Raw genomic sequence first — 60,948 nt, 5'->3', positions numbered from 1 at the left:
AACAAATCACAGGTCCCAGTGTTATCTGTCTCAGAACTCCGACAGAAATGATGGAGCTTATAACAAAATCATGCTGTTAATAAAATTGGTTATGAGACTGGAGTGCTGTATATCTGAGTCAACAGCTGAGAACAAAGGGAGCATGTTAGAGAGTATCTTTAAAATGAAATTACAGTTCTGCCTGTGTCCAGGCATCTCCATGAAGACTGCCTGGATTCTACGACCAGTTCCTCCTGAGAATGATTACTTTTACTTGGAAAGAAGGGCAAGATATTTGTAAAATATGTCTTGAGAAAGAATTCTGCAGTCCTGCGGTTGAGTAGACGTATTCCTCTACAGCAGCAATGCTGGATTTAAACAGAAGAGGGCATTCACTACCAAGCATCTGAGTTTGCGGAGGGCTCTCCGTTTCTAGAGGGACGGCATTTGAAAACGGTATATTTTTTTTAATGATTAATAAAGGTTCATCATCCAAAAATAAATCTTCTCTAGACATCGTGTACCAAGAGGAGTATAAATAATTACAAATTAAAACCTGTCCAGTAAACGAATGTTTGAGGTGCCCTTAAGCAGCACTATCCCAAATGCTGACAAAACCCTGAAAAATCAGGAGGGTTTGAACAGAATGCTAATCTTTTCGATAGCCTGACTTCTAAAACTCTTGTGAGCTGTTAAAGAGACCGCAACGGGGAGAGCTGGATCGGAAGCTGAACCAAGACTGATGAAACCTGGCTGTTGTTCCCAACTGCCATTTGTGAGCTTGGGCAAGATTATATGGTGTGTCTGTGCCTCAGTTTCTTCTCTTAAAAGTGGGGTTAAATGTTAACAAAACCCATAAGCTTGAAAATCACTACAGGGTTGTACTTTATACTGCAGGACACTGATATTAGGTTAAGATCACCAATATCAAACCTAGCCAGCCAGTATGAGTAATGCTATTCACAGATATTTTTGTATTTTTTTCTTGCTCAGAGATGATTTAATTTTTTCAATGTATACCAGGCTTTCTCACGTTGTTCAGTGGACACACTGCTCGCAGTGCTTGGATGAAAAGACACCTCTAGGAATTTGTAAAAGACCTCAGGTGAACGTGTAAGTGCCCTGGTTAGCAGGAAGCGCCCTCTGCAACCTCCCTGTGCAGCCTGGAAAGTTGTATTCCCGTTCCCAGTTTTTATTTGCTCCTCAGTGGTAGCTATGTACTACCAGTAGGCTTCGTCTGCTGTCCCTTGCATGAAGGGAGCTGACACATTGACCTTGGTGATGGAGCTTTGGTATTCGCAGGCAATACAAAGTGTATAATTTACAACACATGGGGTACGCCCACAGTGCCTTGTGCTGGTGGGATGTGCTAGATACATGCAAATACAGAGACACGCTGTCAACCTGAAGTGCAAGTGAAGATAATTTGCTTTGGTCTGCAAATCTTCATGTGGATATAGCCAAAGTAACCCGACCGCTATCTGAGACAGCTGAGAAGTCCTTTGGTATCAAGCTCCTCAATCCCTCTTTCTTTTTGAAGTTAGGCATACAAATTGTTCCAATTTCAAGGCACTTTGTAATCCCTAGATAAACAAAGGGTGGTAGAAAGCAGGGAACTCATTTATATATCTTTCTGCACCTCCACCTTTCTAGGGCTGCTGTAAGGTATGCTGGCAGATAGATGGCTCTGCATCAGGTTTATCTGTCTCATGAATAAGTCACAGCCAGCTGCAGGATCACCATCTGCAACCTTCAGGGCCTAGTGAGATCCTAAGGGCTGCAACTGCTTCCCGCTATCTCTGGTAAGACGACAGGACTAACCAGACAGGAGAAGAAGAATGATGCTCTTGGTATGCACTATCCCAGACAGTATCAAGTGAGCACTGTGCTTTAAAAAAAAATGTTTTATTATTTAAGTTATTCTATAAGCAAAGCAATATGGCTCGCCTTTTCCTCGTGATGATGCGGGGCATACAGAACAGCTGAATATGCAACTGCTGTTTAATTCAAGACCCAGACAGTGTCATAAAACATATTTTCTTGCAGAGCAAAATTACTTCAATAGCAAATTGCATCTCATGGATGTTGCTTCTTTTTTTTTTTTTTGTTGTAGGTGTTAGTCTAGCTATATAATTAAGGGTCTGTCAGTATTTTCATTAAAATCTTTTCATTTTTCAGGATGTGTAAGTCAGCCTTAAAAATTAAAGCTTAACGGGTGAGTCTCCTCTTCACAAGCCAAATAGCACTGCAACTACATAGCTACCTAAAAATGGAAAAAGGACAGAGAAAGGAAAAAGAGAAGATGATGTTTCCACGTTCTTAGAATCATCAGGGTAACACCAATCCATGTACGGACAGAAGGTGTATAAAGACCAAAGTATATATTCTCCCACACATATGAGATTAATGAACATTTTTCCAGATGAGTAACTGCTAAATTGGTAAATCTCTGTATTAACATATGAACAGATTGCTGCAAATGTAAGCAATAATTTGAGTAGTTGTACCAGATTGCTGCTACTTAACTGGTAGCTTCAGCTATCTCCCTGTTTATGAGGTAATAATGACTTCAGAGTTTATTAGAGCAAAATAATATGCTTTTCTAGCCAGCTTTCTTAGGTATGTTTTTGCACTACGGGGAAACTGTGGTTCTCCAGAGAAAGCCTCCTTTCCCCCATGCTCCCGACCTGAAGTTTCAGGCCAGAGCTCAGGGCCCGAACTGCAAACCGGGCCCCTGGGCGGCCTTGCCCTTTGTGCAGCGGCTGGTCCCTCTTTTTGGTCTCAGGAGCTGAGAGAAGAAACCCGGGTTTAGTAACCAGCGCTCCGTTACGCCCCAGCGTGTGGCACTGGATGCGGTGCCCCAGGGGTAGGGAGGAACACAGGGAGCCCACCAGAGGCCCGGGCGGGGCCGATGGCGGGCAGGCCGCGTCGCCATGGCAACGGCGCCTTAAGGCGGGAGGGCGGGCAAATGGCGGCCGCCGCCATGGCTCACGCTAACCCCGTGGTGAGGGGCTGCGGCGGCGAGGCCGGGCTGGGTCCCGACCCCGCGGCGCGTAGCCGGGCTTGGGGGCTGCTGAACGGCCCGGCGGGGTCTGGCTGCCTCTCCGCGCCGGAGGGAGGGGATGGGGCCGGGTGAGGGCCGGGGAAATCGCCTCCCCCTTCCCGGGCCCGGCGGGAGGCGGTGCCGCCCCGCGGTGGCCCCGGGGGGAGGCCTGGGAGCCGCCGGACGTTCCTGGCGCGGGGAGCCCCGGAGTGACTTCGAAAGCCATTATTTTTTGGGGGGGGGTGGGGTGGGGTGTGGGTGTGGGTGTTTAAAAAAAGAGTTTTGTGAGGAGAAGCATCGTGGCAGGGATTAGTGTGAGGCACCGGGTAGCTCCAGGCTGCGGAGGGACGCTGTGCAAGCTTAGGGGTGCCAGGGAGAAAGGTGGCGGCTCTTACTCCCCTCCGGGTTTCATCTGCTGCTGCCTCGCCTTACGTGGGACTTGAGATGGTCCTTCCGAGGACAGTAACCCCAGGGAAGCCCTGGAGGCTTCACTTTAAGACATGCTTTTGGCTTTGCTGGAATGGGGTGTTGGTCAGTGCCTCCCTGCCACCCCGCTATATACAAAGAAAACGGGTTCCTTCGTTCATGGCGCTGGGTGTTCCTGATACAGATGGGCTGGTTCTGGCAAAGGAGTGCCTGTGTGCAAAGGGATAAAGCTGGAGTACAGTAACGCCTGCACTGTAACCGGTTTTCTCTAATTTGGAAACGTAGTGCTTGAATTTTACAGTTGCTATGTACAGTTTTTATGTAGCATAATAAATATTTGTACTGATTGTAAAACTCTACTTAATGCAATGTAGCTTGGCAGTCCTGGGGAGAGGAATAGGCCCGTTGAAGTATTTAAATTCAGTTTCTCTTCTGGATTAGCAATGAAGGCAAAGCATTTGACATATAGGGTAGTGGCGCAATTTTTTTTTTTTTTTTTTTTTTCCTCCTCGTCTTCCTAGTATCCTGAAATATGCTGGGGGAATTCTTGGAGATCTCTAACCTCCCATAAGAAATCATACATGAGTGCGGTTATTTTAAAGTAGTGCTATGTTGTGCTGATAGCTTCTTGCAAAAAGTGTAACTTGTTACTTCTTAATAACTTCTAGGTTTTTTTAAAAAAGAAATTGTTTATCGTCTACAGTTTTGAACAACTTTAGACCAGTAATATATTAATTTGATGTTAAATTAGAAAAATGTAAATTAATATCTCAGAATCTTAACTTTGGAGGTTTCCTAAAATTCTCAACTTCATCTTTCACCGTGAGTAGGCTATTCTGGTGGTAATGATAGTCAAGATTAATAAGCTTTAAATTGCTAAAAGCTTACATTTGCATCTGAATGGATGCATCTTGAAGTTTATGTGTGTCTGTTGTCCAGGTCTGACTGTAGGATTAGGATTTAATCACTGACGGGCAGAAGAAGGAATAAAATGTTGTGTTGGAGTCCTTTTGTAATACAAGATGAATGATACGTATTGATAACTGTAGTGTTAAAATTTCCATAGCTAAACTACTATACAGCATCAGGCTATTACCACAAAGAAAAAAAAAAAAATCTGTGTTATTTCTTGCAGGTTACTTACATTATGCTTCTGACAGAATTGGCACATCTCATTTTTAGTAGCTTGTATTGTTGGTTGGTCTTTAAGTTAGGGGTGATGATACTAGAATGAGACTAAGTGGAAAATGCGAGTTTTAAACTGTCATTTTAGACATGCTTGTTTGAAAATACAGGACAGCAATTGTTTTTGTAATATTTCTAGGATTTTCTTAAGCATTTCTGTACCCCACAGAAACCAATAACTAGAGGCTCAAATCCAGTATTTTTCCAGGGATGTCAGTTCCCAGGGATTTCAGATTTAAAAGAATGCATGCACTTGCAGACCTTTGCACTTGACAGAGTGTTCAATTTATTACACTGATCTCTTCATGCTCTTCAGTTTGTTACAGTAGTTTATGCAGCAAGATTAGACTTTGTGCTATCATTTCAAATGACTTAATATTCATCTTAACTTGAAAATGTTTGGGTTTTTTTTGTTTTGTTTTGTTTTAATGTAGCCTAAACTATACAAGTCCATTATCGAAGATGTGATTGAAGGTGTGCGGGAACTGTTTGCAGAAGAGGGTTTAGAGGAACAGGTTCTGAAAGACTTGAAGCAGGTTTGTTGGATTCCCCTGCATTAATAGAAGTTGTGTATTTTTTTTTTTCTTTTGAGATGATGCACCTGTCTGTTTCTTTGCCTTCCAAAACATGCAAACTTTTGCCCTAACTTAGAGTTACAAATATCTTGCAAATGATGTATGGGGCTGCTGGAAGTCAAAATTCAGTAGTGATTGTTACCATGTTTATTGGATAGAATCAGTCAGTTTACTCTTGGAAAAACTAGGAATATGTGATTATCATTTTAGATGTAGTTGATTTTTAAAACTGATATCTCTTGACCTTAATAATCTTTCTGCAGCTTTGGGAAACCAAGGTGATGCAGTCTAAAGCAACAGAAGGCTTCTTCAGACATAGCCACCATTCTCCACAGTTTACCCTGCAGTTGCCGCACAATTTTCACCGTGTTCTGCAGGCTTCAGCAGGTCAGATGTTGTTGAACACAACAGATGCAATTTAAGAATAGCTCAGGGATTCAAGAATCTTGTAGGAAGACTTGAAGGTGCTGCAGTAATCTTGGTTTGTGATACTTATGTATGTATCTAGTGTGATGGGGAACAGTAGTTCTTTGAAAGCAGAATTTGACCAATAAAGGATGAATTATAAACTTTGATAAACTAATGCAATTATGTGTACATGCTCTTGATCTGCTGCTTATTTCCAGTAGCAAAACTTGAAGAGAATTTTAGCCTTCTTGCCTGTAGTCCAGAAGTGTAGCCCTTCAATTGCACATTTACCAGTAGGGTTAAGCTTTCACTTCCCCTTTTAATGTGTGGCATGATGTGTGCTGAGGTTATATGGCATGTTTCTGCCATGCAGCTCTGCTGTCATGTTGGAGTTTAATCTGGTTTTGCACTTGTTAAAATGTAAGGCCTTGCTCAAACAGAAGAGTGGGAGTTTTTTGGTTTGTCTTTCAGTTAGTTTTCTGAAAAGTAGTATTCCCGTTGCATGGCAGTACTTGACTTTCACACAGACTCTGACATCAGGACCTATTCTTCTCCATTAAATCCAGCTGACCACTGTGGTAATGTTATGGTGGAGTGTAATGCTCAGCTGAGGCCTCTCCCAATGTGAGAGGCCATTAGGACCTTTCCCACAAAGGACAGAAAACACATGAGATGATTTAATGAAAATCTGTGTTGTGGTACACTTCAAGGTTGGGCAGGCACTCTTCACCTGTTTTTGTTTTTTTTTTTTTTTTTTTTTTTTACCATTTTGATAGTTGAATGGACTGGTTTTGGAGACAGATGTTTTATTTATTCCATGTAGTTAAGGGGAATATACTTTTGGGTTTGTTGGCTATTGGAGGCTTTATATTTAATGGGCTTTATATTTAATGAGCTTTATATTTAATGAGCTACTCCTAATCTTTGCAAGGGCAATACTAAGGCAAAACAATCTATTGAAGCCAGTGATATTTTTTTTTTTTTTAAATGGGATTTTAATTGTTCTATGGCTAGGGATTTTCAAACTAGTTAAGGCTTCTTAAATTGTTTGCTTCTTGAAGCCTGTGAAAGTTTTTGCTTTGGCTTGTCTTCTCCCACTGAACCCCACCCTAGTCTTCATACTATTAGCACCGTTGGATTTGCTTTGGTGCAGAAAGATACTTGCACGTTTTCCTCATGTTGACAAGGCAGTGCATTTTACCTATGTGTTCTTGGTCATGTTAAAATGGTAGCATTGCACATATGTCCTTCTAATTGCTGCAATAAGTAGAAATGGCATGCTTAATCTTTACAATGCAACTTAAACAGATGAAATAGTTAAATAGAAATATATTTAGAACAACAACAAAAAAACCTGTCCAAGACCAGCTTTTAGCAAAATGTAAGTTTCATAAATTCAGGGTATAACCCCTCCCCCCTGAGTACAGCACAAGCTTGAAGCAACATAAAGGGAAGCGTATTCAAGAGCCTTATCTAGATGTGTACACTAATGAGTATGAACTGAAGTTAGATTGCTTTAGTTTCAGCAGTGCTTGCTGTAAATTACTGAAAGATCTACTGTGTCTGGGAAATTAATGTTTTTTGTAAAGTGGCTTTTTTTTTTTTTTGCATAGCTTCTTTAGTCATCCCAGCTGGCAGAGGTTTTCAGCATTTCACGGCAGCAGACCTGGTATGTAGCTGCAGTGATATTTTATTTCCATTTTGATTATTCTGAATTCTAAATGATTAGGTTTGTCAGTTGTTAATAGGCTTAAGGGGAGGCGAGTATTAAATATTTTCCATGTATAGATACTTTAGGACAGCATTTAGGGACTAAAAAAAGTAGCATTTCTTACGACAGTTTCATCTGTCCAATATGGTATATTAGGCAAGGGAGCAGGAGTTCTGCTGAGAGAGAATCAACAGCTGAAGAAACTCAGTGTTGTTACTTCTAGCCCCCTTTTTTTCTTTTTTCTTTTTTTCTTTTTTTTTTTTTTTGTGAAAACCGTACAAAAGTTAAGAGTCTGCAGAGGGAGATCTGTAACTCTGCTGCTTCTGTTTGAGCAGTGAAAAAGGATGGCGATCTAACAGTTGGTTTTGCAAGCAGTGCAGCCGGAAGTGTGTTGGAAGACATGGCTTCATGTATTTAGCCCATAGGCTGGAATTGTAGTGGAAATGCACATCTACAAATCCTTTATTTTAATTATTATTACTGGGTGTTAAAATAATGCATGGTTGGGAAATGCTAGCACTAGTGAAACTGGGAGCAGTATTATCTGCAAGGCATAGAAATCATCCCCAAGAAGGTGTTTTTGGAGTTTACAGGTTCTGAACTCTGGGCGTGGCAAAATTTGTTTGCCGAGGGGAGGGGGTATTAATTTTCAGAGCTTGATGAACTTATGAGTGCCTCCTGAGGCTCAAGCTAACTAGCTTGCCAAGCTGAAATACAATATTGGGAAGGTGTTTGTGTAACATGTAAGTTTCCTGACTTAAAATTTGGATTTCTGCGGAACAGCTAGTTTGAAAGGGAGCCTTATATCCAATTCCTTGCTTTCCAGGAGAAAAAGAGAATGTGAAGTGACTTCATAGGTCTAGGCAAGGAGTCTGTGCTGTGTTGAGTTATACGTAAGCGTAGGTAAAAGTGGCTCTGAGTGGAAAAGTACCTTTCTGGATGGTGTGTACGTTGAGGGGGTACAGAAAAGTGTTCTGTTAACGAAAAGGGAGTGTGGTAACTGGAAAATAGGAAACACTTAGGGCAAGTCATTATCCTGTCAATACAGAACACTCTATCTGTCTAAATCTCAAAAGTCTAAAGCAACTCTTCAGTAAAGATCACAAAAAAACATGATCACAAAAAGGCCCTCATTCATGTTTCATCTGGATATGTTATGTGTGACATATCTCCCTGGGAGATAAAGTATGCACTATTTCTTAATAAAGCTCTTGTGTATCTAGGGTGCTTCACGAGCGGGTGCAACTCTGACTCTCCCTTCGGGTATTGCTTATCCTATACACGTACCAGCTGGAGTGACGCTACAGACATCATCTGGTAAGATTCAAGAGGAGATGTAAAATGTTACAGTGCATTGACTGTATGTGGATATTGAAAGATGGTCCTGAGTACAGTAGATGAAACAAATGTGAAGTTAAAGTATAGGTGGGTGGAGCCGGTTATCCTCCTCTTCCGTTGTAGTTTGTATTTGTAATTGCTGCACGGGGGAAGTAATTACATTGATTAGTTAGTGTGTCAGTTGTGTACACTTGCAAGATCAGTTAACGTCGGCTGTCAGGTGATGCCATTTTTTTAGTTTTGCAACTGCTCGCAAATATGTTCGTCAGCCCAGACATCTCCTTCTCCTATATGAGGGACAATCTTCCATGTTTTAAAAAGGTAAAGACATTCTGGTGGCTTCAGAATCAAATTGATTTCTTATTCAAATAAAATCCCACCATCCATTAACCTTTTTGCTCATGCTCTCTTGCTGATAAAACTGCCTGTACAAAAATGCGCTTGTAGTGTTTAGTGTGTGATGAGTGGAAAGCTTATTTCAGTCATAGATTGACTCTTTCCTCAAACTGTTCTTCTTTGACAACTAATGTCACTAGATATGTATTTCAGGTATAATTCCTAAGGTTTTGAGACCTGTAGACTGGTATCAGTGACTCTGTGTGTGTAAGCATGTGTGTGGGAGAAAAGAATAATTAAATTAAATTGGGATCTTAGCTCTGGCATCTTAATTCTAACGCTGATGATAATAACTTCAGGGATCCAGTGTTTGGCGTGGTTTTCATACAATGAGAGGATAGATAAAATAGGAGGTTTTTTTTTTTTTTTTTTTTTAACTAAACTAGGAGTTTTTTTTAGAGGGGATACTTAAATGTACTTAAAGAAGTGAACTGTACCTGTAGCTATGGAATAGTTTACTGTTTCATCTTGTATTCCTTAGTTTCTGAAACGGATGGAAACAAATTTAAAACAGGATTTTCCTTTTTTTATTTTTTTATCCAAAACCAGAAATGGGTATTAAACATGATGGTCCGGGTGGAAGCTCTGACTCAAAAAGCCTCTGAACGCTTAATTTTCAAAGGCTGAAATTGTGCTTGGGGAAAGTACTGCTTTGTAAACATCCTGTTTCTCATAGTTTGCCTGAGTATTTGCTGTTGGTTATTAGTGGTAACAGCACAGTGGCCTGGATGAACCTGTAGTTTAACCTGCTGAAGCAGTTTTTAACTCTTCGCTTTGTAGGGCACCTTTATAAGGTAAATGTACCTGTTATGGTTACACAGGCCTCAGGAGATGCAAGTATTCTACATCATCCTGTTCAGCAGCTATTTCAGCCCCTTGGGCAACCTTCAGTTCTGCAAGCCAACATTGCCAGTGTTGCACAGGTGAATGCACCTTCTGCCCAGGCAGCTGCTGAAACATTGCAGCCCCAGGAGACTGCTGTCCAACAGACCGTGGCATTTCAACCAAATGTCATGGAAAAAACCCACCTGGAGAACTCTGCCAATACGACAGTGGTCCCGCAGCCTTCTGTGAGTCAGCAGCAACTTGCAACTAACGCAGTGTTGAATCAGCATGCAGACTCAACAGAAAAATCCCAGCACAGCAATCTTCATACAGCTGTGTTTACTCCAGAATCCTCTGAAGGGTTTTCTCCTGCTGAATCCTTGGCAAACAACTCGAGCAGTGTACTGCTGGATGTGGAGGGGCAGTTAGATGTTGAGCCTCAGGAGTCGGTGCAGCAGCAGGTGTCTGATGATATCATTGACCTGATTATCATGGGCAAAAGTTTGGATGATAATGCTGTTCTGAAAGATCAGGACAGCATTGCTGCCACTGACAAGGTAAGGCCTTTTATTTCTCCGCTGGTGAAAATACATCTGTTGGAGGTGGTTGTTTGAAGTATCTTAAAGGATGTGATCAAACACATCTGTAAGTGACAAGTAGCACCTCTAAATCATAATAATAAATTATCATTTTAAAGTTAATTTTTGAGCTTGTTCTGAATAGCAGTAGCTGACTGCTTACTTTTACGTTAAGAATTTGTTACAAATATTGCTGAAATACTGGGACCAAAGAGAATGTCAATCTAAACAGTGCTAAAAGTGTAATGGATAGATATAATGTATTCTTAGACTTACTGACTCTTTTTGGGGATAATAGTTTTCTTTTTTTTTTTTGCGACTGAGCAGACATGAATGACCCTTTGAGAACTTCCATGTCATTCTGACACTGAATCTGCAGGTGGATACTGGCCAGTTGTGGGCAAATTGCTTTTGCAGTGTCAGCTGGGATTAGTTTTAACTTGTAATGTGTGAAGAGCATTTAATTTGCATTGAGAATGCATATCGAGTATGAAAAGTCAGATTTGATGAGTGAAAATCTGCTGGAAGGAAATGTATTTCGTTGCTAAAAAATCCTGAATGATCTAGAATTCAGCTAGAGGTGTGTGGAAAACTTGAATGATTTTAATTAACAAGCCACTTTCCTGACCTCATCTAATTTTTGTTCCAGAAATTATTTGCAGATGTTTTAAGTTCAGGCTGGTTTGCTGACTTGGAGTTGTAGTGCTTATATTAGATTGAGGCAAATTTATTAAATGCAAATTTAATGACAGTAATGACAAATGACTGTAAATAGAAAGCATGTTATGTTGCTCATCTGAACTTTGATGGCAGGATGGTGAAGACTGTCCATAGTAAGAATGGAAGGTCAAAACAAAGTGTTATTTTCTTCAACTAGAAAGTGTATGTGGATGTGAATTAAATGCTACAATAAAGATTTAACGAGAAACCGAAGATGGCTGAAAGCTTAAAGCCCTTTTATGTTCCTGTGAACACTCAGTTTAGGAATTCTAGCACTTTTATGAACAGTAACTTGAAGTACTGAAATATTTACTGTCTCTCTCAGCTTTTTATATCTTATTTAAACAAAGCATTTTGATTGAGCTGAGGGAGAGGGATGAGTTAATCTTGGCTTTTATTTCAAAAATGAAAAATGCTATTTTTGGGGGTGGGGGAGTAGCTTATTTCTTTTTTTCTTTGTTTTTGTTTTGTCTTTGGAGTTTTCTTTGCAATAGAAATTCTAAAGGCCAACTCAATCATCTTTTTCTTAAGAAGTTGTTTGAGTACAATAGTGTTTAAAGAAAAGTTTAAGAGAATGTCTTTCTATATTGCTGAGGAATATTTGGCATGGATTCCATTTAAGGTTAGGTGTAAGAACAAGATTTGCAGATGTACTCAGGGTTTACAAGTAGGCCAGGATTTGAAACTCCCATTTTAGTGCCCCAGTCCTGTTGCTTTATTAAACAAAAATCTCAGGCTTTGTACTGAACAATGAAAGCTATGTGGTGTTAATTCACGAGCTGTCTCTGGTCTCTTTTTATTCCTGTCAGATGGAACCTACTGAGCACATGGAATCTAATTTACGATCAGAGAAGGATATCTGCAGTGACATTGAAGGCATAATTCAGCTAGATGGAACTGGTGATGTTTCTCCCAAGGAAGAAATACCACATAAAAAAGATAGGGAAGAGAATGAATTCATTGGCATTATTGAGTCAGAGGATCTAAAAGTTCTGGAGGATGAGGAAGATGATGATGAAGAATGTGACAGTATTTCAAACACAGAGTCTAGCAGCAGTGGTGGTGATAATGAAGAGCCCCAAATAGATATAGTTGAGGAGGTAACTTACTTTTAAGCCTTGTGAAGCACATTACAATAGTTTGTGTCTTGACTCTTGAGTGGTTGACCCAGAACAATTCCTGGTAAGTTTAATGCAGAGAATGCATAGTTAAGTTACATACCGCTGGAGATAGGAGGTACTACTGAGAAATCACTCAAACTCATTATGAGGAATGTGAACAAATGAAAGAGATGTTGAGAAGTTATTTGTTTATTGGGTGAATTAAAATACTTACTTACCAGAATTAAAGTTCTATGGTGAAACCCTGGCCTCAGTGGAATGGAGTTCTCTTTTTTTATTTTTTTTTAATTTTTTTTTTTTTAAGTAAGATCGGGATACAAATCTAGGTTGCTTTTCCGTCTGAAGGACCACAGGGAATTAGAGAAGAAAACAATGTGATACAAGTATGTATGTTTCCTAGGAAAAGGCTTTTCTTAAAGATGTGCAATTTTGGGTCCTAGAGATTCACAAGAGAATCAACTTGCAGCATCTAGACTTCAAATAAATACCAGTTGATTAGTATTCCAGTTACTGGGGTCAGCTTTGGCAGTTAGCAGTCTTGCTTTTTTTACCTGTGTTTTTGTTTAGGGTGTGTTTGTTTTTGAGAACGTAAGCACGTAGAGATGCTTATAAATGGGCTTAGTGCAACAGGGTCTTCACAGCCTCTAGGTCTTGATTTTTGCACTGCTAACCTTTATTGTTAGGTGTGTTTAATATCGAGTATATTCAATGCTATTCTGAAAGAACGTATAAAATACAATTTTAATCTCTAGGATCCCCTAAATTCTGGTGATGATGTCAGTGAACAGGACACTCCAGACTTGTTTGATACGGACAATGTGATAGTTTGTCAGTATGACAAGGTACAGTATATAGTTTTATCTTTGTTCCTTAATTATTCTGAATAATATCTTCAGCAAATCCATGTCTGGTCTACTGTCAGTACCTTTTAAAGAAAATCTAATGCTGTATTAATCGAGTGTTTAAATTACGTGTTTAGCTGACAGTAGTCTGAAGACTTACCTGCTGTTTTCTGAAATGAGGATAATCAGCGGGTTCATAATGGCCTATTAAAGGAAAAGGAAAGTGGACCAAATCTTGCAAAATTAAGATTTGTAAAGCTGCAAAGCTTATGCGTTTCCTTAACTTTTAAGTCATGCCAACAGCTCCATGGACGTATGTATGCATTTTCAGCCATGAAATAAGACTTCTGAAATGGATAACAGAAACAGGTGTGTGGTGTAATTTCTTTTACATTTTTTGCCTTTGAAGTGCTTCCTGAGAGATTTTCCTACCAGAAGTCGGTTGTGTCTAAAAAGCAAAACAGTTGTTAAGGGCGATTTTGTCCTCCTTCATTTTAATGTTTAAAATTCAACCTTATTTTGAACTCTTAGAGATCAATTTAATTGCTTCTAACTCTGGTATGGTTTTGGACACTTATATGTCGGTAGTTTAAAAGTTGACAAAACAAAGTGCGTATCTTATTTTAAAACAAATATGGAAAAATATGTCTATAGTTTGCTTAAGAATGTGCTTTATTCTTTAAAAAGTGACTAATGATCATTTTTTGTGTGTGTTCAATACATTTAAGGCCTGCCTTAATGGTGTCTGTGTTTTAGGAAGCAGCTTCTAAGAAAATTGTCTTTACTAAAGTGTAGCAGATTGAGTGTTTCTGGAACTAGTTATTTTGGAAAATGAAGTTACAGGGATATGTGTCGAAAATGCATCTAAAATTGAGCCACAGTGTCTGTATTGTATTGAAAAGCCACACAAAGTTTTGAAGCTTCATAACTTAGTTTGATGTTACAGATGCTGTAGGTAGTGGATATCGTTATCTGTAGCAAATTTTGTCTGTACTCAGTTGAAAAATTGGTTGAAAATTTTTTAAAACTGCTATGATTTTCAGCATTGGACATGTCTATAGGAAATCTAAGATCAGATATTATTTGAAATTAACAGCTACAGAAGTTGGGGGGGGGCTGTTGGCAACTTCACCCTTTCCTATATAGATTTAATAAAACATAATAGGTCTAGTAGAAAGTAGATGGAAACAGTTACCTATTAAATTACCTTGTTACATATAAAGGAACGCTAAAGACAAAATGACTGTCCTGTTTTGGGTTTTTCCTCCTTTTTCTTTCTGGACTTGAAAATAGACTGATGCTTAAAACCCAAGGAATTTTCTAAAGATGTTTAAAATTCCTTCTTTTAGTATTAAACACAAACTTTCTGCAGTATAGATTGTTTTGCAGGCATTTAAAAAGAAACAGAATATGCAAATTCTTTCTTACTGTTTTATATGGCAGTATTTGCTCTTGAGCAAAGTTTTCCTGCTTTTCGCCTTATCCTAATGTCCCTGTGCACGCAATATCGCTTTGCCATGTGCATGGGAAAAGAAAACCACTGCATTTCAGTTAGGCCATACTTGTCTGCAAGGTGCAGTATAGTTTGGGACTGATACACTAATGAAATTGCTCCGTTATTGTCTTGTTTTCCTGCCAGTGTGGAGCTTTCACACAGCTACCTTTGTCTTTTTTTTTTTTTTTTTTTTTTTTTTGAGGGGGCGGTGTCTGTGTGTGCACCAAGATTCAGGAGGTTGTTCCCTTGAGAGGGCAGGGAATTCATTATAAACAACTGAAATCTACTGCCTCTATTGATTGTTTGTGCTGTGTTCAGTGAAAGTGTTTCACATGTTTTGGGCTATCAGGATTTTAAAAAGAAGTTTTGTAAACCAAGCTGTGCTTAAAAACACTTTTTTTTTAATGGATGGTCTAATATATATTTCGAGGGGACACACACACATTGATTTCTTTCTTTTATCAGATACATCGAAGTAAGAACAAATGGAAGTTCTACTTAAAAGATGGAGTGATGTCCTTTGAGGGTAAAGACCATGTTTTTGCAAAAGCCATTGGAGATGCAGAGTGGTGAAATCTCACTGAAGTACGTACTTTAAGACTGTGGCGTTATTCCTTTATGAACTTTCTGTGAAACTACTAGACTTTCTATTTTTTGCCATAAAAAAAAGCCAAAAAACCCCCCAAACAAAAACCCCAAGACCCAACAACAAAGCTGTGATAAAAATATGCAAAATCTGTGTTGTTAATACATGCAAATTAAAACATTATTGTATTGTTAGCTACTCAGCTGTCTTTGTTGTTCTTTTCTGATTATTTCATTACTTTTCCACCCAAGAAACATCATTGGAATGAATAGCTTTAAAAACTAAAATGTTGAATCTGTTAGTAATTCAAGAAAGCAATGGAATACTAAGTGACTATGTTTAAGTAAATTTCAGTTCTGTTGGTTTTCTTTCCACATTTTTAAATAAGAGCTAAAGTGTGACTTGAAATATAAAACTACACAGTTGTTGGTGATACTATTTATTTCTTTTCAAAGGCTACGGAGTTTGAAAAAGAAAAAAAAAAGCAACATCTGTGCAAGTCTGAAACCTGTGGCTGTTTCAGCTGTGTACTTCTCTCTCCCCTTTCCTTGCTTTTTTGTTGTTGCTTTGTGGGTTTTTGGCTTCAGCTCAAAGGCAGGCACTTCAGATATAAGTCAGGAAATGTGAGTGGAAGACCCTTGAGCTCTCAATATATGAGAATTATTATTGTTTATTCTGTACTCTCTATGTCTACTGAGATGCAATGAATAGTGTGATTTAACATTAAAATGTGATTTATTTTCACTGTCAATGTAAAGTCATTTAAGTTTGCTTCTGTACATATCCACTACATTCTAGGACTACAGACCAGTAAGCTGTGAATGATACAAATTGTGCATAATAATAAAATGTCATCTCATATACACTTCTAGCAGAGTTGGTTTTGTGTTCCCTAAATAAAAACTTTGCTTAGAGAAATGTGTACAAGCCATGCATGTGACAGTAGCTCACCCTGCCATGAGAACTGCATTCCCAGCAGTCCCCAACGTTAGCTTTTTGTTTGTTCCTCTAGAAATGGAGAGGAAAAAAAGTTCTGTGCCCATAGGTCCTGGCCGTAGCCTTTCAGAGGCGCAGCTTTCCCCTGGCTAGCTCCTGGTCCTTGTAGGGCAGCATTGGAAACTGAACGGTAAAGCCTCAGCCAGGCTGACTCAGAACAGGACAATCCTGCTAGAAGGTGCTACGCACACCCCTCCCTGCCGGCTGCCTCCTTTACTGCTGCTGAAAGAAGACCTCATGAAACATTTTGGTTATCTCTGCTCCCTGGGAGGATGGAGAGGCTGTGAGAAGAGGAGGAGAATAAAGGGGAGAGTTGGAGAGGAGGAGGGTATAGAAGAAATAGGAGGAAAAAAACAACCCTTGTTCATAATGGTACAAACCCTTGTGCTGATGCTTCCTTCAGGAGGCAGGTTTTTAACTACTTGAGTGTCTTGCATGCTCTTTTTGACATACCGCTGCTGTCCAGCATCTAAGACAGGACGCTGAACTAGGAGGCCTGACCCAAGTGTGGCATTTCTTTTGTCTCTTGTCGATACTGCTGCTGGGGGGTGAAGAACTGTGTATTCAGAGACAGTTAAAATACTACAGTGTATGATTTCTTTTTCCCCATTCAGCTGACTTGTAGCTGCACTGATGCTACACTTCAGACCCATAAATGCCCAGAAAATGCAGCTCTTACCACATGACAGAGTGCTGAAATGTAAAAGCATCTCACAGGCTCTGAGGTGTTCATGCTCCATAAATGTGTACGTTATGAACTGTGGGACCATCTTCAACTTGGGCAGCATAGCGATGCTTCAGAAAAGACTGGAAGCAGAGGGAGTGCGGCACAGGAATCCATGGGACGCGATGATATGCACCATTCACTAAGCACCATGTCGCCTCTGAATGTTGCTTCTGAGAACAGATCTGGTTTTGTTAGTCACTATAAAATGAAGTGGCTGAAGAGTACCTAATTGTTAGTTTTAAGGATGGGCAGCTTTTTTCTCTTTGTTGCATCTTGCTGCTTGTGGTGTAGACTCCCTCTACATGAAGGTGAGGAGTCGGAGCTCTGAGCATCCTTATGGCTGCCCATCTCCTCTCTCCCTGTCCCTTTTCAGACCTTGTTCTTCTGTGAATGGGTGCTGAGATGTGTGGGATAAAAGTACTAGAGAAGGAATTCGCCCCCCCATCTCTTCTAAGCTTTACCAATTCATACTTATTACATACCTTCTACCTGTTGGCTTCATCTGCCTCTTTATTCTATTCTTGAAACGCTTCTTATGCTTTGAAGTTTTGCAAGTTAATTTTTATGACAGCTCACTGCCACCTCTGTGCAGTCCGAGTATGATATTGATTATACAGACTGCACCTTGGGGATTGGAAGTATTTTTTAACACTGGTCTCTTCCCAAACTTCTTGTAAGTTTTACGGGCTGGGCATTGGTGATATTTTTCATCCTCTTTTGTTTTTTCACAAATGATGTGTACTATCAGCAATTAAAATTGCAAAGGGCTGTTTGCCATCTTTCCTCTGAAGCTGTGCTGACAGTATACATAGCTGGCTGTTACTCCTGGTCAAAGCTGACCTGCATCAGAAGGGATGCTGAACATGGCGTAGCTACGCCATCAAGCATCCCCTGGGTTTTCATTTAGTGGCATTTTCTAACCCAGCACCTTCTTGATATGAAGGAACCTTAACGTGCGATCCATCCAGTGCCTTCCTGAGCTATCAAATACAGAAGCTTTAGGGATTAGAGTAGGGTTTTGCTCTCGTTATCTCAACTCTTCCCATATTTGAGAAAATGCTGCTGAATTCATAACACTGCAGGTCTTCTGGCTCCCTCCAAACTACATTGCAGATACTCCTTGGGAGTGCTTGCAGTGGTTTTCCCAGTCTGGAGCCACAGACCTTCTGTTTAGACTCCTGCAGCAGGACTGACTTTCATTTTCTTCTGTGCAAGCATGCAAGAATTGCCCTACATTTTGCTTCTAGTGTTCTTGAATGAACGTTGGCAAAGACTTACAGCTTTGAAGAAGATACTTACAACTAAAATTATCTGAAGTCAGGAATTTTTATACTGGGAAAAAATGTTTCTTATTAAAATGTAAGCTCAGTTAGCTAATTACTGTAGCCTATGACTTGAGCAGTAATCGGATCAGAATGTTTTTGATCTGAATAGTTTACTGTATTAATGCTTTTGATTGACACTGTTTACATGTTGCTGCAGATGTGATGGGAAGAGGTGTGTAATACCAGTTATGGCCATTGAAGATACTTCAGTAAATGGCTGTCTAAAACTTTACACCAGAAAGAAGACAAGTTTACCAAAAATAATGAGATAGAATAAAAAGTGTAACTTGTATGAGAAGTTTTAGCATGATTCTAAATCTTTATTAAAGTGTTGCTTTTACTTATTTGCTCACTTTCATGTGTAGAAAAATTTGATTTGAAAAATTATTTGTATATAAATTACTTCTGTTGTTTGTAGGTTGTTTTTTCTTCCTTTTTTTTTTTTCTTTTAAAACTAGCAATTATTTTCTACATGGTAGATTTCACTCAATTTACAGCAGGTACAAAAAGAAAAATGCCCACAGCTCTCATACTTCTTTGCTGTTACCTAAGCAGCACCGTAAGGCAGGTACTATCAGTTGTCGCTATTTCTAACTCACTTCTCTTGCATGTAGTTTCCTCGTAATGTTATGTGGTAGGTGGACAGGCAGGGTGTGCTTGCAAGCTCTTGTCCTGTTGAAACATCAGGTAAGTAAATCAGTTATTGCCCACTGAAGACGTTGTTTTGCTATGTCCTATATTGTGTGCAGGACTCTTCCGTGGGCTGTCTGAAGAAACGAGTCTCGAAAATCAGTTTTGAGATAGGTGACAGAGAAGCCTTAAGCCAGGTAGGCGTTTTTTTCACCAGTGTCTTTAGTTTCTGTTATAGTTAAATATCCTATAGTAGTCCTGTTTGCTCATCTGCTAAGCTTAGGAGCTGGTGTGCATAAAGAGGTGGATCATATGGAATTTTTACTGACTGCTAAACCATAGAGTTTGAACAGTCTCCTCTGTTCTCAATCCTGCTTCGTTCTCCACGTGTGTGCGAACTGCTCGTGAGTACAGCTATGCTTACATACAGAGCTTTTATACTGATTGAAATCATAGCATTAAGCGGAAGGCAAGAGAGGGTCAGCGATGTTATTTCTAATTAACACAATTATAAGCTAATGATAAACCAGTCACTAGTACAAAGAATCACTTTCATTAACGTGAAGCAAATTTAATTTGCAGTGCAGTGTTTTGGCAACAAGAGGTGTGCTTTGGAACGCGGACTTTTACTTTATTGCTGTCACAGACTTGAAAGCAGAGGACTCAGCCGAGAAGGAAAATATAAGAGGTTTAAAGTGATTGCAATAATACCATTTTCTTATGTATCAGAGTCTGCACTTTCGGTGGCCATCACGAACTGTTAGGCTGTGACTGTTCTGGAGTAAGCACAGATTTTACAGAGCTGCACTGCTCCGCTGACTGCAGGGGAGGTGCGTATTATACCAGCTGAGGATCTGTCTTCAGATACCATGAGTATCATCTACAGAATGTGATCTAAGGTGCTAAAACTTCGACTACAAGCCCCAGTAAAATGCATTTGCTTTACCTTCTGTGAACCATAAACTGCGACGTGTAGGTCTCATGCTACCATATTGGTTTGATGAAATGTAAGCACTCACATGTTCCTCCCATCAGAGGCAATGTAACCAACCTGCCAAGAACAAGCAACCTAAGAAGAGACTTGATCTTCAGTCTGCAGCTTTTGCATCTGTTTTTGCCTACAAGACTGTGAACTTTTCAATAACTAAGCTCTTCATTTTCAGAAGACCAGGCAGTGCAGAACGTGGCCTCCTTAGGACATGCCTGGGGTGGACTCCTTGCAGGGATCCTGCCTGCCATTCAAGGCAATCCGGCAGCTTGTCACCCAGTACAGATTGTTTGGCCCATACGATGCAGGTAAGAGCTTACACATCTGAATCTCCAACTTCAATACAGTGCGGTGTTGGCTCACGGCAAATGAACTGCGTAAGGCCGACAGCTTATTTTATGCGGACAGAGTAAATATGCTGCAAAACAAAGGAATGCTCAATTCTTAGTTAAATTAGGAATGCAGCCACAAATCTAGATCTCCTTAGCATTAGGCAGTGCATGGTGAAAGAAAAGATAGATTTTTATGGGAAAACACAGTCACTAAAAAGTAACTACTCTGCTTCATCAGCTGGGAATGGAGTTGGACTGTGAGTGCTCGAGTCCCCAGTGCATCCTGAATGCCAGTGGTTCTGGTGATGCCAGAGAGCGGGCAGATGAAAATAATTCATGAGACTGTCCCTGGAGAGAAAACAAGGCAGCACTTATTTGCCTGTGCAGGCAGCAGCTATCCCGCTGCTGAGAGGGAACCTTTACAGCATATGTGATTTGCGTGTGCGCATGTATGATATACAAAATACAGTCCTGGGTGCAGCGGGTGGGGTTTTACAGCTATTGCATCTCTTGCGATTTCCAGATCATACGTGGTTGTGTATGGGTTAATTTTTTTAAGTAAATTACCTACCAGCTCAGGCTGAGATCTAATGTAAACTGTGAAATTGCTAGTAACAGAGGTTCAGCAGGTCAAATTCTCTCCTTGGTGACATCTTTACAACCTACAGCTTGAACACTGTTCTTTAACCGGGTGTAGGTGGCTGTGTAATTGGAAGTTTCTGTTGATGAAATGAAGGGAGGCATCTAGTTTAGTGCCCCTTTCTTTAACCCAACAATGCCAACACAGCTGACAGGAATGGAAAAAGAAGGCATGAAAGGTAGCAGACAAGCTTTAAATGCCCCAGGGAAACAGATCTGGAGAAAAAGGAGCCAGACTGCAGTCACTGCAGTACCTGTTAACTTCAAGAGCACCTTGACTACTCCTGGGTTCCCCTCAAAGAAGAGTTTTGCCTGATAGTCACCTCCCATACCTATCATCACAAAAGAAGAAAAGGGAAAATATCACTTTGAACGTCAGAACAGTTACGTTGCATAAGAATTATTGATTGGCATTTTTATTTATTGTGAAATGTTTAAGATATAAAATAATCCGTAGTCACTAGAATAATTACAGCTGGCCTTGCAAAGTGCTGCATCTAGTAACACTGGTTTAATTTTCGTTGCAAGACGTCTTGTCTCGTACTGCAGGATACGGCTTCTCTAACGCCGACAAGAGCAGCAGTGCTTGTGAGGCTTTGCTGGGGCCTGGGGCTGAGCTGCCGTTCTTGCAGTTGGAGGTATAAGCAGAGAAATAGTTCATCCTGTAAAGCTCTGCTCGGCTCTTACAGCAACCAAGCTTGCTCATGAGCAGAAAGAAATCCCTTCGAAATGCTTTGGTGAAAATTGCGTAGAGAAATGGGTTTGCACAGGAGTTGACAGGGTAAAATAAAACCAGCAAGATCTTGGAGTTTGTTACTGTGATGAGAGGTACTTTAAAGGCAGCTGATATGGCAAAAAAGGAGATGGGAGCCATGCAGGTAAAATCCGTGAAGATCAGTATCGCCATTCTCTTGGCGACCTTGGTGTCTTTATTGGCAGCTACCAGCTCTGGATTCTGAACGGCTATGTAAATCTTAATGTAGCAAGCACAAATGACAATGAAGGCAACAACATTTAGCACTAAGATGAGCAGTATGTAGGCTTGGGAAAGACCCGTTTCAATATCCATGGGTAAACAAATGCTGACCTTCATGTAACTGCTGACCCCTAGGAGAGGCAGCACTGCTATTAAAATGGAGAATATCCAGCCACCGAGCATGATCGGCACGGCATGCCTCAGTCGTAGCTTTCGATCCAGCTGCATGGCATAGGTGATCGTATGCCACCTTTCTATAGTGATCACCGTTAGCGTGTACACTGAGAGCTCGCTTGCAAACACGGTGAAAAAGCCGGCAGTACTGCAGCCGCTGCCTGTTTGCCAGTCTATTGCGTGGTTGTAGTACTGACCGCTTGTCTGGGCGTCAACAGAAGCAATGAGCAGCAGGTAAAGTCCCATGCAAAAATCAGCAAAGGAGAGGTTGCACATGAGGAAGCGAGGAACAGTGAGCTTGTAATGGCTAGTTACGAGAACGAGGAGTACAGTGAAATTGCCAGCAATGGCAAGGATGTTTATAAACCAGATCAGGACTCTGAGAAAGCTGTATCCCAGGATGTCTTCACAGGGATTAAATGCATCTGGTTCCGGAGTGCATGTGAGTATCTTAGGCTGACAAAAGTCATACTCAAAGTCGAAGCCGGTCATTTCACTGTCATCGAAAATGGCTGAGTAGCTGTAAGGAGAGGTTTCTTCATCTGTTGCAAACAGGTACGTGTTCTTTTCTGCTGACCACAGCGATGTGTTGTAAGAGTCATCTCTGTAGCTATTAAAAAAACAACACCCCCCCCCAAATAGAAGTGAACTATTTGTTACATGCCGCTCGCACTCTTTTGTAAAATACAACAGATAACAGTTGTTTTAAAAGTTACTTCCTAGATGTGTTTCTACAGGGTGTTTACATATAATGGAGCCTTGTAAGGATGCCTTTTGTTTGGGTAGCAGCCTCAGAGAGCAGCAGAGGTCATAGTCACATCCACAGGAATGCTTTCTTATACAGCTTACTTATTTGTAAGTACTTTATCTTGATTGCTTTCTAAGCGAGACATCTTTCTCATGCTGCCAGTAGACTGCAGTTCAAACTACAGTAACACTCGAATTGATGGATTATAGGTTTGATGCATGTAGGTTTATCAGACAGTTATAGAAGCCAAACTAAAATAACCTAAGGATTTGAACTGTGCACCCTTACCTCCCTTAGGAAACGCACTTACCAAACAAAGTCCTGAGACTACGTATGACTTGGGAAGTGCTGAGGAATTTGATGTCTGCAGTATTATAAAGCGAGGAGTAGAAGTGCGTGGTTAACTAGATAATGTTGATAGCTAGGAATATATTAAGTTTCGAGTGGACCCAATGCCTAATTATAAATATTTCTAGATGTTTAAAATAGATCTCTCTAATCTCCAGGCCATCAATAGTGTGGGGATAAACCTACCAAAGAAGAAACATTTTAAAAACAGTGTCCCTTCTGATTCCCTGCCAGAACAGGTACCTATTGCACAACTATCCCGTCATCCCAACTGTGAGTGTTTGGTGGGCAAACACCCCATCTGCAGTGTGAGACCTGGAAAGCACCTGTATTGAGGACAACTCTTCAGAAAATTGGTAGCTTTGGGATAACTTAAATACATCCTTAAACTTCCCCATCTACTGAAGCATGTACATTAAACTATTTTTCTGCAGCAGGGTCTTAACTGGCAAATGAAGCTGAGCTGCTTTTCGGCTATTCCTGTTGAGCAAATAACTTCCCAATCTTGTTATCCTAACTTCTCTCCTTATATGAAAAACTGCCCAATGTCTTGCTTTTACTTGCCTGGCTTAAACTGGAGGAGCAGGGAATATGTTTGACTGTATTTATTAATAAAAAATGATGGTGATTTTCTGAGATGCCATGTAAACATGCTGCCATGTGCAAGCTGGTTTTTTTTTTTGTCTAATACGAGCTTGGGACTTTCAGCCGATTTCTGCTGTGGTTCCCAAACTTTTCAACTTGCAGCCTTTCAGCCCATGAATCATGACCTTACTTCCATTTGCTTGATATAATGTCTGCTCAGAGAATTGCTGGGATTGGGACTTACCAAAGCAAAAAGCTTCAGGAGCCAGTAGATGGGCAGACTATTTAATGCACAGTAGGAGTGCCACAGATGCTAATCCGAAGCAGGGGGATTACTGTGGCGTAGGCACTGGTGCTTTGTGTGATCATATTCCTTACTGGGGTGTCACTTCACTTGCCTTTATAACGTGATCTAATGCTCTGTGTTTACCTCCTTGCCTCACCTTACTTCTCCCCAAAGCCTCCCCTGATAGAGGCAATATATTCTTGGTCTCGTTGACTGCCTGGACTTTGTCTTTTTGTAGTCCTGAAGTGCTTCAGTTTTGCAGTTAGGAGTGGAGTGGACAGGACTGACTGAGCGAGGCACTCAAAGATGCTGCAGGCAGGCAGCAAATGAGAAGCGGTGAGAAGAGAATCAAGGCAGCTGTTGCTTTACAAAAGGCCGAATAAAACCAAATGGCAAGTGTACGAGGCCTCACCGACCAGCAAATGAGATAGTGTCCAAGGAAGTCAGTATCCCAATGAATCAATTACATTTCAGCTGTATTTAGCTGTTGGAATTTTGTGACCATAACCTTCTAGACTTTACAATGCTCTGACCCCATGTCAGGCCTGATGAGAAGTCCCAAGGTCTCCCATTTAGCTGTAGGGGGATGGATAGTAGCAAATCCTTAAACTCCTCCATTAAATACTGGTTTAGAGCCTGTGTCATCCAGCATGGCCAACCCAACAGTTTTGACGTTAGCCTTTCTCATTGTCCCACTGAACACTCAAACAGAACCGTGATGATATGGAAAGACACATTTAGAAGATGTAAACCAATTGCATGGGGTCATCAAACTTCTAACTCAGGGACTCTATTTCTACCATGGAAAACTACTGACATACAGACTTCTAGTTATCCTTTCTATAGGCAAAAAAATATTAACAGTAGCAGCTCTTCTTTGAATCGCACAACTGCAATTATCTCAGGGCATGAAAAGTCTCCATGCAGGCCATTAACTTTCTTAAATATTTCATCACTGTTTTGAAGTCTTTCAAGAATTCAGAAGAGAAGCTGGAGTGAGTAAATCTCATAAAATTATGGGTTTTTTTCCTTTCCTTTTGAACATCAAAATCGCAAATCTTGGTTTAATGATACTAAAATTACCACTGTGCAACTTGTAAGGGTGACTGAATCGGCAGCAAAAGACATGCTGTTCTAGGAAAAAACACATGAACAGCAGGAGGGGGAGGTCTGTATTTGCTACTTGCAGCATCTGTATTGAGAGAGGTACTTACAATATTTCATTAGTTGGTTTCCTCATGGTGCTTTCACACTCCTTGGAGAAGTTGTCAAAAATGGAAAGCAAGGAATTTTGTCTGAAAGGAGGATGAAAAGAAAATTGAGTTTCAGTCTGGATTTCGGCCAAATTCTCATCTTCTCTGCAAGTGATCTTCGCAGATGTGTAAGGTAAGCTAGAGTTGGCCTCACGGCAGTGTTAACATTCATGTAGGCCTCTGGGAGCGGGGAGGAGAAGGCTTCAAATGTTGCGACAGTAGGCAGTACCTCATGGGCGGTATAAGGATGGTCTTTCAGCTCGGTTATTGTTTATGACGTATTTTTTTTATAGTGAAGTAACTTGAGCTGGAACTAAAAGGTATGCTTTGCGTTATGAAATATTGTATTGAAGTGGGCCAGGTTGTCCACCAGTATGAATGGTAGCAGTTATTCTGGCTTTTAGAGAAGTGCATGTTAACAAATGCTGGGAAGCTGGCCTGATACTCTATTTTAAAACCTGTTTGGGATCTGGAGGTAGACTTTACATGCTGGAAGTAAAGCAATTGGAACAGTACAAGTTGAAGGATGACATATTTGGCAAAATCTCTGGTTTTGAGGCTTTGAAAGTATGGGCCAGGTACTCTACCAGCGTGAATGGAAATGGCTTTGTCTGACCTCATTGCTGCGACAGTAGAAAGAGCTGGGAAAAATGCTAAGCATTTTTGTGTACTCTTAAGAGAATCAGACACCTGAAAGCTTATAGAAAGTTTTATGTGTAATGAGAGAAATAAGATAGCAGTCTAAGCCCCTATGTGATGCTTATAAATAATGGTATTGCAACAGAAGTTGTTTTTTCTTGTAATTTTTTGAAGATGTGGTACAACCTGCTTTTTTTTCTCCCCACCACATTCAGGCCAGTGGAAGAAAGTCTAGGGAACTGAATGCTACCTTCCACCTCTCTGATATGGCTCAGGGAATGAGCACACCACAATTGTACCCCAGAAATCTCGAGAATATTTCGTTTGAGGAATGTATTTCCCTAATGTCTGTGGTGCTGACTTAAGTGAACCTGCTTGCCTGGTCAGATGTATGTAAGACCTTGTCACCATATCTCACTGATCAGTGAGTGCAGTCTATAGGTGCTAAGGAAGGGGATATGGGGCAGGGGTAGTAAAAACTGTGTGGGATGACCATATGTAGAGTACAGGGCAACAGAAGGGGGTAGAAGGAGACAGAAACAGGCTGCAGCTGCGTGACCATGAGAATTCGTAATCACATGAAGACTCTTCCCTGGGTAACCAGGGAAGGTCTTGGGAGGTCTCAGTCTCTGTGGTCTTCTGCTGTCATCAGTAGATGACAAAGAAAACAGACAGAGATCTGTCTCTCATTCCTTTGTAGTACCTGCTCACATAGAAGATAACAGCCTGTTGCTTGTACAGGTTTTTCCTATGGCCAGGGCTGTGCAGATAGGTAACGCAGCTGCACTGCTCTGAGCCCTCCTGATGTCCCAGTTAGGAGGGCAGTCTACTTTCCTGATTTGCAGGGTTTCGTTCTCCCAATTTATTAAGAAAACCTTCACTAAATATAAGAAAGTGAGTTACTAAAGCACCTGTTTATAGAGCATGATCATGTTACAAAGTCAAACACCTGAAAATATAATATCAGAAACATAGTTATCTTCATCAGCATGAATAATCTTTTTTTCTTTTTTTTTTTTTTTTTTTTGTCCCAGAGTTGCTTCTGCATTTAATACACTCAGAAAACTGATCTGGGACTGAATCAGAGTTCAGTAGCCGTGGAAACCCTTGACTGTAGGATGTTTGCTCTACTCTTGCAGAAGCAGGAACCACTTAGTAAAATGAGGTAGGCAGAGAAAGCGTAGCATCACCCCTAATTTTACCCTAAAGAATTGGATTCTACTCCTGCCTTTGCAATGCAGTCCTGATGCAATGGCGTGCAAGTCACACAGATCGGGCTTCCCACAAATGACTGCTCAGTATGTCTTTTCTGTAGTCTTCATTTGAGACAGACGAGAAGTGTGGCATCCTCACAGCTTCAACTAAACTCATTTAGAGTTGCTTTGGCTGCCTAAAGCCAACTGAGAGTTGATCTCTTTGAAAGAAAAACGCTGAAAAATTAGCTCCAGTTGTCTCAGAGTGACTGCCCCAAATTAGCGGATGTGAAGCTCTCTCTGCACCATGGTTTCCAGTTCTAGGGAGAACAATACTGACTATTATTATCTGAAAACACTGAGTAACCTCTTTCTGTAGACTTGTGTCAGGTCCTTATTTCAGTGGGTAACTGAAAGCCTACCTTTTCTACAAGGTCATCATATCACCTGCATTAAATAAGCTATATTGCTAAAGGCTACAGGTTGTTTTTTTGTTGTTTTTTATTGTTGTGGTTTTTTTTTTTAGCACAATGTGCTATTGATGGACATATATCTTCCATGTACCAGTAGGCTTTTTCATTGAGATACCAAGAAAAATATAAGCTTTAAGCAAACTTAGAATAATGTTCCTGCTGGCAGATCTGGGGCACAGGATGAGATCCACTTCTGTTCTAAAATAAATGGAAATAATTTTCCTGGCTTTAGCAGAGATCTGGTGCTTTGTGCGAGGCCTTGCTACGTACCACAGCTTCCTTGTAACCAGAATAAGGATAATCAAACCTTGTGAGCTGAATAAAGCAGAATCGCCATGTTGGAGCTTCTGAAGCACTGAAATACAATAATGTGCTATTTGGACTTACTTTTCTGTCCTTAGATTTCGAAAAGCACAGCAGTGGCTGGGGTACGTTAGAACCGCTTCCAGAAGACTGCTGAATTTATCCAGCGGTGGCAGTCTCTTTAACGAGTAAGATGATGTTGCATTTAAGACTTGAATGGCCTCGAGCCCATAACTAGGCAGGGACTCCAGTGCCGTCGAAGAAATATCCCTGCAAAATAAAGAGAGCATTCTCTTTTCTTTTCATATATATAAAAATACCACCAAAGCATGACGGTAGCTAACAGTAACTCAATTTTTCACAAAGGTCTAAATCTGCAAAACCACTTCAGCACCTGATACCCAGCTCAGAAACGTGGTTTGTGAAACTACAGAGCAGCAGGGTAACAGCAGCAGGATAAGAGCATCCCTGTGGCCCAGGAGCCCCAGTGTGGCAAGAAGCTTGCTTTGTCCTGGAGAAATCAAAACCCACTGTGCCAGGCGTTGTGCTCTGACCTCTCTGTCTGAAAGCCACCGTGCACGAAGCAAGTGATGGATCTTTAGGTCAGGGAAAGGGAGAGAAAGTGGGTGAACGTGACTCCAGCCAGCTTAACAGGTAGGACACCCTCCTGGCTCTCTTCTTGGCCAGGAATCTTTTAATTAATGGTTATTAATTAAAACACAGAAACAATCCATCATTCTTGCCAAGACAAACTTAAGCAGTTTGGCTTAGAGTAACTTCAGGGGGGTTGTTTGTTGGAGGAAAGGCCATCAACATGACTAAGGATTTTCAGAGTGAGGCCATTAAACAGGGGGAAAAAAGGCTACAATTGTGAAAGTGCTATTAGTAATGCCATGTACTGTAAAGCACCAATAAAAGGACTGAAATGGCACGTGTGGCACAGAGTGCTATTTACAGAGCGACCCACTGTGTTTTATTGCATGGAGTTATAGCCAGTGCAGCCCTCCAGTAAGTACTTGATTAATAAAGCATGAGGATGATAATAATGTGTTTTATTCAGCACAGGCTTATAGCATGCAATCAGCTAGTTCACTTTTATAATCAAATTCTGAAATAATATATTGTAAAAACATAGTCATCCTACTAAAAGACAAGTTACTTGGTAATGTCAGAGTATAAGGCACAGGGGTAGGATCAGGAGGATCTGACACAAATAAAGCAAAGGACGAAGTATCTAAGGGGCAGAGGTCAATGCCAATGCTAGAACTGGCTGATAGGCATTTGTCACAGTGCAAACTGAGCCTTCTGCCCTGTAATTTCATGGCATCACATTGACATGTTTCCATTTTACAAGCAGAGGGTAAGAGATCAAGTCTCCTTCCAGACTCAAAGCCCATGTTTGCTGAGATGACGCAGCCCACGTAGCACAGTGTGGTTCCCGTGGGACACCTATAAACCCAGGTAATGGAGCAGCGGATACTTACAGGACGTCTGGCCCTGTGGCCCCTCTCAGGGCGTCGTTGTGTATCCACCTGAGGTTCTTGTTGTCCTTCAGGATTCTATGGAATCAAACATTAAGTCTTTACGTCTCTATTTTAAAATAGCCCTTTTTTGGTTTCCTCTTCCTGTCTATTTTCTCTTGATCCTCTCTCCCACCACAGCGGTTGCTCTTGCAATATCTGGCCTGAGAGTGCTCATACTTCTCATGTGACCTTTCCCTCCGCTGATGCCCTCAGACCGTTATAATCTATACTTAATTCTTATCATTTCCAATTTCTTCTGACTTAAACCAGGACCAGCCAGTCTGGTTCCTTCACTGCAATAGCAGCGTACAAAAATGCAGCAGAAGTTTTGCCCAAACCAAGAGTCTAGTCCCAGAGCGTGTGAGAGCGATTTAAAAACTATTGATGTTTCCAGACGTAAAATGTAGGTTCCTCAGTTTGGGCTACGGTTTCAAGCTTTCCACTATTGCTGCTAAGTTTAAGAATTTATTAGATTTTATTAAAAATTGTGAGCTTTTCTCATGAAAACTGCAGTGTTCTAAGGGATGGTGTTTGAGGAAAAGCAGTAAGTGCTGCAGGATGAACAACTGAGTCGCAAGGACACTGAAACACAGTTTTCTAATGGGTATCAGGGGAAATGCAAGACACAGCCAGTTAAGCTGAAGGAAGAGCCTTTGCTTGTATTTGAACTATTATTTACATTAAAAAAAACATGGAACAGGGGAAACATACTCACAATTGATTCAGCTTTGTCCCATTGAAGGCATGGCTGTGGATATCTTCAAATCCATTTTTATATAATTTGCTGGGGATTAAAAAAAAGTGTAGGGGAAAAAGATTGGAAAAGACAAGATTATGTTATGTATTACAGGTTTCAAGTCTTAATGCTGCATTCATTTTAATGATTAGAGGATCTAGCTTATAAAGAACATAAGTAACTATCGCATGACTTAGGTTAACTCTAAAATTAAGATAAAATTGCAGCTTGAATTCCCTAAGCACCTTCCTGTTTAGCTGTTGAAGAGAACTTCTGCTTATGTACAGATCCTCCCTCCTCTGAGGGGCTCACCTGTGCCTACCTTCGGCTGAGATCCAGAAAGAAGACATTATTCCAAGTAAGCTCCTGGCATGCAGACAACAACCTGGAGGCAAAAGACCTGGATTTTGTGGTGTCAGCATGTGTAAATGGAAGACTGCAAGGGCTAGAGAAGAGGAAAGCAACTCTGGAGCCCAGAGGGTGCTGCTGGATTGCAGATCCTCTGCTGACGGACAAATCTTCCAGCAGCCCAAGAGACAGCTTTGCAGAGAGGCAGGGGTGAGACGTGCATCATCCAGTGGTCAGTGAGCTATCAGCTCCTCCAAAGTACTGCTGCTGGGCTTGATTTGTGCCGTGGAGGCCTCGCTGTCCCCTGTGCTGCACAGGGACGCTTGGTGCCACCCTGGGTTCTTGATTCCTCACGCTGGGTTCTTGATTCCTCACTCTGGGGCCAGATAGCTAAAGGCTGGGCTCTGCTGCACCTGAAGTCCAGCTCTTTTCCTTCATTAGGAGATCTAACTTATGGGTCTGATTTCACTGAGAAAAATCCATTTGTGATATTAAGTTCATGTTTCCAATATCATGTCAATGTAGTATTGTATTTTTCCTTTAATATTAAGCTCTAATAGAAAATTTGGTGCAGTTTGTAAGTTAAACAAAATTTCTGTTGTTGCTTTTCCGCTTGTTTTTGGGAGAACAGAAACTGGGGCTATGGAAGCTGCTCCCAAGAAAAGCTGGAAGTGTGGGGAGCGCCTGACTACAATTGATACGAGAAGGGATCTATCTCAGCACAATGCTGAAATTAGTGAGTTCCTTAAAAACCACAACGATATGTAGGATCGATTTCCCCATCCACATGAAACACTAACTGCTGGAAAGACTGAATTAGCTATTTGTAGTGCAAAGCATTACTCCAGGCTGACTTTACGCCTTCGCAGATTACTTGTGTTTCACCATGCTGCAACAATTGGAATTACTTCAGCTAATTACAGTTAACTGCATGGGGTGGAGTTAACGTGTAGCTCTACAATTAGGAAGCTGCTGATAAGGTAATTCTTTTCTTCTTGTGGTGAGCTCCCTGTCACAAAAGAATGGGAGAAAAATGATTGTTGGCTGTTTCCTGACTGAGTTAGAAGCCCTCCAATTTAACCCACTTTGGGGTTACAGTTAAAATTGTGAGCACCTTTCTCCATCCCTTGTATGTTCATTTTCTTGCATCATTAACAGAATCATAATTTTGCTGAAGTTATTTTGAGAACTTGCTGGGAGGAAAGAGGCTCATAAGATGAAATGATGCCCTGATCTAAGCAATTGCTCCTCTTTAACGTCGCATAGGAGCAGTCTTCAGTCACATTTATGCTCAGTTCCTCTAATGGTTTCAGAAGGTATTGGTCAATACATAAAATCTGTGTCGAAATTGCTGTCATACTGGCACATCAGCCTGATGAAGGGCCCAATCCAGTCAACTGCAGTACTTGCTCATGTGCACAGCTCATTTCTGGGTGCAAACAGGCGTGGAGTTTTGTGCGAGCGTTTTGATACGCACTTGTCTCATCCCATTTGGATGTGTACTGCCTTTTAATATAAGTCTGGACCACAAAGGCTGGCTTTACTGGCATCCAAATTAGTGTTTGTGGCTACAACACAAAGTAGGTGGCCTGCTGCTGCCCTCTGTTGCTCAGCTGGTCCTTCCTTGGAAGACCTCAATTTCAGCCATGTCCTGCAGAGAGGCTCAGTCTGTGATTTTTCCTATTTCAGCACTTCTTTGTGGAAGTTTTTGTGAGGACAAGGGTGCTGCAAAATCCATATATGGTTCTTGCTGTGCTGGCAGATGACACCTTACCTTGGCTTTCTGCTGCTTTTTGTGTTCCTTGGGTGGGGCAACTCACTTAGCATCAAGCCCACCTGTCTCACAGGTGGCTGTAGCAATGAATCCACAGTTCGTTAAAGGGAAAGTCTTGATCTGGAGACTTATGGGAATCAACATAAGTTGAGTCAAGAGGAATCAGGGTAAGAACAAGCATCGGTACTTTGTACCAATTTGTTCTCTCCCTTCCTCTTCTTCAGAGGGACCCGTTGCAGCTGAAGATCAGCAGCGTTAGATCAGTAGTATCAGCCTGGATGGTCCCTGAAAGCACTACTTCAAGAAACCTCATCCCTGAAGGGGAGAGAGAGAGAGACTCTGGCCTCCAGTGCAGCTTTTGGAGTTTATGTCCTGTTGATGGTATTTTTAAAAACAATGTTGCATGGAAGATGAGGATTTGGATTCCTCCTCTTATTTTCTTTCCTAAGTGAAGTTAGCTTCTGGATAAAACCCTGCTCTTCAGCTTGAAAAACACCCCTCTATTTCCTAAGCATTTCAAATTTAACTTGCAATACAGACATATATTGTATGGGGTTTCATTTCAAGATTTTTATAAAGTCAACCTGCTTTCCTCAAGCAGAAGTGTTATCCTCGCAGAAGGAACTGGAACTAGGATTATTTTACTCACAGCGTCAGTGATTCATTGTTCATCCCCTGGAAAGCATTTTGTGGTATAGTCGTCATACGCAAGTTATCACAGAGTTCCCTTTGGGGGAAAAAAAAAAGGAGTATTTTTGTCAGTGATGCAGGACAAAGATGGAAAAGACTCATAGCTGGGTTAGGCTGGGTCTCTACTTACAAAATAAAATGAGCTTCTAATGAGAAGATCTGTGTCAGATCTGGAAATTTTCTTATTCCAGTGTTACAAATGCTCCTAGAGAAAAGCATAATTCCTATTTACAGGAGAAAAGATTACCAGAGTGGATACAACAAGAAGCCAACTCAGTAGGTATGAGTTTAACAATGTATTAAAAGGTGAGAGACAAATATAATAATTTTTAATTAGGCTCCAATTGTGTTTGTAAGTCTTGTAAAAATTAAGTTTTGTAGCATCCTCAAGTAGTGTCCTGGAGAAGCAGTGTATGTTCTCTCTACATTAAGCACGAGGAATAGATTTTAGTTACGACTTTTGCATAGTACCTTGTCTATCTGAAAGCTTTATTTGAGAAATAAGCACTTAGCAGAACTAATTTGCAGACTTTACTACTGTTTGTCCATTACTGCCCTGCCCTGGGTTACTTTATTTTCTTGCCTATTGGAAGACCGCACTATTGGTTAACTGCACATTAAAGCTATCGTTAATGATGTACTTTTAGTGTACCATAATGCATGAAAAACTTCTTTTTTCCTTATACTCCTTTCTGTAATTTGTCCACCCCTTTAGAGGGGGAAAAAAAAAGGCAAGCAGAAAAGAAACAGAACTCCCTCTTACAAGTATTTCAGCCTTGGAAGGTTTCTGAACGCTCCGTCCTCGATGTGCAACAGATTTTTCGTGTTCAGGATTAATCTGTAATGAGGGAAAAATATCTCAGTATTATAATTGTTATACATTTGGAAGGGTCCTGAATTCTGCTAGTGATTGGTCTTGTCAGAAAACAGTCAAGTGCAGAATATGGCAGAAGAGTCTCCTGCTGTGAACAAACTTTCTAAAAATACACCACGAGTGTATTTCGAAGTACTATTGGTAATAAAAATGGCCTGTAATTGTTAGGCAGCTGACAAAAGATAACAGCTCCTGAATTCTCACAGTTCACTGAGCTGAGATGGTCTGGTTTGGATATCCTGGTCACTGGTGGGAGTTAGCATTTTGCCGTCGTCTGCTGGTTCTTTGGGATACGCGTTCTGGGCTCGTGGAGTGCGTAACGCACTGAGCTTCTGCTGTACCGCAGGGGCTCCGAGGCACGAGCAGGCTACCGTCGCGATGACTGTGCCTCCACCGAGTGGTCTTGGAGGTCAGGCTGAGCAAGGCGCCTGAGCTCCGCACGTGTGTGCGCGTGCCTGGTCCTTGCCCTGCGATCAGATCCCTTTGCGTCATCCCTTGTTTCCATCGTATTACTGATGCTCTGCCTAGCCAGGAAAGGCAGTTCCACAGATGGTTTAACCTCTTAGAGCACCATGGTCTTTATTAGAGCAGTGGCGAGCAGCACCAGATGCCTGCTTAGATCTGCAGAAACTGGGAGATGGAGGTAGGTGTGTGAGAAATACCGTTTGCTAGTGGTCAGTCAAAAAATGGGACAGACCCTCTCAATCAAGGAGTACTTTCTGCAGCTATACTCCCTGGGAAACCTGTATGTTTGCATAAAAGCCCAATAGCTCTAGCCCAGCTCCCTCTCAATGCATCATTTACAAAATTAAAAGGTTTTAGCATATGAAATTGCAACGAGAGTTCAAATCAAACAACTACATTGAACCCACCCACCCTGATCATCCATTGAAAGTGGCTGCGAGTGCAGCTTGGGACATCATGCAATGTGAGACATGTAGAGCATTCAAGATTCAAACAGGTTTTCTTGCTAGCCTCCTATAGCTCTTTAATGGTCTTGCTTAGCTTTTTGGTTTCGGCAAATGACAAGCTATCCATAATCAAATCTTTTATTCCTTCCCTAAACCCACCACTGAGTCTAGTGGCAGTTGGACGCAATCAGAGGTGGATAACTCTGTATCTCTTGCTTGTGTGAGCAAGTAACTGGCTTCAATGGAGTTCACATAAAAGGAAAAAAAAGACAGACTTATTTGTCCTCATTCAGTTGCACCATTTTTAAGCCACTTGCTGATCATGCTGTGTGAAAAAGGCAGTAATGAGATATTGAATCAGATTTACAGTTTCCAATTTCACTAAATATTTCAGAGCATTCTCCTAGTCATTGCTTTAACTCACTTTCTCTCTCAGATGCCTGTGCTATGCAGGTCAAGTTTAAAATCAGTACATGTTCTGTTTGAGTAATATTTTAGCGCTCAAAAGAAGAGCTGTGCATACTAAGCAGCTGTATTAAAATACTGTAGGGCTTTGAAAACTGCATCTTCAAAAAGGAAGATTTTTCTCATCTGTTGTCATCTCGAATTATTTCCCTGCTTAGAAAGCTTGACAGTGCCTGGAGAAGTAGACGCAGAGCTCCACTCCTGTCATTGAGCTCACTGAAAGCAGTGGGAGTTTCTATGCGTGGATGTCTTTGCATGATTTAGATCTCCAAGGCGAGACCTTACAGAGTGCTCACTATTTTATATGGTACTTTGGAGAGAAATGTTTCTCGTCATAGATCTAATCCAAAGCCAGCCAAAGTAACAGAGGAAGATTTGGTCCAAGAATACTTCTCTGCAGACTGTTTACTCCTTAATGATCCTAAATCACGACATGGATGCCTTTTTTTAATTGATGCTTACATTTCAGACAGAGTGGGAAGGCTGTCAAATGCGCTTGCTTCTATTCTCTCCAGGGAGTCGCTCTGAGAGATTTCACTATAATGAAAAAGGCAGACACAAAGCAATACATTAATGGAAAAAATCAGCTTTCCACTTTGTATTTCCTTCTTTTATACATAGTTGTTCAACCACCGAACCAATTCTTGTTTGGCAGCAGTGTCTATGCTTCACGTTAGACATCTTGAGAGCGGGTGCCAGTAGGGTTTGAGAGAGACCAGCCTTTTGCTGTCTTGGTGAAGGAGTATATGCCAGCCCTTTGGAATAAGTATCTCCGTAACATCCAATCTCCATTTTCGCAGTAAATTGTAGGTAAGGTACTGACTCAGGGCCAGAACTAATGGAAACAGAGTGAGCTCAAGCCTGTGAGCCTTTTGCTCCTATCGTCGGTCCTGCTTAGTGAATTTATTTGCATGGGCAAGGATGTAGGTAATGTTCACGGTGCTTCATACACTATTATTAAGTCAGGGTGACGGTCATCTAATCCACAGATGCAGAAATACACAAATACGCATTGAGTGCACTTGATGAATAATTTTTGGATTCAAATGCTATTTTCATTACATGCATTCAAACTGGAAGGAAGTGGCTCTTTCTCATCGTTACACCGACCAACATGACTGTTTTCGTAGACACTGTCGGATTTCGATGTACTGCTGCTCCTGTTCCACGCATGTAGTTAATAATAACCAATGCTGAATATAGAGGAAAAAAATCCACTTTTTTGATGCTTGCTAAATGCCTGCTAGATTAAGATTTATGGGGTTACACAAAATTGACTCCTGACAGTAAATAGTACCTATTGATGCATATATAGGGGAAAGGTCTTCAAAACAGTGCTTTCTCTCAACAGAATTGACTGGAAGGGCACACAAACTAAACCTAAGATTATACACTGACAAGAAAAAAATATTTTCTAAGCAACTGGAACACATCTACAAAATCAGAGTCAGTATCGTCACAGTCCTGAGAGTTATCTTATTTCAATTCTAATTATGAGAAAACAATTCCTGTTGGTGTTGATATAAAAACCCTTAGACCAGAATGAATTGTTTTTTTCATTTGTGGTGGCAAAGGGGGATGCACACCAGGAATCATATATTAAACATGTATGTATTTCTTACAGAAATATTATTTTTTCCATAATCAGAATTCAGTGAGATATTGTTATTTATTTCTGGTATTGCACTAGTTACTCATAAATGAAAGATGGATGCAGAACAAGCAGCCTGCTGGGTGCCTGATCCTCAGAGACTCACGGGCTGGGAGGGATCAGTGCCTGCTCACAGAACTTGAAGACTCCTTCAGGTCTGGGGTCTGAAACATGGTCCTTCCATGGGATCCCTCCTGTCTGCCACTGGCTTACATTTACATATGTTGGAATGACTTACGGCAGTGAGAATAATTTATCATCTGATTTGCAGATGGTGATGAGTTGTAAAATAGATGATTTAGAGATTTATAATTTAAAAATATGCATTTTTCAAAGTAACACTAAATCTCAATAAAATGACGAAGTGTTCTGTAGATTTACTTCAGACAAATACATCAATTTCTACGCTGTTAATTTGGAGAGACACATTAAAAGGACTCAAAGAAATCAATTAAATTCTCTTTATGAAAGGGAAAATGTCAATGAACAAAACATTCTCTGTGAAGAATAGGATATGCATACAATTTGGGAAAGTTTAGCCTCAAGTCATACAGGTAGGAGAAACGTCGTAGATTTAAGTCGGTCTCCCATCTGAAAATGCTAAGTTCTCATTAATCATTCAGATGCAAGTCACTGCAAGAATACAGCGCCATTGGATTGTGCTATAATACTTTATTGCAGTGGAATACATGCAGCAGAGTTTAGCTTATTTTTCTACTTGCTAGAGCTACAGGAACACATAAGTTTATAATTTGGCCAAAATTGTTTAACCAATGAGCACTAAAAGCTAAATTAGTCCAGTTGAGTCTATTCAGGCATTTGCATTGCCCTCATCCTTCAAGTCTTTGCCTTCAAGAATGCACCACGAAAGGGTTTCCTACTCTCTCTTTTTGTTTCCTTGAAAATAAATTATGTAACATCTCATATATATTTTAATATCTGATGCACTATGTGCTTCTCGTAGGTGAAGAGAAGGATAAAAAGTGCATCTTGAAAAGAAAGTGGCATCATTTGTGCTGCTGCTTAAGTTCAGGTCATTCCCCTGTTCTGCATTGCACTGGTGTGTCATCAACTTTGTCATTTAGAGACCACTCAATGCAGATAAAATAAAAAATAATAAATAATGGAGACTCAAGCCTGCCATCTTTCAGCTGGAATAACAACAGAAATAAGGACAAGAGTGGTCAGACGAGCCTTATGGTCTGAGTCCTTGATATAAAGTAGGTATGAAGCCAAGGGAGGGGAAGCAACACAGATCCAGTGTGCAAAATTACAGCACTTGCAAACTGAAAGATCCAAGAAAGGGTTCAGTCCCGCTGATCCCCTGCCAAGCTTATCTCTTGGTGCAAAGCACCAAAGAAATATCTTATTTGGGTACTACATAAATGTATAATCACAGAATGCCATAGCTATCATGGGAGTGATAACATTTTATGATAGAAGTCTATCTATCTCCTCTGCCAATCAAAAGCACCTACCATCAGTTATTAAGCTGTATCCAGTTCTCTCCAACATGATTAATATTTCATTATGATGTGATCTGTTAAACAACTGTTAAAAATCATACCTTTTCAAAGAATCTTTTATATACTGCTTATAAGAAAAGAAATGCTATATTTATCCTTCCCCAGTGTTTTTTTTTCACCAATAGTATGTTTTAGCAACACATTTTCACATTATTATAAAAAGATGTTACTTGGGATGGAGGTTTCTGATAGAATTTCTAGCAAGAAATTAAGGAAATGGAAAATGTTGTCAACTTACATGATGAAGGCATCTCTAAGTCCTTCAAACGCGTGTGATGGTATTACTTTTACAGGCAGGTGAGTAAATGATCTGAAAAAAGAAGAGAGGGCGGGAAGGATTGTAAGGCCTGGGGTTTCCTTGTTCACAGACTGTACCATTACAGCGGGCAGAAAAACAATAAAGCATAAAGCCACTTTATTTTGCCTGCAGTTCTCTGTACTCCTGGGGCCTGATCCATTTACCATTGATCTCAGCTAAATGGAATTCAAAGGATATTGGGTCAGTTCCTCAACAGCATAAATTTGAGACTAATCACCGTCAAATCAATAATAATCATAACGTATTAAGTAAATTAATAGCCTGATGGAAGTGGTCTGCTACATTCACAGTCAAAGGAAGCTATAGGCTATTTAAAGTTAGTTCCCCAGAAAAAGTGGCTTTCATGTAAAGCTTTTTCTCTATAAAACAGTATCTTCGCATTGTGTGGACCACATTCTTCTCTCAGCAGTATCCCTGTAATGTTGCAGCGTGGCACCCTGAATTCACTGGCAATGCTCTGGCTGTGTACAAGTGTAGAAGAGATCCAAATCAGGCCTGATGTGGTGGATTTTTGGTTGTTTAGTGTTTTGGTTTTTTTTAATACATTGCATCAGTGTGGTTAGTTGATTAAAAGCAAGTGTATATTCTCCTTTTTAATTTTTTAGTTACTCTGACTGAGAAGTTAATAATGATGTGGCAGACAGATCTGCATTTTACCATTCTACCCCACATCTGAATCACAGTACTTTTACCACCCAATTTATCTAGCCATGACCACACTCTCCCTGATAATGTCCATAGGAAAATATTTAACATATTTCAAGACGTTATCTCTGTGCAAACAGATAATTGCCCCATTTTGCTTTATAATTACAAGTATCTAGCCAGAGACATTTGTTTCCCATCCTTAAACTGCCCCCCTCAAGGTTTTTTGACTGAAATGTTTTCATGCTATTTGTATAACCTGATTTTCTTTCTCTGTTGTCATAATCCTCTACATGAAGACAACTAAAAATGTTTATGAACTTTTATATATATATATGTATGTTTTATATATATATACGTCATGCCCACACAATATAATGGCAGGCTATCACACACAGGTATGTCTTGGGGTTACAAATCTAGATGTACTAAGGAGCCTGGCAGTCAATTCCTAGCTACGTTCCAAATAGTCTGTATGATCTGGGGCAAATAATTTAGTTTCCCTGCACCCTGACTCCCTGTCAGTGAACTGGGAATAATAATGCTTCCCTACCTAATAGGGATGTTGTAAGGATATATATGTTTTTGACGCCACTGTGGTTGGGTCATACTTGACTCTAGATGGATGCTAGCATGTTGTGTTGTGTGTGAGGTTTGGTTAAATCAGAAAGGAAACTGAAAGTCATGTGTCTTGAAAAATGTATTTGCCCTGAGGGGACAGACAGGTAGAGATAAGCCTGCAGTAGGGCCTGATACTCTGAGCCAAAATGAAAACATCAGGAAGAGGTAAAAAGTAGAAGCTGAGAAATTACTGCTCTGTAACCCTGGCAGCAGGAACCTCTTTGTAACTGCACCATCAGCCGGGGCTGCTTGCAAAATAAAACATACCTTTCGTGACACTGCTTGCAAAAAAATGTCATTTACAAAAGAAACAGAAATCTGACTGAAAGCGCAAAAAATAAAACCAGGTCTTGGCCCTTAATTACATCAAAATCTTCAGCCCAAGAGCCTCCTACCTCCCTGCGACGTGCCGGTGAGCAGCGAGGTGGTTGTAAATTCCTGTAATGCGTGGCTCGGAGTGACCTACTCCCCCTGCCTGCAGAAAGCCTTTGGCAACGGTGCTCCGAGCTTAGCCACCTCGGCAATGCTATTAAATTTAAGTGGGATGACCCAGCACTTTTAATACGTACTGTAGTTAAACTGCATGACGGCACTTAATCCATTCTGTATTTCAACCTCATTGGTTTTTGGTTTTTAATTCTCGTGAGTTCACCTTGATAGCTGGAACTGTGAACTCATCTGCATTGACATTACCTCGTCCCATTAAGCATCTCACAAAACAGCAAGAACAAAGGAAAAAGGCAGTTCATAATCAGCCTTCTCTCTTAATCCTCGACATACTGGTGTAGCACGCATAGACACTTCCACATCAGTAAAGATATCTTAAATTCACCAAAAAGGTGAATCTTCCCATCCCTGTTCTTGTCCACTTCACCTTGGTGGTTTCTATCTCAAACCCTGCCTGTGTTAAAGGGCAACATGTTCATTTAGATGTCTCTTTCTATACTCACAACATTTTGAAGAAGATCCTTTAGCTTGCTGAGCGCAAACCAGCTTGTGTATATGTATAAGCATTTAGGTTAATAGTTTTGAACTGCTTGTTGCAGGCTTAATTCTTTCCAAAGCGTGGAATAAAGCGAGGCCTTATCTCATGTGTTGAAGTCTCTGCTATTGAACATGACTGATGTCTTTGATAGCACACAATGAAACTCAAGCAGGTACTGGCAGGAATTAAATATTGATTTCTTTCTGATAGCACTCAGATTGTGACACTCAGATGTGGCCAGTTATTCATCTCTCAGAGCTGAGGAAGCTTTTGACAAAAAAAAGAAAGAACAAACTGGGTTTTACAAAACTACAAAGCTTTTATACATCTAACTTGCCCATGCTACTAGCCTGACTTCTATAGCTTATGAAAGGAGGGACGCATCCATCTTTAATACAAGTTACCAACACCAGTTTGAAAGAGTGGTGTTAGTTAAAGGATGAACTTTTGCACTTTTAAGAAAAACTGTAATGTTTCCTTCATAGTTAATACATCACAACTTGTATGCTTGTACTTACTCCTGCCACTCAGCAGCTGACAATACTGCAGCTCCACGTAATTACAGGACTTTTCAACCTTGGAGAAAGGATTGACAGAAAGGAGTGGGGAGCCAGCCAGCCTTCTTGGCATTCACCAGCCCTTAGCAGTTCTGTAAATCAAGCTTGGTTTTCAAGGTATGTCATTCTAGGCAGTAAGGTTTGAAATGGCCAAGCCAAATATGTGTAAGACTATCCAAGAACATCGGGAGAGACAAGAACAGCACCTAGATTGATCAAATCCTGTCCTTGCCTGGTAGCTAAAATACTGTCCTCTCTTCAGCTACCATTAGTTTCCTGTATTTTTGTTTTGAAATCATAATTTTAGAGTGGATTTTTCACAGGGATGGTTATCTTCCTGTTACTAGGAATACCGGGGCCAGTAGGGACCATGAGAGCAAACCACCTTCTGCTTCCCCTGCTGGGAATGTATAGATGGAGCAGTAAAAGCTCTTCAGGAAATGTTCATGGGGCAGTCCATCCCAAGGATACAGTGGCATAAAACCACTATCGTCCTTTTTTTTTTGCTTCTGGGATATAGCAGAGGCAACTTGACTCAACTTGACAATTTTTATCTGGTAAAAGATAAGCTTCTGCTCCTGCGCTACCACACAGACTCAAGCTCCAAGAGAAGCTTTTGAGAGGTCTAGATGCCCAAAGACCTCAGGACCACTTGCAGTCCTGTTGATGAGGAATCAAAGCCCAAGCCCATTCACACTGCTGGAGAAAATCTCTGTATTACAGAATTTGCCTTTCGCAAAAAATGATTAGTTGAACTGATAATAAATAAACAAAAAAACCCACAGGCCCTATAGCAATAGGTATGAATGTGTTTCCGTAGCTGGGTTGGCTGTTATATTTTAGTGTCTCTATTTTATACAATTACTCATATTTCTAATGCCCAAAAGGTGAACACATAAGGTAGACTCTTGTTGGGAGTGGCAAACATTTTATTTTGTGGTGTCCTTAGACTTAACTCAAAAGGATTGGGAACATTGATTGAAATTAAGACTGAAAACCCACCATTTTCCCAGGATTTTTATCAGCTTCTGGAGGCAATGTAAAGTGTTGGCATTGATTTTTAAAGTCCTGTATATCAGGCATTATCTACCTGAAATGCGAACTATGATGCTGGATATATCACACAAGCGGCCAAAGAGTACTTTCCGCTAGGTGATGATAGGTGATACATTATCTCCTATGAAAGACACTTTGGCCCTGAAACTGAATTCCTTTGTCAATTCAAAAGAGCCAAATACGCCCTTAGTAAAGACATAGTAGAACTGTCTACTTGTTTAGGCTTTCACCACAAAGTTTTGGATTTGGTGCCTGGTAATTTGGTGCCTAATCACGTGCCACTCACCCTACTGCAGAAGCCCTGCATACAGGGGCACGTGCTGAGGCACAGCAAGGTGAACCTTGCTATGAAATGAGGTTTTTGAAGGGGCAGAAAGGGATAGGTATCCAATGCCCATTACTGTACAGCCACAGTTGGGTGCCTATCCATTTAGACTTTGCTAAAAAAAACAAAAGTACATATAAGACTTCAAAAGAAGGAAAATCATGTTTTGTTTCAAAATATAATGGTGTATTAAATATTATTTTTCTGTTGAGACTAAGAAGACACACAGCTGCTATAGCCAAAATGGCATAGAAAGGTGTCTGGATAATGGCATTTCTATAGTGTTTGTGCAATGTCCAAATTAAAAACAGAAGCCTGAGAAAAATATGGTCAATTCAGGACTGTATAAAACACATCATTCTGCAACCTGCTGGAAGTCTAATCATTTTGAAAACTCTTGCAGCAATACCATGACATGGCAAGAATAACTTGTGTAAAGAAAAATGGATGAAATTTCCCTACAGGATACATACTTGGAATATAACTAATTATCAAAAGTACACTTGGAAGCACAGCTCATTACAGCATCAGGGCTTGAATTACTCAGGTACAGCTGGAGTTACATATTGGTGTTTTTATTTTCTTGACTGACCATACTAGTAAGAAGGACTTTTCTAAGGTCTGGTTTGTGTGTTATAGTGGCACCAATGGAAGGACGTGGGCACCCCAGGAACTGTGTTGGAACAGCCTGGAGAAGCATTTTTTTCCCGAATTATTAGTGCACTTGCAAGCACTACATGGCAATTCCCCTGGTGCACACAGATGCAGACATGACTATGAGGGGACAAAAGTAACTTTGTCTTGCTTTGTCTCTCATACGGACAGCCGTGCAGGGGGAGAGGAGAGCTAAAAAGATTGGTAAAGTATGGAAAGAGAGGGAGTCAGTACTAACAAAGCTGGAAAAGCCATACGAGTAAGAGAGAGGGGAAACAGTAAGAGAGAGGGGAAGACAATAGCTAAGCATATAAGAAGACACTAGTATGAAAATCAAGAGAAGAGGTGAAAGGAAAGTAAAACAGGTTGAATAAGAAGTAAAAAAAAAAGAGCAAGAATACATGTACACCTGCAGGGTTAGAGACTACATTCACCGGTACAGCTTTGCAATTGTATGATGAATGTAAGCTTTCTATTAAAAAAAAAAAAACAAAAATACAAAGAAATGGAAATTTACTAGTATAGTTCCAGGTTCAATATAAATCAGGTTGGATGTGGTCTCGAAGTAGAAGGAGCTGGACACATCTGAAAACATAGACTAAAAGACAGGGGTTTTTTTGACATCTAAGTGTAAATATTTTCTCTGTAGGAGTATTGAGCAGAATTTTGGTAGAACTCTTTTCTGACTGTAAAGTTGGTTTCTACAGCCAGCCTAATAGCTGGACTTTGTGAACAATCATAAAGATTAAACGCTATTTTAAAGGTTGAAGGGAAAAATTCTTCTCTTATTTTTGCCCATCACCTAGCCCTGTTGATCTGAGTGAAGCATAGCTGGCAGCAGATGTAAGCCCATTATCTGTCTTAACCTGATCACTGAGGTTGGGATGTGGTTTCTTCTTGGGGTCATAGATGGAAAAAGGAAAAATAAAAGAGTAAACCAAAAAAGAAAGAAAAAATCACATAAGTTTAGAGCTTCTGATAACCCCTCTGGGCTGTGATGTGCATCGTCCTAATAACCATGTTAGATCCCTGCAAAAACTAGCCTCCCCTTTTGTTTCTGCTGCTGCAAGAATTCTTGATGTGACCAATCCACTGCCTGCTCTGCATGTGGTACGAACGCCGGGGAAGAAATGTGCTTGTGGCAATAACTACGGAGAGTCTCTCCAGCATCCACGGGCTCTGCTTTCTCTGACACTAAGGTAACACAGGGAAATGGGGAGGAAAAAAATTCAGGACAGAGATTTTTCGAAAAACTGAGTTTGGAGGAATGATTCACGTGGCTCTAGATTAATACAAATTAGCATTTCTTGCTCCTATCAATTCTTGAGCTAGGGAGAAAGGAAAGAGGAGATCAGGGATAGTATCATCCCTGGGGAATTTCAAGAGCATGTTAAATTTACAAACAAACCAGATGAAAATGGAAAACACAGGCTTTGTTACCGAAAGGAGCATAATAAGACAACCTCAGCTCAACTCATGCACAGATAACCAAGGGACCCTAGAAACGGCAACTATGCTATCTGTTGGTCATCTAATCCCATATTTTGACGCCATGACTGTTTAGATCCATGCTGTAATTAAGCCTGTAAACAACACAACAACCCTTGAATACCCTGGTATATCAAGTATTTATTTGGTCTGGTCTACTAGATCATGAGCTGGGAGTACAATGTGGGAGTGGGGTAAGGGAATGCCTGTGATTCCCTGTTGTTATAATTTAATCCTCATTCCCAGAGGAGCATTAGGCAGAAAGACATGATGGACCACCCTACAGAGATCCAAACAGTGGTCAAAACTCACAGCGGCTTTTTTTTACTACCAGAGAGGAAAAAAAGATTAGCCACTAACTTGGCAATGAGGCAATGAGCACTGCGAGGAGGATTTTGATGCTTTCGTAAAGGGGGCATTAAATTGCACAAGCTTTGGGAGAAGAGGTTGTGAGAAGTCAGATATGTGAAAGAAAAAACAAACAAACCCCAGCACTGACAGAAGGTTTAAGACCAAATATCAGCCTTTTAACTGGGTTTCTTTGAAGTTATCTAGGCCACTACAAGGTGCTGTTTTTGGAATAGGAAAGGCAGCTTTTGCCTCCTGCCACAGCAGGAGCATACAGAAAGTTCAGACAACTGTACCACTTCTCTCCGTCACTGAGGCTGGTGGCATACAGCATGTGGTTTTGAGAGTGCGACATTTTGCTCATTGAGAAAACGTCCCGAAAGGATGTGCATCTTCTTCCCAAGGAGAGACCCTCTGCCTCCGGGTTCTTGCCAGGCTTTCACCGCTCAGGCAGCGCACGGCAGGCTTCAAAACCTACGTCAAACCTCAGCCCCAAGCACGCCACCAGATCTTCTCACCTCCGCAGGACGGGCGACGCTCCAACACCCGCGCCGCGCCGGGAGAGCGCACAGCCGGCGCTGCAGGCGCGGCGGGAACGGCACCGCCGCTCCGCGCTGCGCGGACCCCCTCCCGACCCGCGGAGCAGGGGCTCACCCCCGCCGCGGGGATGCCCCCCGCCATGTCCCAGCCCCCCGCCCCGCTCCGCGCTGCCTAACGCGCCCCGCGGTACTTACGCGCGGGCGGGCGCGGGGAGCGCCCCCGGCGGCGGCGGCGGGCAGCGCAGGGCGCCCTGGCTGCAGGCGCAGCGGGGCGGGCAGCGGCCCCCCGCCGCGGCGGGCAGGAGCGGCGGCAGCAGCAGGAGGGGCAGCAGCGCGGGCACCATGGCCGGCGCCGCCTCGCCTCCCCTCGCCCCTCGCCTCCCGTCGCCTCCCGTCGCCTCCCGACGCCTCTCGCCTCTGCCCGCCCGCAGCCCGCGGGACGCGGCCGGCGCCCCCGGGCTCCTCCCGCCCCCGCCCCGGGGCGGGCTCGCCGCCCTCCGCCCTCCACCGCCTCCCGGCCCCCAGGGCTTTCCCGAGGAAGAGCCTTCCTCAGCGTGCTGTTACTGGTGAAGGTGGATGCAAAGCCTACAGGTGGCAAGCGGAAGCCTTCCTTTGATTTTCATGACTTCTGTAACCAGCTCCGTCCCCGCAGTCCCCTCGTGGGGACCGTGATGCTCACAAGCGATGCTCTCCGTTCCTGGAGGTGATACGTGGCCAGTGGCGTTGGTGCAATCCACGCACTCGGCTCTGCATCAGACTGCATTGTGTGAACGCTGAGATGGTGGAGGTGTGGGCCCTGGAAACTCCCATTTGTCTGGCCATTAACTGCTTGGAGAGTTTGTGTCTGGGGAAAAATATGTCGCATTTCCCTTAACAGAGTAAATGCTTATTGTGCAGATATAGCAGCCTTGTTAGTGGATGGGAAGGGTTGGGATACAAATGTCCCTGTCAAATGCTCTCTTATGGCTCTACGCACAGTTGCTGTATCGCTGATGAAGGATTGTAATTTGCCTGCTGACTGATCAAAGAGAGGCATTTCAGGGTGCGTGACTTGTTACTTTATGATCAATTGTAGCCTTTGTGTGGAAGAAGTAATCACGTTCTCAAGACTACTTATCTTCACAAAGGTCCATACATTTTGTAAGGGACTGTTTTCCACATAACTATCATTATTGCTGTTGTTATTATTATTTATTACTACAACTATAGCTTCTAGAAGCTATAGTTAGAAATCAGGACCCTATTTATGGCGAGTGCTGGAGCAAACCACCAAAAAAGATAATTGCTCCCCAGAGTAGCGTTTGCAAACTAAGTGTAAGGGTATGGGTACATCATCAAAAGCTACCTCTGTCTTCAAGTGTATCCAGGAAAAAGTCAAAGAGTAAAGGAGGGAATGACCCAGCACAATATGGGTTTTGCCTGAGATGATTCTTCCAGTTGTTGCTTTAAAATCATGGAATCAAATAATAAAGCCTTTTACAGGTTTCGGTGTTTAGGACTAAAATGTGAGACAGGAATGAGGCGTGTGAGATGCACAGGGTCCAGCGGCATCCCTGTATTCTCAGTGGGGGCTTGGAGGTGGAGATAGCCAATGCTAAGCAACTCCTGTGGTCTGGCATCAACAGCATGACCTGTGTCCGTCCGGATCGGGAACTGGAACCAAATCTTGCACAGGAGAGTAGGGTGGCAAAGCCATGCTTCGTTGTCCCTCCCATCCACTCAACCTTCTTTCTTCAGCATGATCCACTCCACTTTAACTGATGGTGATGTTAGCTTTTGTTCTGACCTTGCAATGGTTATGAGGTGCACTCCATCACTTTATTCTGCTATGCTTTGCATACCCTTTTTCTCCACCACTACAGCAGGGTTATTCTGATGGATGGTCTACCTAATTCCAGCTAGCATGTACCTTTATATTGATCTGTCCTCCTGCCCCCAACCTCCCCATCACCTTTGAAATCATGCAAAGCGGTGGGGTTATGAAAGCGAGGGACCGACTGAACCGTGCCAGCTGACAAACGCAGGATAATATTGTGCCCTTGGGAGGACCTGCTCATGTGAAGTGCAGTTTCCTTGAGGTCTGTCCATATGGTACTGCTGACCCTTTCCCAGTGTCATGAGCAGTAGCAGGTGTCCGGGGTCCTGCAGCTTGGTTTCCTACAGGAGGAGCAATCAGTGAGGAAAAATCTGGGTATATTGTTGTGTTATTTACATGTGCTCATATACATTGATTTGGGAAGGAGAAGGCCAGAGGGCAAGCAAGAAAGTCCAAGAAAGTTCCCGAGGAGCAGTTTGGTTCCTAAGTTGGCTGCATGCAGACTTTACATCAGGAAGCAAACTCCCTGCTGCCAGATAGCTTGTCTGGCCACAAAGCTGCCTATACTCTCAAAGTCAGGCAAAAGAGTGCATCTTTAAAAAACAAACTTGTTTGACAAGCCATCTTGGAAGAGCACGGGGAGCAGCACTGCCGGTTGACACCTGCTGTCACTCTTTGCCTGGCAGGTGCCGTGGGTTGGCCGTGTTATCTGCAACATTTGGTAGTTTGCAGGATTTCGCTGATGCTCAGATGCCTTCGAGGATATTATTAACAAGGGTGTTAGAGCAGCATTTGGTGTTTGAGGACATGACTACTCTTCTCAGTGCCGTGTCTGCCAGGAGCGCCAGAGCGGTGGCACTGCTGTGCCTGTGTCACGCACAAGAGGCTGGTCACGCCTGGGGGCTGAAATAGGTGCTGCAGTTGTCGTACTGGAGCCAATATACCACAGGCTGTAGGGGCAGTATTCCTTCCTTACCGTCAGTATTTTGTCCTCAAAATAAAGTACCAGTGGCCGTGAGGTGTTTTGTGACTTAAGGCTCACCGCGGGCTAGATTTGTGCCGATAACAAGACATATCAGGTCTCTGAGCCTTCTCTTCCCGCTTTCAGCAACTTTGCCAGAGGACAGGAAGGCGTCGCACTTAGCAATGTAATTATAAAGCAGTTTGTTATTTATGCATCTTTATGCCCATGTGTGTACAGAGTATCTATCTTGCGATCAACTGCAAAAGCCATTTAATAATCTGTGACAATCATACATCCTTAATTGCATTCAGGCCACTGATCTGCATTCAGCCCACTAATTCCCCTAAGCTGTCACAGGGAATCTTGTACATGTTGTAGGGAAAAGCAAATTTACACCCCCCCCAAGTGTACCTATCCCTGAAACTCCCTCCCCAGAAACTATCATTAAGAGATGTTAGCCATATGTGTACAAAGGTTTTGATGCCCTATTATTATTAACATACTTAAATTAGAATTGTAAGCAAAAAGCTTTATTTCTGATGGAAAGACATGGTCATTAGGAAGCCTTGCACATCTGGTTGAGAGTTAATATCTGTCCAAAATGAAGTCATAATTATACATAAGTATAGGCATATATGCACATGGTGTTAATCTAAATTCACATATGCAGGAGTAACAGCAGTTCATATATGGAGGAGCCTTATATGGCTCTGTAACTACACGTACAAATAGTTTTACACCTACATTCACCCATGGCTATATAATAATAATGAGTGGCGCTACATGTATTTTACAGTTCAGGGAACCATCTTTATTCCGGCAGCACTTAAGCAGGAGCTTAACTTTGATGTGTCGAAGTTTGACTGAAGTCGCAGGGAACTAAAGATATGCCTGATGTTATTCTTCTGCTCAAGCGCTGGCATATGCGGGGATTGCTTTACACATGTTGGAGTGCTTTCCTGAATCCTTGCCTCAAGGCTGCTGTGCAGGAGTGTACGTGAGCCCTTCTGCACACAGAAATTGCAGGAGTGATAAGAGCCGCCAGGGCTGCAGCTGTAGGTTGTAGGTTTGTTCTGCACGGGTGAAAAATGTAAACAGGAAAACCCCACAGTCCTTACTCCATTGGATCTCCCACTGATCTGAAACGTGGGGTTGACGGAGCAAGGACTGAGAGATTTGGCTCAGAGGAGCTGGTGCAAGGTTTCTCACTTTGACATTTAACAGCAGGGCTGGAACCTGCCGGCCCACTTTGCTCTGGAGCAACCCATAACTTGCACTCATGGTGGACCCAGTGTAGGCCAATTATTCTAATTTACTATCTTTCCCTCTCTTCCTCCATTTGTTAACCTTAACATGCCTTTTTACAGTTCCTCGGAGAAATACTGCCAGTGGAATACTCACGTGTAGAAAAAATTGCTTTTGAGATACAGAACACAGCTAATTACGGTGTTACAATTAGCTGAATGCCCTTAACAGAGTCCGAGGGGGGAAATCATAGTGCAGCATCTGCTATACCATATGCTTTTCTAGTTTCCAGAAGATAACAGTGGGCCTGTACGCTGCCATGGATTGTGCTTTCTGCCTGAAGAGCAGAGCAGCCTGCAGATGCTCCAGTATTTCTTCCACCCAAACTCCGTTAGAAATGTCTGATGCTGCATACATCTGTCATGATGAATTATGTGTTCTTGGCTTCAGACTCCTCCGTGCAGACAGACTTATAATGATGCAATGGTAATTCATATCCCGTCGTTCCTGAGTGCACACTTCATCCTAAGGGTAGGTGTTGTACCAGGAATGGTGTAGAGACAACACGAGGTATGGCGTTGCATGAGTTTGCGCTCAGCTCTGAGGTGCTTCTCATTGTGGACTGAATTACCATATAAAACAGATGAACTGCTTCTTTCTGCGTGTTTTTTTTTTTTTTTTTTTTTTCACTGTGGTATTGGAAAGCTGAAGTGCTCTTCTGTGTACTGTTTAGTGAACTAAACCTAAAATGGCTCATTATTTTCTATCCTATAGATTAACTTTGCCTTGTCCAAAACATCCCAGAATAGTTGTTGTAGTCCTGCTAATATACTGCTGAACGTGCTGAACTATGGTAATTACAGCTGAATTAGAGCTGACAATGATTGAGCCAGCTTAGTCAGATACTGCTTCAAATTTAACACAAACCTTCTGCTCCTTGCTATTGCTTTATTTTTTATCACATTTTTAACGTTTCACTGTCTTTTGCCTTAACCAGGCCCAGAACTCCAATAAGAAATGTGTTTGTAAAGACATTATTAAAAAAATATGTCACTATAGTCACAAAGCAGCAAGTTGTAACTAACTTTGGACCACATCCATCCTCCTAAGTACTGATTAATAGGAGAGTTTGTTTATAGAAAGCAGGTCTCTGTTATTTAGCCAATTACTTAATTATCGATTCTCTCTTCCCAGTTTGTTTGGCAGTCTTGTGCTATGATCTGTGGCAGCTCCTGACAAAAAAAAAAATTGTTGGATTTTTGGAAAAGGGTTTGGCCAGGGCATATAAACCTGTGATTTACCTCCAATAAAGTCCAGAGGAAGGATGCAGAAAGAAGCCCATGGCTCCTCCATAAGCAGTTGGAAAAGAGTCTGGCTCTGGTGGGGTGTTTATATGAGTGTAACTCTGCCCCAGCTCTTTACTGGGCATGCTTTCAACATAGTGCTAGAGCTGTGAGTTCTTCACGAATATGATGTCATATGGTTAGTGCACACGTCTTTATGAATGAGAGGAGTGTGATGGGGAGTTCACCTGGGGTCTCAGCGGTGAGACCAGAGCTGCCATGGAGGGTAAAAGCAAATTAGGGAAGTTGAGGGAGCGGGGATTTTTCTCACTTGGGCCGTAGTACTAGTTCTCTGACTGATGCATCAGTTAAGTCTTCGTTATTTATAACTGTATGTGAGCATACACTTGCAGGTGTTAAATGAGGCTAGTGGGGCTCCTTGTTTGCAAGAAGATCTGAGTGCCTGGAAGGGGCACTGAGCTGAAAAGGCAGGCTGTGAATTTATGCAAGTACATGTTATACAGTAAAAGCCTAAAGGCTGGATAAGTTTTGAAGTGGGATGAGTTGTAAACTTTATTCACGAGATGACAAAACCTGTGGTCTTTGATCCAGTAATCCGCATGGCAGTTGGATCATAAACCCAATAATTAAGTACAGTGTAGTTTTTCAGTCCTCTTCCAAAGACTTTCTTTCACATTCTTATTTATCTTTTGTCTGTTGTCTCAAAATGTCAAAAGAGGGTGGTACAGCCATTTGCAATCGGGTCTGAGCCTGATTCCTCTGCCACTTTTAGCATGTATTTTGCGCTGATTTAGAAACTATTTTAAAATACATTAAAGCCATCATGAGAAACGAAGGAAGCCCTGCACTTCTGAGTGTGTGTTTGATGCTTACCTCATTGAATTCAGGAAGAAGGGATTATTAAAGACATAAAAGCTGTCTTTTTATCAGGAGCTTAAAAAACACTCCAAGGGAAACCAAATCTGTTGTGCTTAGCTGCTGTAATTTAAGAGCCAAATTCTGCTCTCGTTTATAATGGCATAAATTTGAATTTGATTGAACTCTGGATTAACATCGCTGCAAATGAGATCAAAATGTGACGTCAGAAGTTCGTAAGGTAAGAAGCAGTTTTGCACCCGACCTTGTTCATTTTATCTATGTGTATGCTCTTACTGACTGTTCTTCGGCACATTACCCTGGAAAAAAAAAAATCTATGGCACATTTGACTCTTTTTCATGGTCCTAGTCAGAATAGGTATTTCTGATTCTAATGCTAGATGTGGCCAGATTGGTAAAATTCCACTGGGTTTTCTACACTTTGCCATTCCTATGATATTTGAATACTGCGTGAAAAAAATAATGGCATGCTGCCTAGATCCTGAGATTTTGGTTCAAGTATTTCATGGACTTTCAGGTTCAAAAGGGCTGCGATTTCATCGAGTTTCACTTGCTACATAACGCAGGCCAGCTTGTGTGATTCTGACAATGCGGAGGTGGATAGGAGAGAGTCTAAAAAGACTGCAGTAATTTCAATAATTAAATATTGGTTTAATAGTTAATACAAATTCATTATATAAAAATGATAGCTCACAATCTGTTGATAAAAAATCAGAGTGGCCCATACTGTATTGATTAAAAAAAATACTATTTTTTTGTAAACATTATGAAGTGGATTGGAAAGCAGTTAATACATTTTTTTCTGGGAGTTCATTACAGTAAAAGTTCTTGAATTAGACAAATATATGTAGACTTACAAGGGAAAAATAATTCCAAGTCTTAGTGTTAATTTCAAAAAGGAATAATGCTAGCCATCCTCAGCTTGTTCACTTTCTTACATCTTCCACTGACATCCAGTACGGTTACATTATTTCAAGGTCAGTATTTCCAAGGGTGATTCTCTCCAAGGGTGCAGGACGTTGTGTAATTGGCCATCGGTCAGAAAATGCTTTAATACTGATAAAACATGTAGGAATGTTTTCTATTTGTCCTTATATGACTTACAAAGTATACAGCTTGCTTTTTTTTCCCAACTCAACGTCAAATTAATGGAGTTTGTCAGCTGTTTAGGTAATGAGCTAGAGCAGACATTATGTTTTTTGAGGAGATGTGTGTGTGTTGCATTGTGAAGCCAAAATCCAGAAAGATGAATGTTTTCAACCATCTTGACAACCAGACTACCTCCTTGAATATACAGTGCCTAGTAGCCTTAAAGAAAGATTCTTTTGTAAAACCTTTTAATGATTACTGGCAGAAATACAAGAAAAATGAAAGACATTTTGATTTACACTAACATGAAGTGAGATTGGAATCAAGTTCTAAATGACAGGCACTGTCACTTTATTTGTGATTAGCCTCATACTTCTCTTTTTTTTTTTCAGCAGTGCTTCACTGGTGTGGATAAGGAGTTAGTGTAATGCTTGGGAACGGGTCCAGAAGGTGACTGACCCCAATTCTTCCATGTCTTACCTGGGTTCAGCTGTGATTTGTTTTTGCAAAAGTCAGTGGTATCACCTGAGGGTGAAGAGCTTGAGCCGATACCAAACTTCTCTGCTGAGCTTTTACCTACCAGACCTGCACAGCGGCATCCATCTCCAAAGTTTGGTGTGTAAGCTTCTTGTAACACTCATGGAAGGAATTACACACCCCAGAAGAAGCTACCCCAAGTTATGCAAACTGTATAAAGAGCCATCCAGGGAGCTCTGGGCAGTGGTGTGAATATGAAGCCTAGCTCTCACTAGAGTGGGGTTGCTGGAGGCAAACAGCTGCATCCATTCAGGATTCAGAGCTGCAAATCCCTACATCTATCATTTGGGAGGAAGAAACCCTTGCAAGCTTGTTCTTGTTTTTTAAAGCGTTTCCACAGGGGGAAGAAGCGCTGCTGCCTATAAGGGGGAGGGAGCCTGCGTTTGGCCCCTTTTTTGCTCTAAGGGGATTTTGGATTTGTGTCTCCCACCTTCCAAATGACTGGTGCAGCTAATAGTTGGGGCTTGAACACCCATAGGCTGCTGCTTTGCAGAAAGGAAGGTAAGAGGTAATTTTTCTTCTGTGGTTTAAGTTGCTATAACTTTTGGCTGCTTTTATTTTTCTCTATAATTTCTGACTCAGATTAGCTGAGGAGTCCCATTCCCTGTATTTATTATTGCTAATGTCCTTCTAAGATGTGTATTCACCCAGTTATGCCTGGAATATTTCTACGCAAGTTTTTTGTGTAGCTGAAATGGGAATTCCAGATATTTGTTGATTTAAGGATGAAAAAAGCTTCCACTTAAATCCTTGCACTCTCTTCTCTAGTTGACTTCACTGTTTCTTTTAATTTCTCAGTCTGCACACTTGGAAGTCAGGACTTCTGGTATGGACCTTCTTTCCTTCTTCTGGGTTAGTGCCAAAGGAGAGCTTGATCACTTGCTCCAGGGCTATGTTCTGTGAATGGCCCTCATGTAATTGCCTTCCCTAACTAGCAGGGAGATGGTGTGCCAGGTTAGGTGCTGCGTGCGCATCGAAGGTTTTGATTCTCAACCCTGTGGAAGGCAATGGCAAAACTTTCCTGGTACAAGCTTGCGATAGCCGTAGAGTAAGATGGTTACAGCTCCTTAATTAGCTCTTTACTGGCATTGGTACTATTCCCAAAATACTTGTGTTTACTAGATATCTGTTAGAAAGCTAGAGCAAACTGCTTGGTGTTGGTGTTTGAAGAGGGTGGTGGGGAGTGCAGGGCTGGAAGGGCGGTGGGTGCCACTAGAGGGTGCTGGGGCCGTGGGAGTCACCACCCCACTCCCCAGCACAGCAGATGCCACACCGTCACAAGGTGCTTGACTACTTATTTTCTCATCAGGCTATACTTACTTGTTCTTCCACTAAGTTTAGCCTACTGTGGATGAAAGGAGGTTTTTTACAGGCTCATCAGGGCCAGAGTCTTCTTTGAATACCAGGTGGAAAGAGGATAAGAGTGAGTCCTTGGGTAATGGCTCACATCACCAAAGTCCAATGAAGTGGGGAAGGGCCACAGATGACACCTTGGTGCAGCATTTCTGATTATTTATTTATTTGATTGTTTGTATTTGGCCTCATTGTCTGCTTTTATATATTAATTTGGGGTGTCCCACTGCCCTTCTTGATGTCTCTCTCTTCTCCCATGTACAACCTCTCATGTGTGCCTTCTCTGATGTGCCCCAGATCCTGTCCCTTCACCTCCTCTGAGTGTAAGAAGTTACTGTTCCCCTCCAAAGACAATCTTTGCATTTGTGCCAGCAAAGCTTGCCTTGGCACGCTTCAGCTCAGTCCAGCCCTGTTGCTCCTCCTCTGGCCCTGCCAGCCCAAGACGCCCCAAAGAGCAGGTCTCTGAGGCCAGTGGGACTCTCCCAGTACGCTCGCTGCCTGGCTGACTGCAAGCAGGCACTGCTACCCCACATCCCTCACATCCATAGGTGTTTTTTTTCTCGCTATTTCCAGGCCCTGCACGTCCTCTGTTCTTACTCCTTTCAGTGCTAGCTTCCTCTGCCCGTGCTCACCTACCTTCCTCTACCTTCGCATGCAAGCCCAAGAAGCCAGAGGCAGCACCAGCTGTAGGTCTGATGCAGTCCTGCCGTGCCTCTTGCTGGCTCACCCTTGCACGGATGAAGCATGTGTGGGTGTGAAGGGGAACTGGAAAGAGCCCTGGCTTAGCCAGCCAGCAGTTGCTGCATGCCCAGATCACACAGCAAGCGCCCTTTGGCTCAACTCTCCCATCTCTGCCTCATTCCTTTTGGCTCAGAATAAGTGTTGGACTGTACGTGTAGCTGTCAGAGAGGAGAGCGTTTTCCAGGTAAAAAAAATGAAGCAGAAGAATATGGATGAGAGAAATATCAGAAATACATTTCATGGACTTTCCCCTTCTTTCCTTTGTCTCCTCACTTTCTCAGGGGTGTTGTGCCGCCTCCAAAGGGCACGCTGGCCACAGGATCCTAATCTTTCTTTGCTGTCATGAGGGCACTTCTTGGTGGCTGCTGAATATGGGGCCAGGTGATATCAGTGTGGGATGCTAGTTGCTTTAAGCCTATACTTTGGCAGCTTTGGGTTAAAATAAACAGGAACAGGGTGCACTGCTTGTGAGTTTATACATAATTGCTGCAGCCCTGCAGATGAAATTCATTCAACACATCTCTTGTTTGTGAAAAATGTAGAGGTCAAGATAGTCCCTTTCCACACCTTTCCTCATTATTTTTGAGTTATGTGTTGTTTAGATGAGTAACTGAGAAACTGGGAGCGGGGGGGGAAGGAAGTGAATAGTCTCTTAAAAGAAAAAAAGCTTTGGTGTTTTGATCTTTATTTAATAAATAAATAATTGATTGATTGACCAAATCCTAAAAGAAGGAGAAGACATTCGATACTCCTTATTTATCCATGAGCCCTTTGTACAGATTTGTATTCTGCTAAAGTGAGTATGGGGCTCAGAATGAAAATAAATGCGAATATTTTAATTTGTGATGAATAAACACTAAAGGAGAGGAGTGATTTCAATTCTAAACTATTTAAATTTATGAGTATTTGCTAAGAGAGGACTACTGTAACAACAAGAAGTGATTGCCTTTTTTATTCATCTCTGATGTCTGGGATGTCTTTCTGTTATTGAAATTGCATGGATGTGAGCAATCTCACCAAAAAACAAGTTGAGTGCTCTCATAGGACTGAAGTTAGTTGTATGTATTAATCTCACTGGGTTTAAAGGGACAAATGGTGCAAGTACAGCTACTTGTGTGTCTGTGGATCTATGGAGTAACAGCTCCTGTTTTGCAAAGATCTGCTAAAGAAGTAAATAGTTACTGAAGCTGCTACACGAGATGGGTGCATCTCTCGTCTTCTGTCCCTTGCTTCTCCCCAGATGAAGCAGTCAGATCCAATGTTTATAACCTAGTCCATTTCTCTAAGTTCAGTTACTCCAAGTTCACATAGCAGTGGCAAGGTGGAACTTGTCCCAGGGTGTAGTCATATATCACTCTTTAGATGTGATTTTACTACTATATAATAACTGGTGCAATTTAGGTGTGCAAAAGAAACCTGTTTGAATTGTGGGTGGTCAAGGAAACTTCCTTTTGAGCATTTACTTTTTCAGAGACCACTGGTTTAACAAGATAGGTGCCAACCCACATCTAACCAAATTGTCCTCATCCCAAAAACATGCCAAAGTCAAGGCAGATGGCTTGTGAGAAACAGCTTGCAGGAGTGGAAAAGAACAGCAGGAAGTTTTCACTGGTTTGGAAAGGCTCAGTCTTGCTTCAGAATTGTGTTCCAGAAGAGCAGCAGAAGTTGCTTTGGAAGAGGAAGATAGGTTTGAGGGTGTCCCATCCACTCTGCCTAATGCCTTGGATGTCATGGGAGAGCTGCACCTCAACACAGGGGACCCAAATGTGGTGTTATTTCACTTGTTCCACATACCAAAGGTGCAAAGGGAAGACCCCTCTGTCATCCCTCAAATTCAGGTAATGTGGACCTAACCTGATCCATTTCCCGAAGGACCATTTCCCAAAGGACCATTTCATGCTTCGTTAGTGTAGATGACAAGTAATTACGGATGGCAGTATGGTCAAATCTGTGGGCTGACTGGAGGATGTAACTCCTTGTACATCCAGTCATGGTCTGACTGTGGTGAATGCTGAGAGGCACCTGAAAAAAATGCCAAGCATAGTTCATTCTCACTGAAATCAACAGCACTTGATAGCCCAAGATACAGGTTTATCTGAAATGGAAGAAGTTTTTTAAGTCCCATGACAGTTATAGTACATTCAAATGAAAATTGGGTCTAAATTCAATACCTAATTTCCTCTGTCCTTTCTCTGCTCATCAAAACTAAAGTTGTACAATAAGGTACAAACTCTGTGGCTTGGGGCCAGTCTCTAGATATGTTTGGCTTTTAAAAGAGTGAGAAACGCACAGGGCAGAAATGTGAAGACATGATGTAACATATGAGTAACTAAGTTCTAATAACTTGCACCATTCACTGTCTCTGAATTATATTTGTGATCCTGTTGCCATTAAAATCAGCGGTCACAGGACTGACAGTAAGGATCCCATTTCCATAGTTAGAACAGCAAGGTGTTCCTGAAAACAGATCTTCCAAATGTGGATCTACTGTGTCCATAATGCTATTGGGATAAATCCAACATCACCAATGCCTAGATGGAAAAACGATAGCAAACTTTTACATAGTGCTTTTACGTTTAGCACTTCTACTACTTTCCGGTCTTTAAAGCATCCCTCTTCATAGAACAGTGTTACTGAAAATGAAGAGCTGAGGCATCTAGAAGCAAAGTCACTCGTCAAAGGCGCATGGGGAGTTCAAGTTACGATGATTTAATCACTAGTCCGTCCTTCTTTTACAGGAATAAGTAGTGATTTCTGGGTGACCTGGTTCTTTGGGTGCTCAGCTTTCCACCTGCAGGCCCATATGTAATGTGACAAGGAGCATGTCAACATCTGAATCTACTGCAGTCCATTCAAGTCTTCAGAATAGCCCATTGATTCATCTGGTTCTCGCGTACTCAACTTCCCAGTTTGCTTTTTGGATTAAGAACCTAGTGTTTAGATAATCTCTAATAATTTCTTGCCCAGCAGGCCAGGTTCTTAAATCCCTACTCAACGACATGGATATCTGTGTTTTGTACAGGCAAAACATCCACTGACGCAAAGGAAATGTGCCCAAATAAGTTTAAAGGAGTGGGCAACTCTGAATATTTGTCTACAGTAGTAATTTCTTGCAAACTATCTTCTGTCTGTACATCTGCGTATCCTGTAAGGAATAATTCTGCACCTTAGCATCCTCGGCTCTCTTGAATGAGTTTGCTTCACACTTTCAACTGAAATACTTTGGAGCTAAGGCACAAGTGAGATCACGCTTATACGCTATGCCGTAGTGTTACTACTCTTGCAGTAAGAAAAACTCAACACAGTGATCTTGTAAGACAATGTTTATGATGTATCTAAATTTAAATACATCTAAATCCATTCTAAATTCTGCTAAGCGGGAAGCTGTGATTTCTTGTGTCTCCTTGACTTGATTTTTTTTTTCTTTTGCCTTCAGATCTTGTCATAATATGAAAGTTGCAAATGAAGGCACAAGTTTAACGGTTTTGTCTTTTTAGTTTTTTTTTTTGCATAGAGACCTCACAGTGTAATATACCTTAATTAATGGAAAGCAAGAACGGATTGCATAAACTCCTGATGAATATTGTCTTAGCAAATTAAATCTGATTTAATGCTTTAAGCCAAAGAAATATTTGCATAGCTAATGAAACTGATTAACTTAGAATTAATTTGCAATGTTTAGTCATACAGCTTAAAACTAAAGTGATGTTAGTAATGTGTTGATTATTATTAGTACTCAAGATAATCAGGCTTGCTAGATGATTAAATGTAAATACATAGTAAAAAAAATTGGTTCAGGTTAATAAACAATTTCAAATAAGAAATGCCCATGATGATAAAGTGAAATCAAGGAGTGTTAATTGTACAAGTAGAAGTTAAGAAGTGTGGGGAAAGCACAAGTTCCCTTTTGTCTGCTGAAAGGGGTGAAAACCTGCTTCTTTTTAACTTCGCTTTGATTTGCTAATGATTCCTTTGTGATCTCTGTTACACTTGTGCCTGGGAACAGTCAGTATGGGCCACAGACCCAGCGTACCCAAGTGCAGCACAAACAGATCTTAGTGAGCTCATGGAAGCGTGGATGGGAACTAATGGGTAGAGGCATCATCGGGCAGGGAAGAGGAGATTGTTTGTGGGTCAGTGCCTGTGTGCGTGGACAGCACGTGCACCTTGGTTCACCAGCAGCTCAACCGTAACTGTGACTTTTTTTTTTTTTTTTAGTTCTGCAAGCCTCGAAGCAAAGTTTTAGGATGGGGTTGCAAGGAGGATCATGTAGTGACTTTTGGAGATGTATAGGAAACTTCCCCTTAAGATAGGGGCTCTATCAGGGAAAGCATGAAAGCACCTGCTGAAAAATGAAGTGGTTGTGGTGCTAAGAGCTGGTATCACTCACTTGTAATGATGCAGAGCTTGCAGGTCAGTAACCTAAAAGAGGTAGTAGATAAATAACCTTGACACAGGAAAGAAAGGGCCTGGAAAGCAAAGACAAGTAGTTAGCATTTGATAGGATAGAGAGGTACCTAATAAAGTACCTGTTCTTATCCCATTGTCTGGAGGCTCAAACAGTCTCCAGAGTAACTGAGGACAGCTAAGGGATCATTCATGTTATATCATTTTTCTGGGTTTTCATGGGGTTTCTCTGAAGTTTGGAGCGCTGCAGCTCTGTGGTGGTGTTCTAAGCCCAGCCAGCGCATCCCACTGGATGGCGTTGGGGATGGCGGGGCACAGCTACCTGTCCTAGCACAATCTGGGGACTCCCTGGGCCATGTGTACCCTCCTGCCCCAGTGCGGCAGGCTGGCCCGTGTCTGTGGGCATGGGGTAAGAGGGGAAAAGGTGGAAGGAAGAGTCTGGCCCTTGGGTTTCTGCGTGTCTGAGTTTAACCTCAACCTGTAAATCTGATTTTTTTTTTTTTTATCTCCAAATAAATAGGTTTCATGGCAAGTAAAAAGGGTAAAATTCTGGCTGTAAATCACTTTATAGTGCTGTTTATTGTGTAAAATTGCCTATTTAAATGGTTTTTTTTCTGCTTTGAATTTTCATAGTGTGAGAGTCAGATCAGAGTTGACTAGGCAATTTCTTCACTCGGTTACACTAATGTGAATACCAATTAAATGAATGTACAAATTTGTTTTCATAGAGCTGTGAGC

At 41.6% G+C, this 60,948-nt stretch overlaps 2 protein-coding genes across 2 annotated transcripts; one reads left to right on the top strand and one right to left on the bottom strand.

Moving 5' to 3' along the window:
- Positions 1-2,962: 2,962 nt before the first annotated feature.
- GTF2A1L (general transcription factor IIA subunit 1 like) lies at positions 2,963-15,215 on the top strand (the record flags this gene model as incomplete). The annotated part of the gene is made up of 9 exons (XM_082305304.1): positions 2,963-2,983; positions 5,068-5,169; positions 5,472-5,595; positions 7,230-7,285; positions 8,551-8,644; positions 9,842-10,443; positions 11,994-12,284; positions 13,058-13,147; positions 15,108-15,215. The coding sequence occupies 9 exons, from the start codon at positions 2,963-2,965 to the stop codon at positions 15,213-15,215; spliced, it is 1,488 nt and encodes a 495-aa protein (XP_082161430.1).
- Positions 15,216-21,376: 6,161 nt separating this feature from the next.
- Positions 21,377-46,222, bottom strand: LHCGR (luteinizing hormone/choriogonadotropin receptor; the record flags this gene model as incomplete). Its single annotated transcript, XM_082306001.1, has 11 exons — positions 21,377-22,619; positions 25,197-25,277; positions 27,928-28,113; positions 29,328-29,402; positions 30,082-30,150; positions 32,874-32,951; positions 33,045-33,119; positions 33,678-33,752; positions 35,627-35,701; positions 38,580-38,651; positions 46,074-46,222. The coding sequence occupies 11 exons, from the start codon at positions 46,220-46,222 to the stop codon at positions 21,377-21,379; spliced, it is 2,178 nt and encodes a 725-aa protein (XP_082162127.1).
- Between the last annotated feature and the right edge of the window lie 14,726 nt (positions 46,223-60,948).

This window comes from Platalea leucorodia (assembly GCF_965183815.1).
Source record: "Platalea leucorodia genome assembly, chromosome: 3".
NCBI classification, from domain to species: domain Eukaryota; kingdom Metazoa; phylum Chordata; class Aves; order Pelecaniformes; family Threskiornithidae; genus Platalea; species Platalea leucorodia.
This window is presented reverse-complemented; position numbering and strand designations above follow the sequence as displayed.